The 60,562-nt window shown below is 40.3% G+C and overlaps 2 protein-coding genes across 5 annotated transcripts in view; both read right to left on the reverse strand.

Moving 5' to 3' along the window:
* Positions 1 to 6,896: 6,896 nt before the first annotated feature.
* PPP4R3A (protein phosphatase 4 regulatory subunit 3A) lies at positions 6,897 to 40,123 on the reverse strand. The gene is made up of 15 exons (XM_089522405.1): positions 38,281 to 40,123; positions 34,150 to 34,205; positions 31,833 to 31,931; positions 30,227 to 30,844; positions 25,125 to 25,202; positions 24,926 to 25,042; positions 24,266 to 24,382; positions 21,404 to 21,535; positions 21,198 to 21,300; positions 20,244 to 20,402; positions 18,090 to 18,259; positions 13,356 to 13,498; positions 11,827 to 12,017; positions 9,504 to 9,730; positions 6,897 to 7,731 (listed from the first exon to the last, which is right to left on the reverse strand). The coding sequence occupies exons 1-15, from the start codon at positions 38,420 to 38,422 to the stop codon at positions 7,633 to 7,635; spliced, it is 2,451 nt and encodes an 816-aa protein (XP_089378531.1). The 5' UTR covers positions 38,423 to 40,123; the 3' UTR covers positions 6,897 to 7,632.
* An 11,458-nt stretch (positions 40,124 to 51,581) lies between these two features.
* CATSPERB (catsper channel auxiliary subunit beta) overlaps positions 51,582 to 60,562 on the reverse strand; it is an 83,382-nt gene continuing 74,401 nt past the window's right edge. For 3 of the 4 annotated variants that reach the window (XM_089522403.1, XM_089522401.1, XM_089522404.1), the window contains 2 exons: positions 54,337 to 54,411; positions 51,582 to 52,040 (listed from right to left, as the gene is read on the reverse strand). In XM_089522403.1, the coding sequence (XP_089378529.1) occupies positions 51,822 to 52,040; positions 54,337 to 54,411 (294 nt within the window). In that variant the 3' untranslated portion in view covers positions 51,582 to 51,821. The remainder of the gene's footprint in view (positions 52,041 to 54,336; positions 54,412 to 60,562) is intronic. The other variant, XM_089522402.1, reaches the window with a different exon arrangement.

Raw genomic sequence — 60,562 nt, forward strand, 5'->3', positions numbered from 1 at the left:
AAAAAGGCCAGATGAACATGGATGGCATTGCAATCCAAAATATGAATGTTTGCACCACCTAGTGGCTAAAAATCCCAAAATATGTCAAAGTGTATGAACGTTTCCTTTGGCGAACAGGAAGAATTGGAACTTGCTGCCATGCACATCATATTTGGAAAGGCAGTGCTACTCATAATTTAACGAGTAATATAATAAATCTGAAAAATGACCCCAGCTCAAATGGAAGTAAAAAAACAAAATCATGCAATAGCCAGCAAGAATACAGGAAGCAATGTTGTTTGTTGTTGAGAACCTTCAAGTTGCTTCCAACTTATGGTAACTCTAAGGCAGAGGTTCCCAACCTGAGGTGCCCACATCTCTAGAAGGTGCAAGATGAAGTTTCATTTTTTTCTGAATAAATTATAATCTAATTGCTCAATTTAGATTTGCATTTTATGCACTGAGTTAAGAGTTTTCTTTTTGCAGTTCTATTTGTTCCCCTGCAATATTGTATGTGATTTAATTTGTGACTCAAAAATTAGAAATTAGATTTTTTCATCTTCAAATGTGACATTACCTTTGTAGGGGTTTCAAACATCAATCAAATATTTCCTAGGAATGTGGGTATAGAAAAAGTTGGGAATCAATTTTCTAAGGCAAACCTATCAGGTGCCCACAGCTTAGGAACTCAAAAGGTTTCCCAAAAGGCCAATAAGACTTCCCATCCAGTGAACTCTGCCCGTGATGATTTTTATTTAGCTTAGTTGGTTTTAATATGTAGTTTTTAATCTTACATTGTTTAATCTTGTTTTAAGGGGGGTATTGTGTATATATGGATGTATTTTAACCTGTTGTACGCCGCTTTGATTGCCTGGCAAAAAGCGGGATAGAAATAAAAAATTTATTACTATTATTTATTATTCTGGTGTTAGGGTTGTTGTCCAGTGCTACCTGGGCCATTTCATAACTTTATGAATCCATAGCTATGTTGCAGAAATGCAACAAAATCCTGTTAAGAGAGATGCAAAGATGTGGACTCGCCAGGGTATTCTGGTGCACATGAAGTGATTCTGGTGTATATCAGATGCTTCCAATGCACATTGGTTACTCCTGTTGTACTCTGCTTCCATGTCAGGGTCCAGATCCACCTCAGGGCTGCCGTGATGAGCATTAGTGCCCATTGTATAACAGGGCCATGGCATTGTAATGCTGACTATCATTGTGTAATGGATGCCTGCTCATTGTAACATCATAGCTATCTCTAAGTCAGCACAGACCTTGCAGAATTACTCAGTTCTATTTCCTGCACATGTAGTAAGTCCACTTAGAAAGACGTGCTGAATTCCAGTGAGAGTACTTATATTTAAGTCCTACTTCCTTCGCTGGGATTTATGTCTTGGCAACCAACATGGTGTACTTGTTTGAGTGTTGGACTATGATACTAGTGACCAGAGTTCAATTCCCACCTTGGCCATGAAACCACTGGGTGACCCTGGGCAAGTCACATGCTCTCGGCCTGAGGGAAAGGCAATGGCAAACCTCCTCTGAACAAATCTTGCCAAGAAAATCTTTTGATATGTTCATCTTAGGGTCCCCATAAGTTAGAAGCGACTTGAAGGCACACAAGAATGACAACAAACCCTTTATAAGGGGGCCTAAATACTCCAAAGGCACCAGATCACATATGATCTTGGAAGCTAAGCAGAGTCAGCCCTGGTGAGTACTTAGATGTGAGACCACCAATGAATACCAGATGTTTAAGGCTATATTTCAGCAGAAGGAACTGGCAACAACACCTCTGAGTATTTCTTGCCTATGAAAACCCTATGAAATACATGTGGTCACCATAAGCCGACAGTGACTTCAAGGCATATGCACACAGCCCTATATATCAACTGGAACTCTGCAGATGTTCAACTGCTACCAGCCCTAGACAGCATAGGCAATAGTGAGAATGTATCAGAACTGAAGTCCAACAATACCTGAAGTGCTACCGTCACCCACCCCTAGTACAGACATACTGAAGGTACATTGAACACTACTGAACTCTTAGTGGTGTAGAATTGTTCTGTAAGATTGTCAGTTCTGTCTATAACTATAAATCAACTATAAATTTAATGTTCTGTTGAACAGTAAAATCTTCCTTTTCTGCAGGGGGAGGGCAAAGAACTAAAATCAATCTAGTTGATTTATTTTTCTCTAATTTTATAAAAACTATCTAATGCCAGTAATCTCAAGTCAACATCCAGATCAAGTTCTTTTAGGGAAAAAAGTCCTCTCCTAGGCCTAAAACAGCCAGTAGTGTGTATGTCTAGGATGGGAAGGACAAAATTGTCCCCATGCCCTCAAGGTGGTGATATGAGCATATATTTTCTCCATCCCTGATCTACATTAAACCCATATTAGATAATCGATTCAGCCATTCATATTAAAATGTGTACCAAGCAGCATAATCCTAACTCAACGATGTATCTGCTGTAGCTAGTTGGGCTTAGGTGCCAAGGACTTCTGCTGGCAGAAATTGTTTTATGCAAACTGATCTCAGAGATCTGCTGATAGAGCAAACTGCTGGCATAAGATCTACCAGCTGAAAAGAAAAAAAGTGGTAGAGAAAGGGCAGGGCAAGCAAGAAACCAAATTATGTCGGATCAAAATCACTTCCAGCTCAGAAACATAGCTACAATGCCACACAAAATAAAGTCAGGAGGAAGTTAGTCCTAAGCATTTTCCAGTATCCTTACTCAGAGGGGAGTTCGGATTCAGCATCAGTATCAACTTTTATAGTGTTGGCTCAGATGGTTCTTAACCTTCTTGGCCAGCTATTATTATATTCTAAGTAGAAATAATACCTGGCACGCAAGCTAGAAAAAAGATTTAAAAAATTTAACTACCCTTAGTAGCTATGCCCCATCAAATGAGGCCATGCGCACAGTATCCTTATTTTTAAACACAGTGTCTGTATTCCAATAAAATAATGTTTTATTTAAAAAGAAAAACTTTTAATGTGAGATCCTGTACAGCCATTCTGCCTCAAAAGACTTTAGGCACTATTTTGCCAGGCATCTTGTTGGCGTCTTACACCTCTGAAACAAACTGGAAGGAGGAAGGGATTTTCCAACTGAAGACATTTTCAAATATGTTTAGTACTAAGTGTAAACAGAAGGATTTGCCTTTCTCCCACTGTTTCCCAGCAACAGTTTGAAGCATCAACAAAGACTTGGCTGTTCATCAACAGTCCACAATGATTAGTTCTTTAAAGGTAGAGACAGACTGGCTTTACAATGTGACAGACACAAAAGAGAGAAAGAGAAAGAGAGAAGGAAGGATGGCATCCATTTCTCACTGCTTAGAAGCAAAATAAAGCATTTTGTTCTTTGGTACTTCGCCATCTCAAAGATATCCAGTATATTTTGAAATATATAATGGTGTCACTATAACAGATCTACAAAAATCAGCATTCTCAGTTGTTTAGGCCAAACTGGAATTTTACTGATATTTATTTAAATAAAGCTGGGAGCTTTATGAACATGGTTTGGAAGACTATTACAACGTCTAATGTGGAAACACCTAGAATGTGTCACAACAAATTTTGGAACTGATTTGATAACAGAATGATTTCAGGCCATAATTTTGCCACACATTTGTATTTTGGTATAATCTAATCGTCGTTTTGTAGTTATTTGTTTGGAATTTGCTTTCAGGGACTTAAAACAAGAGTTGAAATAAAAAAAAGTGATCTCATTTCTATTTGACACATGCTATAAAATTCCCTTACCACATGGCAGAATGGCACAGCGATTGAGTTCACATTAAAACGTTTGGTAGAGTGGCACCTTCTCTTCACTACCTGCCAAACAAAATGTTCAGTTATCAAGTGGTTACATAGTCACAGTCATTCTGAGAGGAAAAACATCTGAAAACCTATCCTATAGATCCAACCCATTTAGAGCTCAAGTACAGTTTTTGTGAACTAAGTGTACCACCATTTAGCATACAGCAAATAGTAAATCATTGAGAGACAGCTTGGTGTAGTGGTTTGAGCATTGGACTTGAGAGTAGGATTCAAATCCCAGCTTGGCCGTGTAAACCCACTGAGTGAGGAGTCGAAGGCTTTCATGGCCATCCATAGTTTTTTGTGGGTTTTTCGGGGGTTTTGGTGACAGAACATATAACCATTAGGGAAATAGCCATGCTGTGCACTGTCAAAACATACACTTGATTGGGAATGGTTTTTGTCACGTTTCAAGACAGAAACTGACATCTCTGGGAAATGCTTTTAAGATTGTGATTTCCATCCCCATTCCCCAGTAGTCTTTCGTAAGAACCAGCAGCTTCTCAGGATAGGTGCACACATACTCAATACTCATATTCAATATGGTTGAATACCACTTGATTGCATGTAAATATGGATTTGAAGTATCTATTGTACATTGTAAGAACCACTGAAACATGTGAGTTTAAGACCTCCACAACAAATATACTCATATGGAAATGGATTTTAATGTCAATCAAATTTTTATACCCCTTTTGAGTTTTTGAATAACGAATTCATGGTCAAATTCAGGTCTTAAAAGCATTTCCTGAGATGTCAGTTTCTGTCTTGAAACCTGACAAAAACCATTCCCAATCAAGTGTATGGTTTGACAGTGCACAGCATGGCTATTTCCCTAATGGTTATATGTTCTGTCACCAATTGTTATACATTATATTATATAATATAATATATGGGACTAGAACTTCCACTGATATCTTTTTGAGAAGTCACTGTAGATATTTGCTAAAGCTCAACAGTGGACCTGACACTTGCAGTGCTAGATTGAAAACAATATTTTGATATCAAATCATTAGGTGTCCATTAGACTATGGCAAAATTGAATCACTGCAAAGTCAGAGATGGGGAACATGCAGATGATGGACCACAGTTCCTATAATCTCTCATCAATTGTGATGGCTAAAGCTAATGAGACTTAAGTTGGTTATCTGCAAAGGGCCATACATTCCCTATCTGATATAAACATTGAAAAGTCTCTCAAATTGTAGGAAACATTTATGTATGCCAAGAATGATAAACAAAGAACATTAAAATAGGCAGTTGCCACATAGCAGCATATCCACATTCTTTTTTTTTTTTTGTATCCAGGATACTTAAGCATGGAATACAGCAACGTGCTACATCCTTATGTTCTCATGGTGGCATAGACAGCCAGTCCATTGCCTACTACTGTCCGAGATAGACTGATTACAGTTGGCCCTCATTATCCACAGATTCAAGCATCCATGGCTTCAAAATATTTTTTAAAATATATAAATTTCAAAAAGCAAACCTTGATTTTGCCATTTTATATAAGGAATACCATTTTACTATAGCATCATATTTAATGTGACTTGACCATCCACTGATTTTGGTATCCACGGGAAGGTTTTGGAGCCAAACCCCAGTGGATTTTCCTGCTATACATTTTTCTTCTTGAGATGAGGTTGAGTGTGTTGTTGCTTTTTAATTAGAAAAGTGCAGAATGATTAGGAAACTATATAAACAAAAGTAAACACACTCAGCAAAATGAGCAACTAGTAAATAACTTGAACTCTGGGAGGATTTTATGTAATGTAAGCCACTTTTGAGACTTAAGTGAAATAACAGGATATTTGATAGTATCAAAACATATAAAACCCACAGTAGTCAATGCCCGCTAGAAAATACTGTGAAATAATTTAAACCTACTGCTTGCTATAGCTCACAAAGGGAAATGCACTAGCCTCACCCATTGGGTCTTAACAGGGAGTTTTTCCTAGACACAGACATTCTTCATATGACATAGAACCTAGAATTTCCAAATGTGTGAGGCACACACATGCACCAAGGAAACCGACCTGTTCAGTTTTTGCTCTCCAAGGGATGACACTGACAAAACTGGAGGAGATTGTGGGATCAATGTGCTCCACTCTTCTTTTTTTGAGTAAGTTTTTAAATGAGCAAATAGGACTTTAACTTTTAGAACACCTATCTCCTCCACTGTGGAGGAAAGTAATAAATGAAGTGAGCCCCTAACTTGAATGCTCTTCATTAAGCAGAAAGAAGATTGTGGTTTGATTTGAGGGTCAAAATAAATGCATTCACCTAAATGAAATTCACTTTGATTTACTGGTAAATTTCTCTGTATGGCAAGAGGAACTGACACACACGGTCCCAAAAATAGTGCCAGGTGGGCAGTTCCGAAATGAGGGAGGTATCATCTCTATGTGCTCCTCAAACATCAAATTAAATTTCCAACAAATGGATATTTATAGTTCTTGCATTGAAAGGAACTAAAATTAATCCACTTTGCAATTAGCAGAGAAGATAGCTTTTTGACCTATCAACAGAACAACAGAGGAAATTTTTTTCCTCAGGACTAAATTAATAACCTGAAATCTATTTTTTTAAAAAAAAATCACCCCAGAAGATTTAACAGTAAAACTGGTATTCCAAAGGGAGTCAGAAGTTTAAAAAATGCCACTAATGCAGTAATGTTTATCTTAATTATTCTTTTTTATTTTCAAAATTCAAATGTGTCAGTATATTTGTTCTCTTAAATAACCACTTCAAATTTGAATTAAATGTACCAACATGGTTCCTAGTTATGAAATTTCAAAATCTCTTTGGAATACTAATTTCATATCGATATGTTTGCTTAAAAGTATCTTTTTTAAAAAGCAAAACCTACTCCCCTGAATCGGTTCAAGACAGTTGGTGATGTAAAATTTAATATAAAATATTTAGTCACAAAATAGTATTGCTTTTGTTTGTGTGCACACTGTGGCAAGATTTGCTCTTTTTAATAAAAACTATACCATCTCCCATAAATTCCTAAACATATTAAGAACTGTGATGCAGAGCGGAATTACACAGTGAAGCAGGTACCAGCACAACCGTGAGATTATATTACATCAAAAATTTTAATGGTCCCAAATATATACTCAACAACTAAGCATACACTCGGGGCAAAATAAAAATAAAATTATGACACATAAGTGACATCTAGAATTCCATTCAATTTTTTTTAATCAAGGGATAGACAAATCCCTCACCTCCAAACAAAAATCTGCAGTTTAAAGGGCAAAAGGGAACGGATTAAAAAAGAGGAAACTTATGTTCAGCCCTCCCCCAAGTGTTTTTGTTTTTTTAAAAAAAAACTGTTGTAGCCCGACTAAAATGTTCAGAATGTATGGTTTCAAAGGCAGGTCTCTTTATACAAAGAAACTGCTGGCATTCTTAGCAAGTGAAGAACTACGGCAGTAGAGCCTTTTCTTCAAAGTCTTGTACATGGTCCAAGAAAGCATATTCTGATTGTAACAACTGAACAGCCAATCCAGAATTCCACTACCAAAATTCCTGCCCTGTTGGCTTTATATTTTCCATTTCCTTCCCTGAGAAAAGGGCAATGTGTGGTCCAAGCTGGAGAGGTCAAAGGCATGTCTTTTCCACAAAGCATAGTATTTCCTCTTCTTCTGCTCCTTCAAATTGGCACTTGATCAGCAGAAATCTATTTTTTAAAAGTTGATCTGTGTTATACACAGTAATCCGTTAGAGATTGCAGTTTTTAATTATCAACTCTCCCACTCCCCTGGAAACCTAGTTTATCACGCAGCTGATAATGCTCTTCAGAGCTGTCATTATGAGGATTCTAGTTTTGCTTTCTGTGACAAAGGTAGGCTTTCTTCATCATCTTCATCATCATCATCAGGATAATCTACAAGACCCACTAATCCTCCCTAAAAATGGGAAAAAACAAATAGACAAACATTAGCTGTTTTATCTTCCAAACTAAACATGAGCATCTATAACTCTTCCGCACTTCACCTCTTCTTCAATACAAAAGCTATTGGGCAAGTCCTAAAAAGCCAACACTCTTTTCTCATAACCTCATAATCTGTATAGTTTTAGAAAACATTTCCTTCTTTTAGAAATAGTATCCATCTTAATTAAGCTACAGGAAAAAAGCAGCCAACTTACAAATGAACAATACTTTTATTAGGCCCAATCAAGTTTTCCAGAGGTTATAACTGGAAAAAATTATGGAAAATTTTTCAGCACTGTAAATAATGTTATTTGGTTTAGCAATTTTACAGAACACACAGATATATCTTGGATGCTGCTGATCGTTCTAGTTCTGATAATCATGATAGCCATGTTTATTCAAAGCTTTATGTGGAAATTATTTTATTATGATATTTGTAATAATGTAAAGATAATACCATATACTTCCCTGATATTTAACCAAAAATACAGTCTGCACAAATATGGATAAGTGTATATGTATCTATATCCATATATCTGGAGTGAAAAAAATTTCCATGGAAAAATATAGCATTAGAAAATTTTCCACCCCACATCTCTGGGTCAAAGAGTATATAGGCATTTACGTTTTCCAGAACTCTGCCTCAGTCTGTGTGATACAAAAAGTAGGGAATGGGAGAAGAAGCAGAAGATTTTTTTTAAAAAAATTGTTCTTTATGAACTGAAATGTGAATTGATTTGATCTATACCTAGTATGGCTTGGAGTGTAATTCTTTCAATTTCACAGTTCTCTAAACGTTATGCTGCAGCTCTCTGCTCAGAAAAATAACAAAATGCATATAATATGTGTATTTTAAGATAAAACTTTTCCCTAAAGGAAAGTATGTTGTTTATGATAAAAAATATTTTGGAAAATACCAAGTGCAATCTTGTTGGGGCACTACTATTATAAAAGTAGTTGCGCAAGTCAATGCCCTCTAGTGCAGCCAGTTGTTCTACAAATATATGCATAGTCTTCATGGGGGACTAGATGGGAGTGACTTATCCTACCACTACACAATAGGTAAACTCCAGACCTTGGTGTGCAATCAGTTGCACAGCTGCTGGATACAGAGAAACCATGGCCCGAAACAGATGGGCCAAAAGAAGTGGCTCCTTTAGGGGTGTGGTGTTTACATGATGTGTGCCCTCAAAGTGGCCTGAAGCTGCTCCAACTCCGCCCTCCAGTCCTTTGGACTGGAGCAAAAAGGAGCCAGCAGCGTGGGCTGGGGCCATTGGCAGCAGTCCACTTTGGAGGGGGCCATGCTCTCGCCATGGTCCCAGCCTGCTCCTTCCCACCCATCTGCTCCAGGCCTATATTTACATTATGTTAAGGCTGTAAGAAATCTTGGCCTTATTAAATTGTAAGAGCAAAAATAAATAAATAAAATTTTAAAAATGGCGATTAACAAAGAACAGGATAGAACAGATTAACCAAAAAAGCACATATGAAACTGATACACACACATATCTTAAGTGCATCTGGATACAAAATAACTGTTACCATTATTTAAAGCCACTTGGAGTACCAGTCCTATGGGGAAAGGGAGAATTCAAGGAAAAATGACAACAACAAAGAAGATTTCTTTGTTATTACATATCAGATCAGGTGAAATAAATGAATGAAGACTGCAGAATGGCAAACGTAGAAACTTTGTCTCTAGTATATACTGTAGTTTTGATATAATGATTCAGGTGAAAACAGTACCTTGGTAGTTATAGCTGCCATTTGAGATGTGCTTTTAGAAACTGATCCAGGAGATCCCGGTGACCCAGGAGATCCTGGAGATCCAGGAGACCCAGGCAAATTACTTGCAGATGACTGGCTGGTGAGGTTAGCTTTTGTATTACTGGAGAAGGAAAGTTTAAAACTTGGGCTCTGTCGACCAGAGAGATTGGTTTTAAGAAGGACCTCCTTTTCTTCACTTTCTTTAACTAGAATTTAAAACAAATAATGATGTAACAAAGCTCTTCTGTGAAATGGAAAAGGTTCAACACTAAAAAACAAACAAACAAACACTCTGCCCTAAGCCTCTTTTTGTTTTGGGGGGGGGGGGGGGGAGAAAGGTAACATTAAAATTAATTAATTAAGATTGGAATTGAGAAAAAGGAAGAGATATGTAGTTATTCTGTCTCTATTAGTTGTGCAACACACATGCCTGTCCAAATGTACTTGCTAAAGTGGAAAAAGCTTTTTCAATAACAGCATCTGTTATAAAATGCCTTCCTTAACTGAGGGCTCATCTGATGCCTTCTTTACATACTCTTCTGTATCAAATGAAGGCCTTTACTTCTGAAAGTGATCTGTACATTTTAATCCACTAATTTTTATGTAGCATCCTTTATATTAACCTTACTGCTACATTGACACTGTATTTTGCAAGCTACACAGAATACTATAATTGGTTGTAAGCAAAAATTGTAGCACAAATATGCACAGAGAGAGGGAGAGAGAGAGTTGAGTTGAATAGTAAGGTTTAACAGCAGTTGCAGTCAGCCATGTAAATGCCAAGGTGTAGAATCATAGAGCTGGAAGAGACCACAAGACCATCCAGTCCAACCCTCTATCATGCAGGAAATCACAATCAAAGCAGCCCCAACAGATGGCTATCCAGCCTCTGTTTAAAGACCTCCAGGGAAGGAGACTCCACTACACTCCGAGAAACTGTGTTCCACTGTCACACAGCCCTTACTGTCAGGATGTTCCTCCTAATGTTGAGGTGGAATCTCTTTTCCTGTAGCTTGCATCCACTGCTCCGGGTCCTGTTCTCTGGAGCAGCAGAAAACAAGCTAGCTCCCTCCTCAATATGACATCCCTTCAAATATTTAAACAGGGCTAACATATCACCTCTTAATCTTCTTTTCTCCAGGCTAAACATCCCCAGCTCCCTATTAATCTGTAAGGCAGTGCCTGTTGAGCTATGGTCTTTTACAATGCATGCTACAAATGTTAAATATTTGTTAAGGACTCAGACGGGAAAATCTCTATGAACAAAATTAAGTGTGTTTCTTTTCTTTTCTTGCATTACATGTAAACTGCAGGCTGAATTTTCACCAAATCTAGAGGCAACATTTGGGATGGTCTGAGTTACCATGTAAACTGTGGTGCAGTCAAAATTTAGTTGAGAAGGCCTGGAGAAGGCACCATATTTACTCTGTTTATTCATACAGACTATTACATATAGTAGCCCACCTCAAGGGCTCTCTCAAGAGACATGAACAATACAGTCGGCCCTCCACATTTACAGCTTTGACTTTTGCAGATTTGACTATTTGCGGTTTTGATTAATATGTTCTCTCTATCAATCTCTTAAGTCCTCCAGCACAATTCTGCTGGAAGCTGACCATAGAGTTGTATTGGAGAACCTAGATGTTCCTACAGAAAACACTTCTCTAGGCATTTGTAGATCCTCCAGCATGATTCTATGATCAACTTCTGAAAGATGTTGACGACAGAGTTGCATGTGAGGACCTGGAGATTCTTAGAGAGGTGTTTTGTTAGGTAAAAAGAATAGTATTTTTTTATTTGCACTTTCCCCACTTTCACCCCCTAACCCCAGGGAATATGGAAGGACCTCTGTAAGCAGATTTTAAGCTCACAAATTCTCCTGAGCAATACTGGGTTCTATAGCATGTCTGTCTATCTCTCCCCATGTATGTATCCCTTTCATTGTTGTAGTCTTGCTAAGCTCTCTTAAATGAACTGTTGTAAGGAAATTTACAATTTTCCTTTATATTGAGTAGATCTTTCTTATCATTTGAAAATCCTTATTAACTGAAAACTATAACACCAGGAACAGGTTAATTTTAATTATAAATAAATTGCCTAAGAACATAAGCAACACATATTGCAATGCCATAACACATTTTCTATCCATTGATTTTTCTCCAGGTGTAACTATGAAATCTGTGGTAGATATATGCTACGTGAAGGGGAAGGGTCCCTCCCCCCCCCCCCTTAGCAGATCTTAGGAGTTAGGACTGTTCTATCAATTTACTTAAGCCAGAAACATGTTATTTCAATTACTTACATTTTTTTCTCTCCATAAATTTACTTATAGGATCCATAATATCTTCATCATTTTTACTTTTGTCTGAGGGTGGCACAACTGCTTCTCCATCTTCCATATCATCTTCATCAGTGTTAAACCACATCTCCTCCTCATCCTCCAAAGTCCTTGCATCTCTCCGATATCTATGGTTTCTCAAGATGGAACGCATGCTATGGAAAAGGATTTTCCTCCAAGTTTATAAATACACAGTAGTAACATGCTAAAATTATTACATATTTCATCTCAGTGACATAACCTTCAATGTTATATCTTTTTGAACTGCACATTAAAACAGTCACTATATATGAAGGCAAGGTGTTTTAGCTGAACTCACATGGTACATCAAGGTGCAGTTGTCAAATAAGAGACAGTGTCTATGTGTGCACCTGTCTCTAGCCATGTATTCCTGACCCTGTTACATGCTTTTTTATTTCTTTCATCTCTGATATGACTTTCTAGTGCAGGAGAGTACTGTAAAAACAATTATAAGCTACCAGCTGCATACTCTATGTGTAATTTGTATCTGTACAAAGTTTACAAATCACCCAAAAGGTGCTCATACAGCCCGGATAGTACAAGTAAGACTCACTAAGGTCAATTCAACTGTTTATTGGTTTCTATAACTGGATCTTTAAATTTTTTAAATTAGGAAAATACAAAGTATAGAGTTTTACAATGTACTTTCATTATTATTATTTTTTTAAAAAAAATCAGAACTTGGGCTATCCCAAAGCATTTCAAAAAATACCACTATACAAAATTGCTATCACTGATGCCTTTATTTTCAGATATGTTGCACAGCATTATATACTTCTTGGTCAACTTTAGTGAAGACCAAAAGGGAGGAGTGCAATAATACTTATGCATATATATCTGCACTACTGCCAAGCAATGAAGCACATGCTCATATTAGGAGGAGTCCTTCCCCTCCACAGAACTAGTGTAAATGAATAAATTTTTGACAAGGATAATCTTGGCCACATTTTGCTTTTTACATTTTATGTAGTCTCCACTATAAGAGGAAATGTGAAAATTTAAATGTAGCCCACTTTCCCTAGCAAGTCTTACTTGCACTATCAACAATGCCAATTAAACTTCCAAGCAATCTGAAAACTTCAATATTTGCACGACTTAAACCTATCTGGCACTTTGTAGAAGAGGCAGAACAATTTTGTTGATTTTGAGAATCATGTATTTGTGTTATAGACATCCATTCAGAGCAGTTCTTTGGCTCAAATGTATGGAGGTACATGTTCTCAATACAGTCCTCATAGGTTTCTTTCTTTAAAAAAAAAAACCCTACAGGATTCTTCCACTGTACATTGGCTGTTACAGGCTAACTCATGCTCTTCATTTAAAAATCAAGCGTCAAGTCACCTGATACTAAAACAGAATAAAGCTATACTGAGGAACAGTATAAAATGATACTTTTCAGTTCTGTTTCACTAGTTTCTACTTAATAGGAAATTCCTTTGAAAGAACTAATAACAATTTCTGTGTCCACTAACCTGTCAAGCTTGGGATTATCTTGTCTTTCCCTTTGTTGTTCATAACGTAATTTCAAACCTTTGAATGTCTGCACATAGTCTACATCTTCTAGAGCTTTCCAGTAATTTTCAATTACATGAGCTGTTAAGGATTTTATATCTTCCTAGAAAATAAAGTTATTTTCCCAATTAAGATTGTTAAAGTAATTGCATAGAGAAGCCAAAAGTGTGCTCTCAAAGATGTATGAGAATTACACTATTTTTTTCAGAAGACATCTTGTCATCCATGTAACCATTAAGCGGCATGTGCTTTCACTTGGCTGTCACTACAGAAAATGCAGTAAATGGAAGTATGCAGAAAGTCAAGATATAAAATGCTGGGGAAAGCATGCTTTTCCTTAACCGCTTATGTACTATTGGTGTTGAGAAGTGTTATCAGTAGTTATAGAACAGTCAACAAACTGAAAAGTTATTAACAACAAAATAGGTGTCTGAACATCTTTCTGAAAATCTGACTGTTGGTTCTGATAAAATCCAAGTGAGCAACATTTGCAAAAGAAATAGTATGTACTGAATAAGTTAATTCCAACTGAATTCCCAGACAAGTATGTATAAGTTTGCACAGAAACTCGTGCAATATTACTTTTCATCCATGAATTCAAAATTCCTCTTTACAGTTTATGGAAGAGATGTCATGATTTCATTCTGATGAGGCACATATACATAAACAAACCATTTATTGCAGTAGGGAATTTGTATATACATGCACAAAAGAACCAATGATGTACTTTCAGAATAAACTCACAATTGAGACAAGTCTACTCTTCAGCAAGATGCCCAGACAAAAAGCTGATAGCAAGAATATACTGGTTTTAATTTTTGCTTGGAACTTGCATGCTTCAGAACTGGTGTTGCATTTGGAAAAGTCTAATTAGGAATTATTAAATTACACAAGGTTCCAGGATAACTGTTACTCTTCAGCAAGAACAACAACAAATTATTCTGAGACACACCATATTAGAGTGAATTCAGGACATCCATATTTATTTATGTTCAAAACACCTTAGTGCTATAGCTTAGCATTCCAGCACCTTCTCCCGGGAGAGAAAGCCCCAAGAACACGTGCACTAGACAGTCAATGAAAGGCACATGTTATTGCATCCAGGGACTATTGCTGCTACTGCCAGATTGATTCTACCTATGGGCCTTTCCTGAAAGAACTACATCCTCATGCACTGAGGCCCACAAACAGAGATGTTTATCACACTATACTCTTAAAGTGCTACTATTCCACTTTGACTCCTCTAGCTGCCTCCTGTTGCATTCTGGGATTGGCAGTTTTAAGGAGGGGTATTTAGAATTCTCAGGCAGAGAACTTCTGTGCCTGAGAATTCTAAATACCCCTCCTTAAAACTGCCAATCCCAAAATGCAACAGGAGGCAGCTAGAGGAGTCAAAGTGGAATAGTAGCACTTTAAGAGTATAGTGTGATAAACATCTGTGATTGAACAGTTTCTTCCAGCAAATGTCACCAATCCAAGTGCAGCAGATGAGATGGCAGATAAAAGCAGGAGGGGGGGGTGCATTGCTGCTACTGAGACACCGTGAAAAGGGTTTACACCGGGGGAGGGGGTTGCTGCCCAAAAGAAAGGGAAAGGCTTTGCAGATTCAGATTTTGCTTGAAGGCTGCCTGAATTTACCATCCTTGAGAGTACCATCAGTCTACAACTGAAGTATGAGTTTTTAAAAGACAAGGAGAGATGCTCTGTCTCAGAGAGCAGGTATCACAACTGTATAAGGCAGGAGATACAGACAGGGGAAACAGTTACACTTTAATAGGAGAGGTAATTTAAACAGAGTGTGGGTTGTCCCCCAAACTGTCCTCCAACCCTAATAACCTAGACAGTCTTGGCAACAGCTGCTCAGGTTGAAAATGCTGCTGGTGAATGCCGGGTCATTCAGGATTTGATCTTGAATGAACATGCTAACCTGGCATGTATCACACAGACCTGGCTGGAGCAGGAAGACAGGCAATGGGGTAATCCCTCTAAACTTTGTCCACTGGCATTTTCTGCGCAGCTGCAAATGACAGCAGGCAGCAGGGAGGTGGAGTCCAGTGGCCTACTAAATCTAGTCCCCCTGACCTACAGTTTTCTGGGTTAAAGTGTATCTGAACATGAGTGCCTGAGAGATTATATGGGTGTACCATCACCTCACTGCTCAACAGTCTCTCTTCCTGAGCTAGGCAGTGTAGTCTTGGGAAGCTGGTGTTGGGAGTCCTCTCAGCTTGTTGCACTGGGCAACTTCAACATTCAAGTTGAGACTGCTCTGTTGGGAGTGGCTTAGCACCTCATGTTTGCCTTGACAACATGTCTTTGTTTCAAGTTCCAGCTGACTGGAGGAGGGCAAATGTTGTCCCCATTTTCAAAAAAAAAAAAAAAAAAAAAAAAAAAAAAAAAAAAAAAAAGGGGGGGGGGGGAGAAGAGAACCCAAATAACTATTGTTCAGTCACCCTGACATCAATACCAGAAAAGATTCTAAAGATCATTAAACAGGCAGTCTATAAGCATTTAGAAAGGAGTGCTGTGATTAGTAATAGTTAGCATGAGTTTCTCAGAAACAAATCATGCCAGACTAATCCCCCCCCCTTTTTTTTTGGATAAAATCATAAGCTTGGTAGATGAAGACATATATCATATCTTGATATCAGTAAGGTCTTTGACAAGAACTCCTATGGTATATTTGCAAAACAAGTTTGTAAAATGTGAGCTTCACAATGCAATTGTTAGGTGGATTTATAATTGGTTGACTGAACAAATGCTAAGAGTACTCAACAGTGGCTTCACCTGAACTTGGAGAGAAACGGCTAGCAAGGTACCACAGGGTTCTGTCCTGGGCCCAACGCTATTCTTCAGTGACTTGGATGATGGGATAGAACATGCTTACCAAATTTACAGATGACACTAAAATAGGAGGGACAGTTAATACCCCCGAGGACAGGATCAAAATTCAAAATGATCTTAACTGATTAGAAAGCTGAGCCAAAACAAACAAAATGAATTTCAACAGGAAAAAATGTTGGATACTACACTTGGGCAGTAAAAATGAAGTGCACAGATATAGGATAGGTAACACTTGGCTTGACAACAGTACATGCAAAAGGGATTTAGGTCTTACTGGAGCACAGGGTGAACATAAGCTATGGTGCTAAAACAGTGCTTGTCATTAGAAATGGATGAGGGTGAACAAATTAAAATTTAATCCAGACAAACACAGAGGTGTTCCGGATCAATACAAAAGCAGATCAGGGCACAGAGATTCAGCCACCATTGGGTGGGGTTACATTCCCTCTGAAATCCTGGGGTTGTAGCTTGGGTGTATTCCTGGATTCACCTGAGCCTGGAAGTTCATGTTTTGGCAGTACACCGTTTATTTGTCATTTATTCTTGTGCAAGAGATGCTGGATCTGGTCAGTGACACATGCCTTAGTTACATCCTATCTGGATTACTGTAATGTGTCTTACATGAATTAGGCATGGATTTTAGATTTTAAGCTTAAAGGCAGAGATTTTGCCAAATTAACAACTGTAAAATGCTTATGTAAAGTGGCATGTACAGTGGTGGCATTGTGATGATGACACCTTTGAAGAGACCTCAGAAAACTCAGCTGGTCCAAAGAGTTAACAGTAAGACTGTTAACTGGGGTTGGCTACAGAAAGCAAACTCCCTTCTTGCAAAAATTCCATTGGCTGCAGTCTCTTTCAGGATATCATTCAAACAGTTACCTACAAAGTACTATACTGCTTGCATCCAGCTTATCTAAGAACCATAGGCCTGTTACAGACTGCCAAAATAAAGCTGCTTCAAGTCTCTTTGGAGGTATGCTGTTTAAATGATGCATGCATCCTAAGAATCTGGAAGCTGCAACAAAGCTGCACTCTAGCCCTTAGGACTGGAGCGTGGCTTTGGTGTGACCTCCAGACTCTTAGGACCCATGCATCATTTAAACAGCATACCTCCAAAGAGACCCAAAGCAGCTTTATTTTGGCAGTCTGTAACAGGCCATATTCCCCAATGTAAGCCTGCCTGTGTTTTGAGATATTTTGGGGAGGACTTTTTCTCTGTCCTGTCATCCTCAGAGGTACATCTGCTGGGTGCTCCCAAGTTCTGGCACTTTCTTCCTAGAGAAGAGTGGAACCCTCCCTAATAGCCACAGGAAGATGTTTTTGTTTGGGACGGAACACCCATGGTTAGGAAGAGGCCACTGTACTGTGGTACTCCTACTCAAGTTCTAATTCTAAACACTGATTATAAACCTCTTCTCCTAAAAAGCCATGTAATTTCTCAAACCCTCATCATGATCAGTAAGATGGAAATACCTATCCACCCACATTCCCAGGGTTCATCCTCTCCCCTTGCCTGGATTAGCCACTGTCTGCTATTCCAACATGTCCAAAAAGACTACTTTCTTCCTTGTTTTGCTCTCCGTTTCTTTCTTTCTTTTCAAAAGAGTGCTCAGATTCATTTAAAAAACTTCCTATCCAACAGGATACATATGTGTTTCTCTAGATGTAGCTGGACTCCAGTTCCCATCAGTCCCATTTAGCATTGCCAGTGCTGAGATGGGAATTGTAGTCGCAACATCTTGAGACTCCCAATCCCCGGCTTTACGTTCTCAGATGTAATATGATTTGTTGGCATTTTGGGATGCAAAGCAATCTCAACACTCATCCTCTCTGTAGAAATGAGTACTCACCACTCTAATGAACTCAAACATCTCTATAATAGCAGAGTTCATCAGATTATAGCGGGAACCATTGCTGAGAAATGCTTTGACCACTGGTTCAAACAAGAAACTTTTCATTATATAGCGATTGTAGAATTCATCCTTCAATCCAATTATCTTTCTTTTAAAACGCAGGGCACCTAATGAAGAAACATGATTAAGCTTTACAAACACTCTCAACATTTTACTTTAACAGAGCAGCTCATAGCATAAGCAGCTGGTCACAAACTCATTAATAAAGACATCCAACTCTACACAAGTGGAAATCCATTTGCACAACTATCTTTGCTATTCTTTTCATGTGTGGACTCCCAGGTCACCTTGACCCTTTAAAAACTGGCCTGCACATGGCAAAGCACACTCCTAGAAGCTTTCGGGGCACAATTTGTCATCTAACTGTACTTCCATCTCTATTGGGTCTTTTGGGGGCCAAAGCAGGCTCCTTTTTTCAGAAAGCAGAAGTGATAATCCACTTTTTTTTTCTTTAAAAGGTATTTTAAAGTCCCCAAAAGGCCCAAGGGAGGCAATATTATACTGAGAGGCAAACTGTACTCCCCAAAGAATGGGAAGGAGGCACTATTAACTATTTTGTTCTATTTACTATTTAGGCCCTATATCTTCTCTGGGGCCAAATGCAAGAGCACAGCCGATGAAAGTCCAAGGGTAGGTAAAAATGTCCCCTGAACCATCAAAATTGCCTACCCCTAAACACAGAAAGTAAACATTCAATAGTTTATTATGAAAAAAATTATAAATTAAAACATTAGAAAAGAAGTAATGTGTATTAGCTTGACATAGCACAATTTCACACAAGCACACTGGAGATGTGCAAGAGCGTAGCTTGGATTATTACTAGGCCTAGCTCATGTGCACATAATCATGTAATCCTCTATGTTGAGTCGAAGGCTTTCATGGCCGGCATCCATAGTTTTTTGTGGAGGTTTCGGGCTACGTGGCCATGTTCTAGAGGAGTTTCTTCCTGACGTTTCACCATCATCTGTGGCTGGCATCTTCAGAGAATGCTTGCCTGGAAAAGAGTTGGGTATATATATATCCCAGGGTCACACAGTACATATATACCCAACTCTTTTCCAGGCAAGCATTCTCTGAAGATGCCAGCCACAGATGCTGGCGAAACGTCAGGAAGAAACTCCTCTAGAACATGGCAACATAGCCCGAAAACCCCACAAAAAAACCTGTATGTTGTCCGACAAAATGTAAATGTAAAAATGAATTTCTATGCACTTCTGTAGACTTAATTGCATCTAACCATTCATATTTCTACACTACAATTTGAAGTGCTGCTTAACCACAGCAACGTAATTGTAGTATTCATATTGTAAAGACAGAATGTATAAACATACATTCTATAATACTGTATATACTCATGTATAGGTCTAGAAACATAAATACTGTAACTCTTATTAAAGAGAGAACCATTCCTTGGTGAATGGCAAGAGTGCAATCTGTGCTGGAAGTATTGACCTCCCTCTACTCTCTCTTTCATCCAGCCTTTAGTGTGAGCCAAAACAATTATGCCTCCCATAATTTTGTAGGTTCTTTGGTACTGTTTTCCTTGACTTCCTCATTTAGATCCTTTGTTGCAAGTCTCTTAAGTTTTACCCTAGACTTATCCAAGGGTCATATCAAAAACCATAATTTTGCCCCCAAAATCTGCCCTCAACTTATACATGAGGTTGACTTATAGTCAAGTATATACGGTAATTTTACTTCTGCAAAAAATAATTCTTCAGATAGAACTGTATGAACTTTCTAAATACACAGTGCAACTAATGTTCTCTACTAATTAATATTTTAATCTAGATGTATAAAGAGAAATATTGAAAAGCTAAGTAATGCAAAATATATTTTTAGTTCCAGCATGTCATATGCCATTAATATGAGATTAGCCCTGTCAAAATAAAGCTACTGGTTGGTCATAGAATCACAGAATAATAGAATTGGAAGAGATCGCAAGGGCCATTGAGTCCAACCCACTGCCATGCAGGAAATCCAAATCAAAGCATCCTGAATAACTGAAGCTTTTCAAAAAATCAAATCATAAATCAAAAACTAGGTTTGTGATCACTCTCATGAAATGCCCCGATATTGTGTCATACGTACATAATGCCAGGAAAGCATGCTTCGAAGCCATCAAGACTAGCACTCTTCGAAGAATATCCTTGTTAATAATGTAGTTCTTTATATGGTATGTATGATGTTCTACACAGAACGTTAGTAACTCTAATATCAAGGCCAACAGCTGGGCTGTTTGAAAATCATCTGAAAATAAAACAAATATATTTGCTGATGAACATTTTGGTTTTTGATACATAAAATATGTCTATTTTGTATTTGTCTTGTCGTTTAATTCCTGCAAGAACTAAGCATATATAACAAGAATCCCAAATTGCACTACTTAATTTTCTTTGTTGATCATCAGATTCTTTCCTTCGGTTATCAAGTGCCTTCCATTCCTGCTATTGTGGCATTTAAACATTCCCCTCCTCACTGCTTGCTCTGACCATATTTGCTGAGAGTGCATGAGGGAACTATAAGGATAGGGCTATGCACATAAGTGCAGGGATGATTCTTGGTAGACAGATAGTCTTTTAAGGAGGGAGCAGTCTGAGACCATATCCCAAGTATATCCCCAAGTGTATCCTTTTGCTTTTTTTCATATAAATAAATTATTGCCATTCACTATTATGAGTAAAGTACTGCAGCTTGGAACACTTATGTGGTGAAGATAAAACTTTCTCTCCATCTCTATGGTGCGCTACAGACCGTCCTTAAAGGACGGTCTGGCGGCGGCGCCATTTGTGCCGCTGGCAAGCCACAATGGCAAGAAAAAGAAGCCGCAAAAAGCGGTTTCTTTTTGCGACGCGCCAGTGACTCCGCAGTGCACCATTGGTGCACTCGCGATGTCACCTGGGTGCCGCAATGTGCAGACACTAGGTGTCCGTTACATCAAAATGGCGGCGCCCGTGTGAACAGGGCGCCACCATTTTGTACATACTCCATACGTACTAGGGTTGCGGGCATCTAAAACAGAATAAAAGACTCCTCATGTCTTACCTTTACTAGGCTTTTCCTCTGTAGTATTGGCCAATAATGGTGCAGTAAGGACATGCATACAATGTTTGTAGAAGAACCCCAAGAATTCTGTCTTTTCTGTTTTCTTTAGAAAATAAATAAATGAATGAATGAATACAAAAAGCATACTCGCCTAAAAAATTTAACAACAAGAAAACATATGTAATTATGGTCAAATATCAACTTACATTGGCAGTAGCTAGCATATTTTCTGGATCCACCAAGGTACGCAAGAGACCCATCAGCTGGACTGCTCCTCCAAGTTCAGGATCTGTATCACAAATCATGTGTTCTATGATGAGGTTAATGAGTAAGATATCCTGGTTTAAAAAATAAAATTAAAACATCAAAAAGGTTAGTAATAACAAAGATGCAAGATGCGACATATTAACAGATATAGTAACTGCAGAAAAAGGCCAAGATTTCTGTCACACCATTCCCTCATGCTGAAAGGCAAATGACTTAGGAAATTCCAAAAGACATGGGGACACTTTGTTCTTCAAGATGGATGCTTATCTAAAATACTGCAGGATTATGTCTTCTGATATACATGATATACTGTGAAGGCTAGCCAAAGACCTGAAAATAGGATCAAATGTATGTTTCAGGTTCCAGTGAACTGATCACTACACTGTTAGGAGTACAGTGGTACCCCGGAATACGAATGCGCCGCCTTACGAAATTCCCGGGTTACGAAAAAAAATTATTTAAAAAAACTGTTCCGCGTTACGAAAGTTTTTTCGGGTTACGAAAAAACTTTTGGTGCTTTTCGGCGCGATTTCACACCAAATCGCGGCTTTTCCCCATTAGCGCCTATGGCAATTCGGCTTGCGAAAGTCTTCCGGGTTACGAAAAGGGCAGCGGAACGAATTAATTTCGTAACCCGGGGGACCACTGTACTGAACTGACAGAATACTGCCTACATGTTTTAAAAAACACATCCGTTTTCTCTACAGCTTCTTCAAAATTCCGACCCAGTAAAAGCTTTAACATATTAATGAAAAACAAAATACCACATCATCTACAGAAAAAAAATAAGCATGTCATATTCTGCATATACAAATTAAACGTCAATTCCTGAAGTTACTTTATCAGTTTTCAAGCAGTTTGGGGCTATTTTTCTCTAAATTCAACATGCAAAAGGAGTTAACTGGCATGAAATAACTATGTGGCTCACTCCCAAGATACAGACCTAGACAGAATTACTCCCATCTTATCCTGATAGCTTTAACCATATATCTATAGAGCCCTATATTTAACAACATGCAGTGACTACCATGTAAGCTATATTTCAGAGGAAGGAACTGGCAAAACCAGTTGTGAGTACTTCTTTCCTAAGAAACCTTTATGGGGTCACCATAAGTTGACAGCTGACTTTTAGGCACACACATAGACATGGTTACTATACAGGTAAGAAAGAATTATTTCCATGTCAGTGCACTCTGGGCAGTCAATTCTTACCTACCAACTTAATCATTAAATGGGCTAGCATGAAGGAGAAAGAAGTAATCGGTCCCTTCTCAGTAAAAAATGCAGGACTGTTTAAAATGTCTCAAACAGACAGCCCAAAAGGGCTGCCAATGGGATGATCTGGGGGGGGGGGGGATCCACATGATGCACACCCCCAGATTGCGAAGAGGCTGCGAAGAGGCCATGCCAGGGCCGCCAAACAAACTGGCCGCAAAAGGAGCGGCCTCTTACCACTTCTTTTCATGGCCCGTTCAGGACCATAGAAGTGGGTGCCCTTGGGACCACAGAGTCTGGTTGCTGCAGTCTTACTGGCCCATCTGCTTCACCCCATCGTTTCTCTCATCCTATCTATGGAGAATGCTAGTAAGCTTCCAAATTAACTAAGAACTGAAAGACAGTATTAGCCGAGTGCTGATGAAAAAACAAAACCCTATTAGAATCAAAATGATTAGTGCCAAGGGAATGTAATACTGAACCATGGTAAAGGTTGACAAGTGAAATAGGGAGAAAGTGTGTGTTGAAGAGGTAAACGGACTATTCCTAAGGCTAGTTCCTGATCATGGAATTGAAAGAGCTGCAAAGGACTCCATGTTCCCTCTAATCCAGTGGCCTCCAAACTGTGCTCTTTAAGGGATTTTATAGCTCCCAGAATCCCAGACTATTTGACCAACATGGTTGAGGCTTCTGGAAGCTGAAGTCTGAAATTTCTTAAAGAGCGCAGTTTGGGGATCACTAGGTTGGTTTGGGAGCAAAATTATGGATTTTCATATGATCTGTGGATAAGTCAAGGATAAAACTTAGGGACATGAAACAAAAGATGCAAAGGATGAAGCAAAGGAAAATGATGCCAAAGAATTTACAAAATTCTGGCAGGCATAACTGTTTGTGCTCACCATAAAGGTTGGATGGATGAGGAGAGAACTACAGTAAATGGTGGCTGTGAGATATGTGTGTGTGTGGGGGAGGGGAGCAACCAGAAACACAACATGGCAAATAAGATGTAAAGGCAAGAGGTAAGGTACAGCATTAATTCTTATTGAAAAAGGGACCATTCCCTTCTCTGAGTAGAGTGGTAAAAGGTGAGACATTAATCTATCCTGGGAGTACCTAAAAGAGGAACTGATCCTCTCTACTCTCTTGGCACTCCTTTCAGGGGAAACACCAAAGAACTGTCACCCTCACCAGTGTTTCTGGCATTCCAAAAGGCCAGAAGCAGCACTATGGCATAAAGGGGGTCAAGTGCTTCTTCTAGATTCCCTCTCATCTTTCGCAGCCTGATTCAGAGAAGGAGGCAGTTCATTTTGATAAGAGTTAAGGTACAGTACTTACACTGATCTGTGGATAAACCAACCCAAGGTTTTTTGGGTCATTTTTTAAAACTAAATTTCTAGATTTTATACATGAGTATATACATTGGTACCTTTACATCTGGTGATCTAGATAAAATCATGGGTTATGGAAAGAGCTGGTAGCCCCTAATAGTATAAGAAAGCAAGTCTCTTAGCTTTTAATTAAGAACACAATTTTGTCAAAAAAAATTGTATTACTTTTTTTAAAAAAATTAAGGGCCACCTACTTACATCATCATTCTGTTGAGCTTCTTGCATGACAAATTCTCGTACCATAGATGGATTATATTCAACCAAATAGGAGAATATATCAGTAGCTGCACTTCGCACTTGTGCGTCATCCATACCCTGCAGTTAAACAAAAAACAACAATGTAACTACAGTGGGAAAGCATAATTTAAAGCTGTGGTCCCAAACTGTGCTCTTTAAGGGATTTTGGACTTCAGCTCCCAAAATCTCAGACTATTGGCTGAGGCTTCTGGGAGATGAAGTCCATAATCTCTTAAAGGACACAGTTTGGGGGCCATTTATCTAAAGCACACATGTTATTGTTAGCTCATCTTGAAGCTTCAGTGAAGTACAACATTTCTTTTTTGTTTGAAACCAAAAGGCGTTTTGAATATTTGAATTCCCCACCTACCTCAACACCATTTATTTATTTATTTGTCCATCTATCCAGCCATGTTTTGACACTATCCTCTTATCATTCCTTGCCTGGACTATGCTAAGGATCAATATTAAAAAACACACACATATGTTTTGTAGCCAAAGTACTATTCCAAAATTATATATAAAGAGTTTTAAATATCTAAATATCAAACTATGGTGGAGCTGTACAGAACTGAAAAGAAAGACAAAAAATCTTATAGACTATAAACTTGGGAAACTTACTAGGATGACTTCTAGTGCTGGAAGAATGCCCATATTAGATAATGTTTTGAAAAAAGCATCTCTGTTTTGAGGCTGTAATGTTTGAGAAAATGCACAGAACTCTTTAAGGAAGTTTACCTGAAATACAAAAAATAAGACTGTATTATCAATGTACAGAATCTCAGAGCTGCTTTCTAAACACATTTTAAAATATCCTTACCAATTCTTGCCTCTTCTCCTCATCCGTAGCTTCATCTGTAAGTTGTGCAAATAGGTCTGTCAAAAATTTTTCATCTTCCTATAGAAAAAGTTAATATCATAAAAATTAAAGTAAGGCATATATTATATTTTCCAAGCATACAAACATCAGTTACATATTCAGCAATTATAAAATCCTATAGAAACAAAAATGAACAACAATGGCATGCACTATATTTAACAAAGATATGAAGTATATCTTTTCTTACTTTCAGACATAAACTCAAGCTTTGGTGGCACAGATCTCAGGCATACTAAGCAGCATTGCACTTACCTATTTGCTTGGTCAATGGCCAAAACCAAAATCCCACATAATTTAGCAGAAATTTAAGTTTTTAAACTTTTCCAGATGTTTCTCATATAAAACCACATTTTCTCTAGCTGATTCTTCAAATCATCACTGTATGAGCTCAAGCCTATCTATACTGAATTAAAATCAAGTCAAAGACAGGGAAAAATGGTTTCATGTGTTTCATTATGTCTTGTCATACACAATAGTTTTGCTACCAGTCACGCTGTGCAATAAATCTTATGGCCTATACAGATAACCACAGACCTATGTAGAAAGAGGAGAAATTGACCTTTGTGTTCACATAATGGATGTAACATTGGAACTATGTATTTTGAGTTACATACATTGACTTTCAATGTTCCTAAGCACAATTCTAATTTTAGAATTTGAACTTTGAACAGAGACAAAGTAGACCCAAGGAGTAAAATTAAATTTCCTGACACACATATATTGAGGCAGCTTCAGATACTTCTGAAAAAGGCAGCAGCACTGTTTAACTTACTCTACCATATAAAGTGTGGGGCATACTATCTGAAGAACAGCATAAACATTCACTTGTTCTTTCCACACAAGAACACAAATTAGGCAGTCAATGAATGTTTTAGTTGCCCAATCCTGAACCTGTGATACAGAAGTATATATGCAATAGTCAGTGGTATAAATGGAGTATGATGTCTAGTGCTGGAAGAATGCCCATATTAAACAATTTGGGGAGAGGATTACGACGACAGGGAAGCATCCTTGTAGTGAGGTTACAATCGTTGACAAAATGTTCTTTAAGGAAGTCTATATGAAGACCGTATTTACCAAGAGACAAAATGCAGCAACTGTTTAATGAAGCAATTTTTTATGAATGAAAATGCCTTTTCTCCTCCTCTGCAGCTTTATGTGTAGCTTCCTCTATGTAGGAAAACTAAGCAATACACATTACATGGTTTGTTCTCTTCAAATAAAAAAAACTCAGGTTTAATGAGAATAATTCATTTTTCTTCAAATTCCCCGTTTCCTCTTATAATGTCCACATTTCTCGAGATGCCATATTTCTATCCACCTTATTATATCAAATCATCCACGCTACTTTGATAGTAGTGTCAGAACATTAAAACAATACAGTACTGGACACAAAACATAGTAGAAATATTTGAGATAAAAATTATTTCAAGTCTTAAAAAGCCACTTTTTACAGCACTGAGGCCTGTTACAGACTGCCAAAATAAAGCTGCTTCGGGTCTCTTTGGAGGTATGCTGTTTAAATGATGCATGCATCCTAAGAATCCAGACGCTGCACCAAAGCTGCACTCCAATTCTTAGGAATGGAGTGTGGCTTTGGCGCGACCTCCGGACTCTTAGGACCCATGCATCATTTAAATAGCATACCTCCAAAGAGACCTGAAGCAGCTTTATTTTGGCAGTCTGTAACAGGCCTGTCCTTCCCTAAACAACACCCATAAATGGTGAGAAACATAATGTACTGGATATTAGCCTTCACATTGTGACAGTCTAATGTTTGCTTCTTTAGGAAGGGTCACACTACTAATTCTTTTATGGAAAGCAAGGACACTGTCTACTACCAAGGAGGGATTTAGCAAAGCCAGTTTTTCAAATGTACCCTAGCCCGAAGTCCAGAGCATTTGTGGGTCAAACATCCTCCCTAAGGTTACCAAGGAATTAAAATTATTATTTTTACTTGCTATCGAGTCAAACAATGGCAATAGGACTTCTAAGGCAGATTTAGGAGCTAGTTTAAGACAGCTGTCTATATCATAACAACACCTACCATGTATTGTTAGTTCTTCAAATACTCAATATTGAATACTCTCCCTCTTTTCTTCACTACAAATTACATTTATAGGATAGGATATAAAAATCTCTCAGTGTAAAATAGCTAGCTGTATCTACTGGCACCTGCTCCCAAGGCCTACCTACATAAAATGTGTCCTTTACTACCACCTTCCCATACCAGCTGCATCCCTGCATACTAGGCCATGGAAACTGCAATCAGGGAAGTGTCATAACATTCCCTTACAATCTTTTATTCCTTTTTGAGCTGGCAGACAGGAGCTAGAAATCCACTGAAACAGTATATCATAGCAAATATGGAGGAGAAAGAGTGCCATTCTGACTCATTCCTTCTCCCTAGCCCCTTCCCCCTACCTGGTCAATATAAGAGGGCTGGTAGGAACTGTGTCTATTAGAGCATGGGTGCCCTCCAGATGTAACTGCCAACTTTCATCACCACTGGGTATGCTGGCTAGAGCTGCTGGAACTTGCAGACCAACAACACAGAAGAGCTGCCAAATTCCCCACCTCTGTGTTAGGCTGTCACTATATTATGGACCAGTGAGCACAAATACTTCAGCATAACCTCCTCTGAGAATACAAGAGGGTGGGTGACAAATGGGTTGTGTCCATAAAACATATTTGAATTAAAGGAAATCTTTTCTTGGAAATATGCTTAAACAGATGTTTCCAAGCAAGTACTTACAGAATCACACTAGATAAAGAAAAGCATTGTATGTTTCATTGCTTTGTTCAGTACTTTCACAGTATCAGAAACTGTACAGGATCAGGTCAGCTAGAACAGTGGTTCTCAAACTTTGGTCCTCCAGATATTTTGAACTTCAGCTCCCAGAAGCCCCAGCCAGCTTGAGCAACAGTCAGGAATTCTGGGAGCTGCAGTCCAAAACGTATGAACGACCAAATTTTGGGCATTGCTGATCTACAATGTCATGGCAATATTAAACTATAGTTTAAGCAATGCTAAAACCATGACTGAACAGGGAGTATTTGCCAGGTGATATATTCCCAATTTTCCACACCAAGTTTCACAATGACCTTCTCTAACTGTATGTCAAGGGGTGACTGATCATACAGAGAATTTTGCATGGTACTTGACAAAAAGTTGTTGGAAAATTATATAAATCTCAGCTTTCAAAACAAAAGGAAACAATTTCATATGTTGTGTGGTTACAGAGTTTGGGAAACACGCAAGACTATTGAAAGCCTTGAATAATTCATGAATTAAAATTCTACTTTTTGTCTAATATCTAGCCCCCATCCATGATATCCTTTCCCCACATCATATTGCTTTTTGCCAAGCCACAAACCTTTAAAAAACAGCCTAAATGTAGATTAGAAACTGTCTGTCTTAAGCTCTGTTGAGCATAATGCAGCGACAATATAATTATCAGCACACTGTTTGATTTTTCTTGGTACAGTAAGAATTCTTGTCCTTATGTCCATACTTTCTACATATTTTATTAAGAAAAGCTAAAAGGTCATTGATAATTATACCACTCTAAAACAAAAACTGCATCTTTTAATCTCCCTGGACTTTCCAGTCCTCAGCATCTAGCAAAAAAAAAAAAAAAAAGTGCAATTGTGCCCCATTCACAATGTTTGCAACTTTCATTGTTAATTTTCAGATTTTTTTTTGCATAAATGTTTACCATATCGTGTAAACCAGGGGTAGGCAACCGTTTTGAGCTGGGGGCCGGGTTGCTGTCCCTCAGACAACTGGGGGGGCCGAAGCCAAAAAATAAATAATTAAATAATTTTTAAAAAACATTTAAATAAATAAATAAACCGGGACAAATGTAAGACAACATTTTCAAATGGTGGACACTTTTTTTAAAAAAAGTGGGGGACAAGCAAAAAAATTTGCTGATTTTTTAAAAAATGTTAATATAAATGCATGTTTCTGAGGCGTCTATAGACAATTGCCCCCCCTTGCCCCTGAGCGCGAGAGGCCAAAGTCCCCGGCGGCAATCGGTGGCAGGACCAGGCTGGGGGCGGTCCCAAGGCCTCGCCGGGCCGCATCCGGCCCGCGGGCCGCAGGTTGCCTACCCCTGGTGTAAACCATATAATTTAGCCATTTACTGCTTTGATGCTGTTTTGAAAAGTAGGGTATAGTTTAATTAACTGACAAGAACAGATTTTTAGAAGACATATACCCAGAATTAAAATGACATGACCCAATTCAGAACAATTACTTTGACAAAAATATGGGAAGGTATGTGAAAAAAATATAGCATGCATATAACAGCGTTCATGTTTGGAGCAAGACCAATGCTGGAAATGAATGAAGTAACTTGAGGTTTGGAAGATATCTTTTGTGGGAATACTTTGTACATCTTAAAAGGGATCCAAAAAAGCTACAACCCTTTGACTTGTGTCATTTAAAACAAGCTAGGATTATGGGAATTTAATGAAATGAGGCAGGATGGAATCATAGTAACAGTGACATTGAACTAGGCTGCCTTGGGATCCTCATTAACGCACAGCACACACACCCAATTTTCAGCCAAAGCAAATCTTTTCAGGTAAAAACTCTCAACTCAATTTGCAGTACTTAACTAAATAACATTGATTTAGGGGCACCCTAAAACAGAAAAAATACCCCCAAACCAACCAGAATCTCACTTCTGGTCACCCAAAATGGTGGCTGCAACAGAGCAGTGCAGCTCTCTGGCAAAGGACAATATGGTAAAGGGCAGGCCTCTGAGCTGCAGTGCTCCCATTGCTGCTGTAAAAGGAAGGCCATAAGTAAAAAATGTACAGTATGGAAGCACTTATGATAAATAAGAAATATTTAGAACTTCTGTTTGAAGTGACAGTAATTTGTGAGTCAGCATCCCAAATTCTACACTTTCCAGGTCTGTGAAATGTTCTATTATGTTTAACAGTAAAGCTAAAAACAAGGCCTGCTTAACCAGAAACAACATTTAATCTGTATAACATTCCACATCAAAGAAGAAAAAAAAAAACCTTACCTGTAACATACCAACTATTTCTACTTTATTAAAAAAGATGAATGAATGAAGCGTTGATAACATGTTTTCCTCAAATACCGAAGGAGTAGGTAGAACCATATCTTGAATATACTGTACTCTATATGTCTGGTGTATTTTTTGTTTCAACTCTGGGTCAGATATTGGAATAACCTCTTTAAATGTTGCAGTTTTTGTCAGAAATTCCCTGTGTTTCCGTGACTGCGATAAAGATGGATCATATTCTAGGCATCCAATTACATCCATTATACATTCTTCTGAAAACATGACTTCAAAAAGTGCAGTTCTATTCAAAAGGAAGATTCCCTTAATAATTTCATACAAATGGTGCAGTCCTTCAGTGTTCTCCAAATCCTCACATACATGAAAAATTTCTAAGAGCTTTTTAATATAGCCCTCATTTTCCAGTGCTAAAGCAAGTTTTTCACGCCGCAACGGTGAAGGTAATGAAGATGCCACAAGTTCTGCAATTTCTTCTAATCGACTTAATTCACAAGATGGCAACTCCAGACCTGGGGATGACATATCATCAAAGCGTTCCTCCTCAGATTCATCCACCAGATCCTGAGTAATGTCCACCGAAGGGTCTTTTCCTTGGACCTATTAAGTGAGAAAAAACTGAAAGGTTCATCTTCAGGTGTAACTGTCAAATATCTAGCATTATACATAGATTTTCAGCAATTAAAGGGGAAAATAATCTAAGATCATTTTTCATTTTAAATCACAACAAAAAAGCAGTTTTACCAATTAGGGAAAATAGGCAAGACCAGAAACCGAGCCTCTCTCTTAAACAATCAAGTATTGAAAAATCTGAAAAAATGATCAGCAGGGGATTTCATTAATAGACATAGTATAACAGTTAAGTGTCACAGCTATCTTCAGACATGTTTTGCCTAAACTAACATTCAAAACCAGCCTTTGGATCTCAAATACCTGATTTAGCCATCAACATTATGAACAGAAAACACTGTCATTAAAAGAAAACTTCTGTACATGCAGTACATCTTTCTATATTCAAAGTACTGAAGATATACATGATATACCTAGCACATTTATTAATGAGGTTTCATCTGTTAAATAACCTGTATGTATTAATGTTTTATAACTCTCAGTATTTTAACTTTTGTAAGCCACTCTGCAACCCCATCTAAAATGTGATACATAAATATTTTAAACAGCAAAAGATTCATCATGGACATCTGCCTAGCAGTCTATGGACTGATCAGGCTTCCCATTACAAACTGAGCTAAGCTATTTTGCTAAGACACAGCCTATAATTCATAGGTGCAGGAAGTGAAAAACACAAAAATGGTGTATATTTTTGCTATTATGATATTGCCATGCCCTTCATCACTCCAAATTATCTTACTGCCCAGTGATGTAAAACAATGGATTAATATTTGTCTATACACTTTAGAGGTTGTTCTGTTTAGTTGGTATAATTACATTTTTATAATTTCTTTAAATTCTCAAGATGCACTATAAAACATTATTTTCTACCAAAAAATACCTTGAAATTTGAGGGAAGTGAAGATATCCATTTGACATTGCAACTACCATGAACTGTGCTTATATATTAAAAACTTACCTGACATATTTTTTCCCATATTTCATCACATCCAGCTTTTTCTTGAAAGCTAAGTGCCAGGTCATAGTTCTCTGCTTCAGACCACACAATCAGTGTGTCCTTGAAAGGTTAAAAGTCAAGTTTAATTTAGCTATATTTAACATTTTAGAATACATTCTCAATATTAATTATCTGACTGGAAAAGCAGTGTTTATTACCTATGACATAACAAAAGCAGCATAACCTAAGAAGTCTTATACTGAGTGTTTATTTGCATGAACATCACAGCTACAACATCCATACAACAACCGCCTTTAGTGTAAGTATACAAATGCCATTGACCAGACTACGGCTGGAATATTGCTGGTCACACCTAGCAAAGACCCACTGAATCAACTGTTGAATGGTGAGTTTACACACAAGCAAACCCCACTGATTCAATGGGATGCTCTACCTGGAATTAACAGGACTCAGAACTACAACTCCTATATTTAAAAAGCCAATTATTTTTTTTAAAAAATCACAAGTATTGAGTTTTTGCATTTGATAGAATTACTTTGTTTTACGATATGCTTCATATGAAATAATGCATTATTTAGGTAAAATAGTTACGAATCTGTTGCATATACATTTTGACAACAGACAAGATTTTCATAAATGAAGTATTGTTTCCTATTCCTATTCCTCCCTCCATAACTGTCATCTTTCGGCCTGTGAGGGAGTGAATAGGCTGGCCCAGCTCCATCAGGGCTAGCCTGAAGATAGAGCGCCCTGACATCTTCTGGCCTATGAGAGAGAGAATAGGCTGGCCCAGCTCCATCAGGGCTAGCCTGAAGAAGAAGAGCCCTCCCTCCGGTCCATCTGCCTTGGTCCAGGCCTCAGAGGGAGAGAAGAATGCTGGACCTGATCCCCTCCCCCCCACCATTCCGTTCTCCTTTTGTGCTGTGTCTTTTAGATTATAAGCCTGAGGGCAGGGGACTGTCTATTATCCCCTCTGTTGTAAGCCGCCCGGATTCCCAGTGATTGGGCAGCATATAAATAAATCCTATTATTATTATTATTATTATTAATTATTATTATTATTATTATTATTATTATTATTAATGTTTGCACATCAACAAACATCCTATTGTCATCCTATTTCAGTCTTTCTTCAAAAGACCCACCTTGTGCTTCTAGATCTTTATAGGGCTTTATATTTGTGCATCTACCACATGCAATATTCCAAATGTTAGAATTGCCTGGAGCTCCCGAAAGATGGGTATGAAAGGGAAATTAAAAGTTCTTGAAATGGTTGATGTTATGTCTTAAAAATAATTTCCAACCTATGTGAGTCTACTATCATGGGGTATTCTGACAAGATTTGTATAGTGTGGGTTTGCCATTGCCTTCGTCCAAGGCTGAGAGTGCGTGATGTGCCCAAGGTCTCCCAGTGGGCTTCCAAGGCGAAGTGAGGATTTGAACCCAGGTCTCCTTAAGTCTTAGACCAACACTCAGATCACTACACCACAATGGCTCCTTGAAAATGTACTTTGACATAAAGAATAAAAGGTAAAGGAAAGCACAGAAGACAAAGACCAGACATTTTGTCCTTGTGACAAGAAACTATAGTCTCCAACTTCAGGAGAAAGGCGAGGGGGACAGTGTGTGATTGAGGGAATGGGGGAATGGCTGAAAATCATGCCTCACCCCCATTCCAATAACATCTTCGACCATGAGAATGAAACTTAATGGAATCTACTTATAAACTTGACTGGACGAGTTTCTTGAGAATATTGTTAAAATGTCACTGTTACTATTTACAATGCAATATATCTAGTTCACCAGGCTAGTGTACAGATGACTGAGCTTCAGCTTTAAAACTTCATAAATCAAAAACTTCTATGGTAACAGTTAGATTAGGTTACCCATGCGAACAATCCCCATGTTATTGTTACTGGGTTACTAGTGAAGCATAAAGAGAAAATATTTCCTGGGTAATAGTAGCAATTCACAACCCAGACTGCAACCACCCAAGTAGCATCAGCCAGAATGCACCTTGAAATTTTCAGGCCTGCCAAGACCAGATGTCTTCTATTTTCCATGAAAATCTTACATACATGAATATATATTAAGAGCTGTGCGACAGTGAAACACACTCCCTCAGTGTGGTGGAGTCTCCTCCTTTGGAGGGTTTTAAACAGAGGCTGGATGGCCATCTGTTGGGGGAGCTTTGATTGTGAGTTCCTGCATGGCAGGAGGTTGGACTGGATGTCCCTTGTGGTCTCTTCCAACTCTATGATTCTATGATGATGAAACTATGATGTTATAGTGAAAACATGGTTGACTAGACTTTTACCTGTTGCTTCTGGTATGCAGTATTTGGATTGATTTTAGACTCCAGAAGAAGAGAACCTGAAAAGAAGAAAAGTGTTTGTATTTTCTCACCAGAAATAAAAAATGATAATTTATGTACATTATACAAAAAAATAGCTATAGACACAACCATAATATTAAGATTAAGCATTTAAAGAACAATTCAGAAATTAGTTTTTTGTGAGTTTTTCAGGCTATATGTGGCCATGTTCTGGAAGAGTTTATTCCTGACATTTCGCCAGCATCTGTGGCTGGCATCTTCAGAGAATGCTGGCATGGAAATGAGTGGAGTATATATATGTGTGACCCTTGGTTGAGAGGAAGTGATTTACATGTTAATATATGTTGGTCTACTGTTGAATGGCAAGGCTTCAGGGTAGGAAGGATATGTGAAGAGGATTTGTGTCTATTAAATTAATGATCCGTTATCTGCTGGGAAACTTTTGGGCTAACTTTTCCTTGTTAGACAAAGGCAATATGCTTATGTGGCTCAAATCTGTTTTTCAGACTGGTGCTACATATATTGCTTTCATCTAACAAGGAAAAGAGAGACCTGAGCAACTAGCAAAAAGAGATGATTAGGTCAAGCCAATTCCACAGACAAGTTGGAGGGGATTTTTTAAAAAAGATTTACATTCTGTAATAATAATGAGGCATTCAGACGTATAGAGAAGGTTGAAGTCACCGAATAAATGAACAGGTAAATTTAGAACTTTTCAAAGTAATCTGTTCAACAAACCTCAACTATCACAAGTGGAGTTAATACAGAAAATGTCATTAAGTTAGCAGGTTAAATAATTAACAGTATTCACAGAGACAGTGTGTTTAGTTATAGCTGTTGCCTTAGTACACAAAGATAAAGGAGGTTCACTGAAATTGATTTAAGGATGTGGAAAGATTTTCACCACAGATAAAAACAGATTTAGATTAGAGGTGCCATTATTTCCATTTAATGCAAAAACAGTGAACCAAATTGTTCCTGAAGTAGCCTAGAAATATACCACTTTCTGCAATCAGAAACACTCCATAGGTAATCTGTGAAAGTAAACTTAAAAGTATGAGATTGCGGAAGTATTGGCAACAATCTTTGCGGGGGGATCCTATACCCACGTATCTGGGAACAAGCTCCACTGAATTCAGCAGAAATTCTTTCTAAGGAGATATGTGTAAGATTGCACTATAAATAATTATAAAAGGACAGAACAAAGAAAAGCAATAGAAAGATATGCTTTTGCTTGATACCAGTTTTATCATTCAGCCCAACCATCTATTCCTGCTTCTGGCAGAATGAGATAGTTCTGCTTTTCACCCAAGAACTGAACTGCTCACATAAATAGGCCATTTCTTTCTCTGGGTTAAACAGCTGGATTTTTTTGTTTTGTTTACATTATCTACTGCAGGAGAAGGAATCACACAGTTCTCCAAATATTTGACTGAAATTTCTAGCAGCCCTGGTCAGGAAAGCTGAGAGGGCCATATATCCACTCTGCAGTGAGCAAGGAAGAATGAGTTCCTTCACATGAAAGCATCCTTGCCCCCAAAATCAGTCCATCTCCTGCCCTGAAGAGCATCAACATACTGAGCCTACACCTTGACATACCTAAAAGAGAATCAACAATTTGTTCCTTGACACTACTGCTAACTATCAGACATAATAGCCTGAACAGTAAGGATAAACTTCTATGGATTTGGAAGTGTCAGAAAGGCTACAAAATATACTGTATATACTCATGTATAAGTCTAGAAATTTTGGTCAAAAAATTGACCCCCAAAACCTGGGTTGACTTATCCATGGGTCAATGTAAATACTGTACTTTAACACTTATTTAAAAAGGAAACCATCCCCTGGTGTCATGGAAGCACTGAGCCCTCTCTATTCTCTCAACCATCTAGCGATTCTAGCCTTTAGGGTAAGCCCAAACAATATGCCTACCAGACTTTTGTAAGTTCTTTGGCATTATATTCCTTTGCTTCATTATTTGGATCCTTTGTTGCATGCCCCTAAGTTTTACTCCCAACTTATCCATGGGTCATTTCAAAATATATAATTTTGGCCCCAAAATTGCCCTTGACTTATACATGAGGTCGACTTATAGTCGAATATATACGGTAAAGTACTTCCTAGAAAATGTGTATTTATTTACTGAAGGTCAGCCTCCTTCAGGAACTATTTGAAGAGTCTATCACTGTGTGATACACCAAACTTTGTCCATGAAGAAGCAGATATTAGGAGCAAAGGCTAATTATGTATAAAGTGTGCTTACCACTTTCCTGTACAGTCCGTCCTTGCCTTATGCGGGGGATCTGTTCCGGATCCCGCCGCGTAAGGCGAATTCCGCCTATGCTTGAGCCCCATTGGAAACAATGGGGCTCGTGCGTGGCGGTGCGGGAGCGCACGGGGCACAACGGGCGTGCGCACCCATTCAATTGAATGGGACGCGCCGCCCCTTCCGCCCTGCGCACGCCCCGCAGCTTGAGCGCGTATGCTCAAGGCCGCGTATGGCGCACCCGCATATGGCGCGGGCGCACTGTATAATACAATTCGGATTGTCCTTAAACACCATCATAATATTGACAATACGTGTCTATATTTGCATAACTGCATAAAAAAGGTTTAATTCGAAGCAAATGTTTATAATCTGGGCTCAAGACTGAAATGTTATGTATGCATTTAGAAGCAAGTATCACTGAATCCTGTAAGACTTACTTTCAAGTGAGTAGATACAGAATCAACTCAATTGACTTGCTGTTTGCCCTTTTGTTTTCTAGACCGCTAACATTCATTTCTATTTATTTTTAGAAGGGGGTAGCAACAGTGGGAATAGGAAGGAGAAAACATCATAACAACATGTTGCCATTTGGTCAAAGGCAAAAGAATGATCCTGAGAAATAACAGGAACTACTAATAGAACACAGAAAAGTTATAAGTGTAATTTTAATATCCCATCCCAAATGCTGCAGAATAAACTTTAAAGTAAGGCATCTAACTATCTGGGAAATTTAAAAATAAGCAAACAATGCTATATCCTTTCTAGCCTAGCTCTCTACTGGACTGTGGTGAAAACAGACCATCTATGGACTAAGTTACATGGACAGAAGTTACAGTGTAGTATTGATACAAATGTTACATAACATCAGCACATGGCCAGACTCTTCTGTCTTATTATTCAGAATAATCCTTGTTTTCATATTCCTGACTGATCATGGAACTTATATGCATGTGTGTTGTGTAACTTCAAGTCGTTTCTGACTTATGGGTCGCAAACACCCTGCAGAAAGAATCCAGTTTGAGACCGCTTTAAATGCCTTGGCTCAGTGCTAGGGAATTCTGGGAACTGTAGTTTTGAGACATTTAGCCTTCTGTCAGAAGGCATCATGCCAGAATAAACTACAATTCCCAGGGCAGTTAAAGTGGCCTCAAACTGGATTATTCCTGCAGTGTGTTTTGGGCCATGGAGACCCAAAAGCCATGAACTTATCATGGAGGTTTCTTGGCCAGATTTGTTCAGAGTGTGGCATTGGCTTCCCCTGAGGCCGAGAGAGTGTGACTTGCCTAAGGTGGGCTTCATGGCAAAGTAACATCCAAATCCACATAACAGCGATACCTTTATTGGAACAACCAAAATGCACATTATACACTCATCCCTCCACATTTGCGGCTTTGATTATTCATGGATTTGATTAATATGTTCTCTCCAGGAATATCTAGGTCCTCCAGCGCAACTCTGTGGTCAATTTTAACTAAAAGTTGCACTGAAAGACCTAGAGATTCCTAGAGAGAACACTCCACTAAGCATTTGTAGCTCCTCCAGTGCAGTTCTATGGTCAGGGTCTGTTGGACGTTGGCCAGAGTTGCGCTGGAGGACCTAGAGATTCCTAGAGAGGTGTCCTCTCAGATAAAAACATGCTGGTTTATGTTATTTGTTGTCTTTCCATATTCCCAGGGGTCTTATGCCCCTAACCCTAGCAAATATGGAGGGACAAGCGTACATATTTGAAGCTCCAATGTCTCCTTCATCAGGCAAATGTGTCCAACGTAGCCCATCACCCCATGTACCCCACTGTGCAAGCAGGGTCAATTACCTTTCCCACACGCACCTCCCAACATACTTACCATCGCTCTCTGCCCTGACTAGCAGGGACATGCCCTTCAGCCTTTCCACATAGCCAGAGGACACGTGTCCGGTGCCCCGATCATCCCACTGTCTGTCTTCGTTCAGCGTATACACCTTCACCCTCCTCCGGGTATCAGTCATCCTGCTGCCTCTTGCCACACCACCAAGGCCTGTGTGTGTAAGTCAACTGAAGTGTGGTGGTGATGATGGTGGTGGTAGTAATACTAATAGTAGTAGGCGGAGGGGGGGGGCTTTGCCCCCCTCAATAAAGGAGAGCAGGGAAGTGAGGAAGCGTCCCACAGAATAATACCTGAAGCAGTTTCTTTAGTGACACTGCTAAGGAAGAAGAAGCCCCATCATCCCCAAAAAGGGGGACAACACAAAATGCAGCTCTTATCTCCTCCAGGAGCTCAGAAATTTTGGGTTTTTCTTTTTCTTTCAGTGAAGCAAAAACAAAAAACAGCAGAAAGGGGAAGAGAAGAGGAAGCACCGATACTAGGGTTTGAGAGGAAGGAAGAAGAACCACAACAAGAGGCTGGAAAGAATGGGAGTAAAGAGAGAGAAAGAAAGAAAGAAAGAAAGAAAGTGCAAAGGGCAGCAGCTAGAGAGGGTCCCACATTAAATGGGGAGGGGGCTGTTTTGCAAAATCAAGGGGGAGGGCAGAATATTTGCTAAAGGGGGAGATGGACACGAATGAGAGGGTAAAGTAACCAAGGATAATAAAGGGATCCTGGGTAAAGTGATCAGGGAAAAAGAAATAATCTGGGATATAAAGCGATCAGGGTAAAAAGCAATTGAGGGTATAAAGTAATTGAGAGTAAAGCGGTTGGGATAAACAGTGGTCTCAGGTAAAGCGATTGGGAAAAAGATTGGGGTAAAAAAAGTAATATGGGGTATGACCAGGGGTAAAAAAAGCAATTGAGGGTGAACTGATCAGGGGTAAAAAGTGATCTAGGGTATAGGTAACTGAGGTCAAAGTAGTTTGGGGTATCAAGTAATTGAGGGTAAAGTGGTCAAGGGTAAAAGCGATCTGGGTTATAAAATGATTGAGGGTTAAGCAATCAAGGGCAAAAAGTGATCTGGGGTATAAAGTAATTGAGCATAAAGTGATCTGGTGTAAAAAGTAATCAGGGTATGAAGTAATTGAGGGCAAAGTGATCAGGGGTAAAAGTGATCTGGGTTATAAAGCGATTGGGGGTAAAAAGTAATCTGGGATATAATTGGGGGCTAAAAGTGATTGAGGGTAAACCGATCAGGGGTCAAAAAGTGACCCAGGGTTAAAGGTTAATCCGGGGTAAGAGAACAGGGGGATAAGAAACAAAGCGTGGTAAAGCAATCAAGGGTAAAGTGAGCGTTAGTAAAGAGGGAATAAAGCAGAGGAGGGCCAGGGGAGGCAGGAGGGAAGGAGCCCAAAGAGGGGGCTCTTCCTGGGGAAGAAGGAGGGAAATACTGAAGGGTCCTAATGGAGGGAGAGGGGGAAACAGAGGGGCCTCGGCCCTTCCTATTGTGCCTCGGGGCCCCTTCTTCCCCTGAGGCTCCTAGGCCGCAAAAGCCGCGGCCTATATTTCTGCCTCTGCCGCTCAGCAGCGCTCCCAGCCCGGCTCGGCTGCCTCCTTCTTCCCCTTCTCCGCCGCCATGTTCTCCTCCTTCCTCCTCCTCCGGAGGCTCACTTGGGCCTCCCTCGTCGCCTCCTCGGGGCCCGGGGCCTCAAAGCAGCCGGAGAGGCCTCTCCTGAGGCGGGCGAGGCGGAGCGTCGGCGGCGCTGTGTCTCCGCGTCCTTCCTTCCTCTCTCTCTGTGTCTCTCCCTTTGGCTCCTCTGTCAAGGCGCCATTTTGTTTTCGCCTCCTCCTCCTCCTCCTCCTCCTCCTCCGCGGAGGCGCGGGGTCTCCCGGCCAAGGCGGCAGGGGTTTAAAGGCGCAGCGACCGTTGGAAAGCGAATAACAAACACACACCAAAAGCCTCCACACCACAATAAACATAAACCCATACTCGTTCTTGTTGTTGTTATGTCTCCACTTATTATAACCCTAAACCCTAGTATGGTTTTATTTTGGTGTTTCCCCCCCCCCTCAGGTTTTCCCTGAGTACCCCTGAGGCTGAGAGAGTGTGACTTCTTGCCTAGTGTGGTTGTTGTTGTTGCTGTTGTTGTTGTGTGCCTCCAATGGAGACCCTATGGCAAACCTATCAAGGAATCTTCTTGGCAAAGTTTCTTCAGAGAGATGATTTTGCCACACTCACTCTCTCTGAGGCTGAGAGAGTGTGACTTCTTGTCAAAAGTCAATCCAAGTGGGTTTGCATGGCTGAGACGAGATTTGAACCCTGGCCCTTCTCCAGAGCCATAGTCCAACATACGCACCTAAAAGCATTCCTGCTTTTTTTATATATATATATATATATATATATATATAGTGAGTGAGAGAGAGAGAGATTATATAGGAATAATTATATATACTGATTATATATTGATTGTTGTTTGTTGTTTTGTGCCTTCAAATCATTTCTGACATATGGCAACCCTAAGGCCAAACCTATCATGGGGCTTTCTGGGCAGGTTTCTTCAGAGGGGATTTGCCCTTGCCTTCTTCTGAGGCTGAGAGAGTGCAGACATGTCCTCCTTTTCCAGGACACATCCTTCATTTTAGCGAGGAACTCTCAAAACATCCTCCATTTCGAGCATGGCTAAGAAGGATGAGAGACAGTGTGGCCTCGTGGTTTGAGGGTTGGACTAGGACCGTAGAGACCAGGCTTCGAATCCTGGGTCAGCCATGAAATGAAACCCATTGGGTGACTTTGGGCAAGTCACACTTTCTCAAGGTGACCAGAGGTAACCTAACCGCCAAGGAGGACAAAGCGCTGCAAGATATAGGACATTCAAGAAAAATGTAGGGCATGACAAAACTAAAAACTCATCTAACTATACATGTAATTACATATAATATGACCATACATATAATTCGGAGAGCCAGAGAGGGGTAGTGGTTTGTATTGGACAATCACTCGGGTAAGTCACACACTCTCAGCCTCAGCCGAAGGCAATGGCGAACCTTCTTTGAACAAACTTGCCAAGAAAACCCCATGATAGGTTCTCCATCTGAGGGTCTTCATAAGTCGGAAACAACTAGAAGGCTCACCATCAACAACAACAAAGCTAGACATTCATGCTGCTTAGTCATGGTCAAAACACATTTTGGAATTCCTCCTGGATGGAAGGTTGAAATGTAGGACATGCCCTGGAAAAGGAGGATATGTCTGGTTGCCCTGACTATTCTAAGCAACTCAGAAACCTGCCTTACTGTATGTAGAGCAGGGGTAGGCAACCTTTTTGAGCCGGGGGGCCGGGTTGCTGTCCCTCAGACAACTGGGGGGCCAAAGCCAGGGGGTGGAGCTTCCACCCTCCAGGGGCGGAGCTGCGTGCCGGGGGAGGAGCTTCCACCCTCCGGGGGGCCAGGCCTCCTCCTCTTTGCCGGCCCCTGATGGGGCCCCAGGCCCTGTCAGAGGTTGGGAAAGAGCTGGCGGGGGCCGCCAGTGCTGGAGGCAGCCCCGTCAGAGGCCGGCAAAAAAGCTAGCAGGGGCCGCCAGTGCTGGAGGCCTCCCCCTCTTTGCTGGCCCCTGACGGGGCCCCAGGCCCTGTCAGAGGCCGGGAAAGAGCTGGCGGGGGCCGCCAGTGCTGGAGGCCTCCCCCTCTTTGCTGGCCCATGATGGGGCCCCAGGCCCCATCAGAGGCCAGCAAAAGAGCCAGCGGGGGCCGCCAGCACTGGAGACCTCCTCCTGTTTGCCAGCCCTTTTGCCGTTGCTGGGGCCCTCCAAGAGGACTCCAGTGGCGGCAACGGGTCTCTTGGAGGGCCCCAGCGATGGCATCGGGCCTCCCAAAGGCCCGCTGCCGCCGCCGGAGCCCTCCTGCAGGGCCCCAGCGACGGTATCGGGCCTCCCAGAGGCCCGCTGCCGACGTCGGAGCCCTCCTGGAGGGCCCCAGCGACGGCAACTGGCCTCCCAGAGGCCCTCTGCCGCCACCGGAGCCCTCCTGCAGGGCCCCAGAGACGGTATCGGGCCTCCCAGAGACCCGCTGCCGCCGTCGGAGCCCTGTTCGAGGGCTTCGGCGGCCGCAGCAGGCCTCCTGGAGGCCGAAGTCTTGCACGACCTTTTCTGTGGTTGTGCGAGCCTTCGCCTCTGGGCGCTGCCATTTTTTTGCCCAAAATGGTGGGGAAGGTCGCGTGAGACTTTGCCGCCATTTTGGGCAAAAAAATGGCGGCGCCCAGAGCGGCGAAAAGCCACAATTGGCGGTGGTGGCGGCGGTGGCGGCAGCAGCCAGGGAGCGGACCAAAGGCTCCGCAGGCCGCATACGGCCCGTGGGCCAGAGGTTGCCGACCCCTGATGTAGAGAGATCTTGTAGCACTTTTGAGACTAACTGAAAAAGGTGGCAGCATCAGAAAACACACTGAAAGAGAGAGGTTGGGAGCATGAGCTTTTATAGACTTAAGTCTACTTCCTCAGATGCATGGGGTCTCTGAGGAAGTCAATTCAAGTCAACAATAATTCATGCTACCAGCTTCTTTCTTTCACTTAGGCTGCATCCACACTGCTGAAATAATCCATTTTGACGCTGCTTTAACTGCCATGGCTCAATGCTATGGAATTCTGGGAACTGTATTTTGTTGTGGCACCAGATGCAGCGTCAAAATGGATTATTTTGGCAGTGCGGGTGCAGCCTAAGTCTCAAAGGTGCTTAAAGAACCCTTTGCATATTGAATTATGAGGGCACTAGAATCCCAGCTCGGCCATGAGAAGCCACTGGGTGGCCTTGGGCAAGTCACACTCTCTCAGTCTCAGAGGATGGCAATGGCAAACCCCCTCTGAAGAAACTTGCCAAGAAAACCTCCAGGATGTCATAGCATAGAGCTACTGCACTTAAGTTGGTGTCAAACTGCCTTATTTCTACCATGTAGAGGCACCCTTAGTCTTCTCTCATCCCAGCACCACTTATCCATCCATCCATCCATCTATCCATCCATCCATCCTTTGTTCCACTCAGGTTTTCAGGGCCATCTTCAGATTCCATAGGACAGAATCATGACAGTTAAAGTGGAATGCTGTTGTTGTTGTGTGACTTCAAGTTGTTTCCAGCATATGCCAACCCTAAGGCGATCTAACCTTGGGGTTTTCTAGGCAGGTTTTTTCAAAGGGGTTTGCGATTGCCATCCTCTGAGGCTGAGAGAATGTGACTTGCCCAAGGTCACCCAGTGGGTTTACATCCCAACTTCTTTTTAGGACAATATAAAGCGTATAAGAGATTCCTCCAAACATAACTCCTGGAAGAGTCAGACAAAGCGTTATTGCAGTATTCAGGAGTAAGCACTTTGCATATTGTGTGGGATATCTATACTATGTGACCCTTTGCATATTGTTGTTACATATTATTTATTTGTATTATTTATATTATTTGCACCTTGCATATTATTTATTATGAAACCTCCCCTCCGTTTTGCTTTATTTCTCTACTTAAACTGTTTTTATATTTGAGGAATGGTTAAGATGCTGTTGATCACTCTACTTTTCAGGGGAATTTGCCAGAAGTTTAATAGTGACTTTAAAAAATATTTCAAATATGTCATTGCGCTGTGGCAACTTTTGCCATGGAATATTTCTTGAATTTTTTTGTTGTTGACAGTATTATAAATGGCAAAAATTGTGGCTGTTCACTAAGATATTTACCAGGATGCTAATAAATAATAAAAACAAATAACCTGTGTGCTGAAGATGCACTGAACATTGTAAAGCTGCAGAAATAGTTCATAACTTATAAATCAAAGATCCTCATAGACTCCTTTTAGGATCATCGAGTCACAAAGACCATCCCATCCAACCCCCTGCCATGCAGGAACTCACAATCAAACCACTCCCAACAGATGGCCATCCAGCCTTTGTTTAAAAACCTTCAAAGAAGGAGAACCAACGCATTCCTTGGGACTGTGTCCCACTGTTGAATATTTCACTATTACTTATGAAGGCATATCGAAATGACTTCAAAAGCTCTCAGGTAGTCAGTCATCTCTACTGCCATTCTACTATCATCAATTTCCACTATTAACATTACTTCATGACTATCTGTTATCAATCTACCACCAGATTGAACAGAGTTTGTGAAGAATGCTTCATGTTACTACACTAGAGGGAGCACTTTGGACATACAGTATTTGTTGCAGGATTTTGATCTCACCGTATAGTCTACTACAGGGACATTTACTCATCTGCAGGAGATACTGTTCACAGTAGTGATTAAGGTCTTGCCAGGTCTTCAACGTTACAGACTTATATGTCTCTAGTTTGCTTTATTCCACCCATATAACTTTTTGGAATATACAGTTTCCCATGCCATTTTGCATTATGTATTTATGTGTTTGCTAGCATCACTACAATGATTCACGTTATATTATGGTTAATTTTGTCTATTACAGATTACTTGATGCCTAGTCAATCTTGTCAATCAGTTTTGGTCAGCAATTCTTCAGACAATAAGGACAAAGATACTTTCGGCAATCATAAAACTAGTTTTGCTGACGTAATGAAGCATTTTAGAGACTGTAGGCCTATAATGGGACAGAGAAAGGGAGTCCCAACCATTTATTGTACAAATTATGTAATTAAAATCCATCAGTGATACCGTTATTGACCAACCGAAATGCACAATATACTTGTTGCAAGCTTTTGAAGCTCCATGGGCTTCTTCATCAGGCAAGAAGTTACAAACCAAACAGAAGAGAAAAAAACAACTGGAGATGCAACTGTTAGTTTTGAGGTAAGCACAGCAAAAGCGTTTTGTGGTGCCCTTGTATTTACAATTAAGTGGTTGCATCTTCTAATCTGGTGATACACCGTCTTCAGACATGTATAATTTGCCCCCCCCCCCAAAAAAAACCTCTGCGATTGACTATCCAGGACATGGCGCAATAAATTTACATGTAGAATTTAAGCATTGTCAGCCCAGGAGTTTGTTCCAAGTACCAGAACTGAACAGAGCTCATAGTCATTCCCTACAAAAATCTATTTTGGATTAACTAAAACCTCTTTGTGTGTGTGTGTGTGTGTGTGTGTGTGTGTGTAATGGAAGTGGTGCTCCATCTTAACTGAATAATATGTGCCTACTGTTTACAGATCTAACAGTACTCTGAGAACTAGTTCTCTGCTCAAAGCCGCCTTTAGTGCACAACAGGTAATCTTTAATTCCTCTTTGTTTCTTAGCGAATGTTTACTTTCTGCCAAAACTATAATTGGATCCACATTGTTAAATTCAATATTCAAGTAGAATGATGGCTCATAGTCTACTTTTTCCACTATCTGAAGGTTTTTCCTTGGAAAAGCGGGCTATAAATAAACAGTATTATTATTATTATTATTATTATTATTATTATTAACGCAGGTCCATGCAACTTCCTTCCAAAAACTTATTTCTTTAAAATTGCATATTAAAATATTAATCTACACAATAATGCAAAAGTACTTATTTAATTAGCAAAATCCACAGTTATGGCTTAATTCAATGCATCAGCCTCTAGTGCACAAAAGCACATTTAAGGGGGAAAACCAGTCCCACCCATCAAAAACTCCTCCCACCCTCAGCCCCACACCAACATCTCTATGGAACACAGTCCACACACACACACATCCAGTTTTTTTGCTCAAATCAGGAGTAAATCCCAACTCTTTTTGATCTGGATTAAAGTCCTACAGTGCTGAAAAGGCCTGGATTTGGCCTGAATCATCCCATACATTGTCTGGACCACTCACTGTGAAAATAAAGTGAGAGTGGGTTTTTTGTCCTGTGTAGACATGCACCAAAACATTGTTAGATATGGGCCCATCCATGTAAACTACTACTACTAGTAGTACTAGATTTACTGGGTGAAAGAAGGAGGAGAAAAGAGAGAGTGAGAGGGAGGGGGAGAGAGTTCTCGTTCCCTTAGCAGAAGGATGGGCCAGGAAAGAACCAGCAGAAATGAGTCTATGTCTGGGAATATCCTGAATTAATTAAATAATAAATAAATGAAAGTGTTGGGAAGCTCTGGAAATAATTAAAATGAAGAAGGGGACAAATCACTGATGGTGACAGATTTGAGTGGCACCTGTCCCTCTGGAGTGGTGAGGTGAAGCATCCTCATGACTTGAACCATGGACTGCCACTATGGAGTGCCTTCTCTGTAATAGCCATTGTTGAAATTTATGCTGGATCTAAGAGTGATTTATGGGACGCGGTGGCTTAGCAGTTAAGATGCTGACTCTGATGATTGCAAAGTCAGCAGTTCAAGACCCAAGCGCCACATGATGGAGTGAGCTTCCATCACAAGTTCCAGATTCTTACCTAAGATCACTCAGGGCCTGAACAGACAGGCCAAGTGAAGTGGCTTCAGGCCACTTTGGAGGTGTGTTGTTTAAATGATGTATGTGTTCTAAGAGGCCAGAAGCTGCGCTCTAGTCCTAAGGATTGGATTGTGGCTTTGGCAAGGCTTCTGGTCCCTCAGGATGCATTTGTCATCTAAACAACACACCTCCAAAGTGGCCCGAAGCCACTTCATTTGGCCTGTCTGTTTGGGCCCTGACTCACCTTAGGCAAGTCACACTTTCTCATCTTCAGCAGGAGGCAATGGCAAATCCCCCCCATGAAAAACTTACCTTGCCAAGAAAACTCCATGATAGATTTTCTTTAGGATCACAATAAGTTGGAATGACTTGGAGGCACACAATAATAACAACAATGGTAGTACAGTGGAACCTCGCCATAGGTGGGCGCGCCATACGCGGCCTTGAGCATTTGTGCTCAAGCCGCGGCACGCGCACGGGGCGGAAGGGGCAGCGCGTCCCATTCAATTGAATGGGCGCGTGCGCCCGTTGTGCCCCGTGCACCTCCGCGCCACCGTGCACGAGCCCCATTGTTTACAATGGGGCTCGAGCATAGGCGGAAATCGCCATACGCGGCGGGATCCGGAACGGATCCCCCGCGTATGGCGAGGTTCCACTGTAATAATAATAACAACAACAACAATAATAAATGATTTATTTGTATCCCACCCAATCACAAGGAATCCGGGCGGGTAACAATAAAAAAATCCCATTAAAAATACAGTAAAATTCAAAATAATCCCTTCCCAACCCCCATCCCAGTGCTAAATCAACAATATCAATAAACATTATAAAAAAAATTAAAATAGGGTTAGCTAAAAATTGAGGAAAAAATGGGTGGACAGAGAGGACAGTTAGCAGTAACATTCAGATATTCTTGTTCAGGAAGGGGAAGCTAAGTTGGGAAGGCCTGCTGGAAGGGATCTGTCTTAAGGCTGTAAGAGTGGAAATGTGGCGGATCTCCTCCGTCAGGTCATTCCATAGCTTTGGAGCAGCAATGGAGAAGGCCCTTTGGGTAATTGAAGTTAGCGGGATGAACAGTAGGGAAGAAGGCGTTCCCTTAAGTATTCTGGACCCAGGCCATCTAGGGCTTTAAAGGTAATCACTAACATCTTGTACCTTGCCCGGAAACTAATTGGTAACCAGTGGAGGGACTTCAAAACTGGTTATTCTATTGAATGGTTCCAACACATGTTAAGTCTTTGGTTAAGAGATCTTCTACCAGTTCTAAGATGGTGAAAAACTATTTTCCAGAATTATTATTATTTTATTTGCATTCAAAAGGAATCTTGGCTACAGACAATAATGTTTCAGGATAACAAAAGCAAAGGAAGAAAAATATCCACATCAGTTGTAAGTCTCTATAAAAGCTGACTAAAAGTCTAAATGTAAGTCCATTTGTAAATCTCATCTATAGATCTTGCTTTCAAATGCTGCAAAGATTTGTTAGATTTTCTATCCACTGGAGCACAAGTGGGGAAATAATATATTTCCAGTAACCAAGTATCATTCTTTTACCGATCAAAAAGATGAAAATTCTGTTTCCATGGGTCATTTGTGAATTTTCTAGAAATTATAGATAACAGAAATTTATATGTACAAATTGTTGGTCTAGGTACTTGGTGGGCCTCAATTAATGTCTCTAATATTAAGAGAACATCAGATGCACTTCCAGCTGCACGGCTTTAATTGCAGATTAGGGGATAGAGGCAGTTTAAATTGCTAAACTGAGAAAGGCAAAAACCCATAATCAGGAAGAGGGGGATCAGGAAAAAGAGGAGGAGGATGAGGAGGATGAAGCAGGAGTCAGGAGGAGGAAGATGATGATGGGGGGGGGGCTTGGGGCCAGGGGCGAGGAGGAGGAGGATGGGGGAGACTGTTTTTATTTTTAAAACCCAAAACTAATAGCAAAAATGGTAGAGTGGCTTAGCAGCTAGTTGTCACTGCACGTAGCTGCTTTGCCAGTCTATCAATTTTGCGATTAGTTTTATTTATTTATTTTTAAAAAGGACCCCAAAAGGCGGCACTGAGGGTGTGTATGACATCTCTAGGATGGATGACACACACCCCTGTGCCATTTGCCCCTCCCCTCTGAAAGAATCGATCCCGATCTGGCGTTCCCACTTATTGGACGCGGGTCAGGATCGCAGAAGAACCTCTGAAAAACGGCTACTAAAATACCCCGGGCTTTTGGCATTTGTCATGGGTTTTCCCCACTGGAATCAATCAAATGAGGATCAGATTCAAGTTCCAGAGGAAACTAGTGTCATATAACTCGCGTCAGGATTCTGAGCTTTTCGTAGTGGGAACGACCCACTCACAGAGTTGGAGGAGACCACAAGGGCCATCAAATCAACACTCTGCCATGCAGCAATACACAGTCAAAGCACTCCCAACAGATGGCCATTCAACCTCTGCTTAAAAATCTTCAAAGAATGAGAATCCATCACATTCCAAGGCAGGTGTCAAACAGCTTTTACCATAAGAAAGTTCTTCCTAATGTTTAGGTGGAATCTCTTTTCCTGTAGTTTGAATCCATTGTAACATGTCCTGATCTCTGGAGAAGCAGAAAATAAGCTTGCTCTATCCTGAATATGACATTCTTTCAAATATTTAAGCATGATTATCATGTCATCTCGTAACCTTCTCTTTTCCAGGCTAAACAAACTCAGCTCCCTAAGCTGTTCCTCATAGGACATAGTTTCTAGACCTTTCAGTACTTTGGCCACCATTCTCTTATTTAGCTGTGCAATAAGCCCCCTGGCCATCCTCTCCTCTTCCCTTCCCAAGTGTCACATTTGTTTTTATCATTTTTATTCTACTCCCCTCCAGTACTCTCCCCCCACCAGTGAATGGAGTGTTTGCATTCTCTCTTCCCCTCCTTCGATCCATCTGTCCCCCATCATTCACTCGCTTGTGGACATATCTTATGCACTCCTTCCCCCGGATCCCTCCATACATACACTGCAGATCTCAACATGAGTGAGAGTAAATCATGGGTAGGGGGAGAGAGTGCATGAGATCTCCTGACTTCTCACAATGACAGACATTTCTTTGCTTGAACACTAATATACAGCAGCTGTTGATTATTATCTGTCATTGTTTGCAGGCGTCTGAGCAAAAACAGGGATGGGAAAGCATGTGGCCCTCCAGATCTTTCTGTATATCAGTTTGCATCAGCTCTAGCCAGCATAGCCCACAAACAGGGATGATGGAAGTTGCTACCCAAACTGGAGAGCCACATGTTACCAATCCCTTATCTAATAAAGTAAACCATTTATATAGGCTGCAGTTTTGATAACTACCGCTAGATGGTAATGTCTGCTTCTGTTTCTGTTGAGTTTTGACTCATGAAGGAAGGCCTCCTATCAAGAAGTCACTGTATGACTTGCCAGCTAGGATTTGAATAGGCTTCAAAAATAAGCAAAATAATAGTAATTGTAACCAAAAACAAAAACAAACCACACACAACCCCACAAAAAAGTTAAACAGGAAGTAAGAAATCAAGTATACTATACAAACTAAATACTACGAAATAATTATTTAGTTAATAAATTATGAATTAAAATGGTTCTAAGAACATATCCTATTACCAGGAGGAATAAGAGCTTTTTTCCCTTTTCATATTTAACAGGGTAGAATTCAGAGACATAGCCATGTTAGTCTGGAATATCAGTATGCAAAGAGGTCTTGCAGCATCTTTGAGGCAAACAGTGCAAAATAAATTGCAGCATAATGTTGCCGTAGACTTGGGTTCAAAACGTACTGCAGAAATAATCCAGTTTGAGACCGCTTTAACTGCCCTAGCTCAGTGCTAAGGAACCCTGGGAACTGTAATTTATTGTGGCACCAGAGCTCTCTGACATAGAAGGCTAAATGTCTCACGAAACTGCAGTTCCCAGAATCTCCTAGCATTGAGCCAAAGCAGTTAAAATGGTCTCAAACTGGATTATTTCTGTAGTGTGTTTTAGACCTTAAAGTGACCCTAAAGATCACAGGACCTTCAAAATCAGTCTATAACAATAGCCATAGAAATGCAAAACTAGTGAGTATGATTTAAGTATGGTCATTGAGAGAGCAGGTGGAAAGATAGTGCTTAAGGCCAGGGCGGGGGGATGACCATATGAACGGTGGAGGGAATTTTGGCTGGGAACCAAAAAGGAGATATGATAAACTGGCTAAGAAGGGCTTTGTGAAGCTGGGCTGTTAACCAATGTTATAATATGTGTAGTGTGCCAGGAAGCCACTGCCGCTGTTCAACCCACTGTTGAGAGACTGGAATTTGCAGATCTGTTGTAATTCATTTGCATCTCTTTCCAATCTTCATTTGTAGTTTTTTTTGTTCAAGGCCCACTGTCCTGAAGTCAGAAAAGGAATATTGAGGCAGATTAAAGTGTTCTGCAAGTTTTTGTGTATGTGTACAAAATGGACATAAATCGACATGAATCCGATATTAAAAATGGGAATACATATGTGTATGCACAGATAATCATGCACATGGGTGCACATGCAGATATGTATGCTCATTTGGTTGCGCATTTAGTACCTCAATGTCACAATTCACTACAAGATGGCATTGCACAACTGCAGTGTAACTCAAGAAACATAAAGTTAAACATGACAGTGTATGATCTTGGACTAAGTCTTTAAACTCACAATGTTTTTACCTTATTGCCACAATGACTCTCTCTCTCTCTCTCTTTTTACATGCGTATTCATTTAAAATAAAATTATGTGATTCTTTTACTTCATTTGCAGTAGAGCCTTTAATCATAACATAACTAGTACATAAAGAATATAGAGGTATCTATATGTGTATATTTAGTAATGCCTAAATACTACAATAATCAGTATTTTAAGTTGCACTCATCTTGTATCACTTATTTAAAATTATGTCATTTATTTAAAATAAATATACATACACATACACATAAGCCCCTCTCATCATTAAAATTAAAGAAAAGTAACAATCAACAGTGACTCCAAATATCTTGCCCTAAGAAATAGACAAAGAAAATTCTTTACGTCTTCTAAAAAGAATCCCAACAAAAAACTGGATAAGGCCAACTAGAAAATGGAAGAATTGCCTATACACTGACATACAACATGACTGATGGTTACAGTGGTAACATGGTTGTTGATGTTGTCTTCAGTTCTCACTAACTTCAGTAGAAGTTGCTGAAACTGTGGCGAATGAGGTTTTTGACGCCACTTTGTTTCTTTTTAGTCTCTGCATAATACTTCCTAGCTGAATTTCATACACATGTAGGATAAATGCCATAAAGATAACGCCTCCTATTAATACAGCTGTAATTGTACTGATAAGATATTGTCCGGGAAAAGCCAGTGGTGCATCATCAACGTAAATCTGCAACAGAAAATATAATGATCATTGCTAAAGCTAGTTTCATTCAAAACACAATTATTAGGTTATCATATGATTGGGCATGTAGGAATGGAAGAAAACTGGTATCAGTGAGAATGTGAACTGGGACTAGGGTTGCCATAATTCTCTACTAAAAACCGGGACAAAATGTAGGACATGCTTCCCCTCTCGCAGGCAGCTTTCTCTCTTTTTTTTTGGTATTTTTATTTTTGACAGATTATGCGAATGCTTGTTCTACAGGTTGATACATATTGATAGAATATGTCTGCTTGTGCTACATTTCCCTTTCGTTTGCTTGCTGCCGGCACGGCACCTCACTTTGCAAGTGGCATTTAAAAAAAAATATTGTGTGTGTGTGTGTGTGTGTGTGTGTGTGTGTGTGAGTGACAGAATATGCAAATGCTTGTGTTTCTTTTTAAATTTGGCAAATTGATACAATGTGTGAAAGCTTTTGCTACACATGTTTATGCGTATGTAAGGCATTCTGGGGTGGCAATCGGAGGGAAAGCAAAGAAAGAGGATGCAGAGATGGCATTCTGAGGTGAGGTATTATTCCAAAGAGGAGGAAATGCTGGGCTGGAAGCGAAGGGGAAGCTAGAGGGTGGCATTCAGAGGGAAGGCTGTGGAAACCCATGACTAAGGGGGAGTCACACTCTCTCAGCCTCAGGGGAAAGGCAATGGCAAATCTCCTTGGAACCAATCTTGCCAAGAAAACCCCAGTTTGGGGTCGTTTTAGGGTTGCCATAATCTGTAATGACCCAAATACACACAACACACACACACACCTGGAGGTTTTTAAATTTGACAAGTTGACAGAATATGCGCACACTGCCACCAGTTTTTTTTAAAAAAAGGAGGGGGAAAGGCACCCATTCGGTTGGCCAATGGCTGTAGGATATGCCACCTTTGACAAAAGCGGAAGTGAATTTGATTGACAACAAAGGAGGCTCCATTTTAAAGTGGTACTGCAAATGTGAACTTCAGAGGGGCAAATTGCATCAATCAAGGTAAAGGGTAGTACGAACTTCTTTCTGGGCAGATTCGGTATGGGGGCAACCAGATCTGCCCAGTTCTATCCAGAGCAAATGGGCTAGTGAGAATGGGGCCTTATAGGTTTATTTCAATCCAATGTTGGTTAAAACAAAATTCTGTCATGCTTTCTATAGTTGTTTGGCTGGGGCTGTGATTGAAGCAATGGGAGGGATATGTACACTCACATCTCCCCCCTCCCTCAGTGTATATAAGAGTGGAAAAGGCTATCATCCAATAAAGATAGCTTGACCAATACAACAGGGTAACACAAGATTTACATCTGCAACTTCAGAGATGGTGCTTCTAAATCAGGGGTGGGCATACATAGGGGGCTGCATGGCCATTTTGAGTCCTTGCAACACAGTGTGGGTCACAGCACTACCCCAAAATGGAAGTTGTGTTTCTTTAAAGATTTTTTTTTTGGAGGGGGGATGCTATTTTGAAGTTTAGTTCATTGCTTGGATGAAAGTGAAATTTTTCAGACAACTTTTAAAATTTCTCTATAGGAGATCAGTGGTCCAAGGGCCATATTGTCCTCTCTCCTTTTGCATATATGCTGTTTACACTATGGAAATTATAAGAAGGGTGGAAATCAGGGAAGAAAAAGGCTTACTCCCAGCAAGGTCGCATGACTGTGCTGAAGATTTTCAGATGACACTGAGCTTATTCAGGATTTAACTCATAAAGATCCAGGAATGCTTCAGCAACAAACCATTCCCAGGACTTCCCCATGAATGGTTTGTTGCTGGAACATTCCTGGATCTTCATGGGGTAAGTCCTGAATAAGTGTGATGTGTCTGAAAATCTTCAGCGAGATCGCGCGACTTTGCCAAGCTTTCCCCCCATCTGAAAATCTCCAATGTCAACCCCTATTTTAAGTAAAGGTTCAGTGATGTGAGTGTGATATTCCTTCCAGCACAATACAAAAACTGAATGTGAGAATACAGAACCATTCTGAACCAAGGTGACTTTTTTGGTCTGTCTTCCACGCAGGATAATTGTAATGAATTACTTGTGAGAGGAGCTAACAGACAATGTTGGATTTACTGCCAGTCACCTTGCCATACCAGGCCAACTAGTTAGCAGCTGTCACTGCACATAGGTCTTTATAACCAATTCCAGTGTCAGGCATTCACAAATATGGACACCATTGTGAGGCAGAGGAGAATAACCTTGTATTCTGTTTTATGGTAGTTACATGGTACTATTTTTTTATTACTATATAAAAAAGTAGCCATGATTATACCTGAAATTCATCAAATAAATTACAAAATGAGACTCCAGGAATGGTGGACACCCTGAAATGGAAAAGCTCAGATCCCTGTTAAAAAGAGAAAAAAATAAATTGCACTGTATAATAATCTATAACTTGTGTATAAATGTAAGTATATAACTGTGTATAACAAAATATATCTAGACAATTACAAGCGTTTAAAATTGCATTTATGTGAATTAAATAGCTCTGGTTGGTGACAAAGGGGGAAAACTGAATGGAAACATAAATATCTGATTTAAACACAAAGCTGTTCTAGATTGCTATAAAGAAGTGTGTGCTTTTGTGATATAACTTCTTGGGATTATATTGCTCTGTTCTCTTTGGAGCTGTTTGTAGCAATTTCTTGCATTTGCACTAGGATTTTTCTAAAAGTCTGTTTAAAACAGGTTTGCTGAGATGGTCCTATGATCTCTTGGGTAAAATTTCACTTTCTGAATTTTTTAAAAGAGTTGTAACACAAAAGCCTTGTTTCACCAACGCACTATAGCATCATAACTATAAAAAAAGAATTAAAATTAAGAAAAGAGGAGAAGGGAACATTTTACTCCACTGTGTCTCTGATTTATAAAGAAACCAACTTGAAGGTGGGAATAACATGTTGCCACGGGGGCTGAGAACTGTCAGAAAACAGGCCAGGATAAAAGAAATGTTTGGATATTAAAAAAAAAACAACACTGAAAAATGAAGGAACAAATATTGCAGTATCCAGACACATCTCACCTATTTGGAAGAGCCTTTAAACTACTTGTGCAATAGGAATGCTACCATAATACTGTACCAGGTAAGGGAAGATGGTGTTAAAAAATTTAAATAACGAAAATCTACACAAGGGCTGTAAGGCAGGGGACATAGAAAATTGGGGCCCATATAGAACTGACATTTAAGGTACTGTTGCATTTAACATACATTTTTAAAAATATAGATAAATGCTGGATCCCAATATGCCAGGACCAGTGTGGTTGGGGAAAAGGAATTTAATTCTTCCTTTGCTGCAATCCCAGGAATAGCAGCCTCACTCCCAGCATGTATTTGCACTGGAACATCCTGCATCCAGGTTTGGATACACTTCCTACAGAATGACAGTCCACAAAAGCACCTTCACTTTGACTAGGAAACCTATCCAGAAAACAGACTACATTGAGTGCATTTACCTGACTCTGAAGGCCAGGGACAGTCTAGGGATTCTGTTGGTCTACTGTCCACCCCATTGCTTAACAGACTCCCTGGCTGAGCTGACACAGCTGGTCTGGGAGCTGGTGCTGGAGTCTCCTAGGCTTCTTGTCCTGGGTGACCTCAACATCGCCTTTGAGTCCAGCTCGTTAGATCTAATAGGTGCAGCTCAGGAGTTCATGATTTCCATGACAACCATGGGCCTGTCCCAATTAGTCTCAGGGCCAACACATTGTGCAGGTAATACACTCAATGTAGTCTTTAGTATAGATCAGGAATATCCATGGGCAGAGGTAATTCACACCTCTCCTGTGTCATGGACGGATCATTTTCTGGTCAAGGTGGGACTGAAGGCCACTACCCAGATCCCCCTCAGGGGTGGAGGACCTATTAGAATGGTCCACCCTTGAAAGCTGATGGAACTGGATTAGTTCCAGGAAGCCCTAGAGGGTTTTATGGTTGAGAATGTCAGCGATTCTGTTGAAGCCTTGGTTGATACCTGGAATAATGATTTTACCAGGGCTATAGATATTATCGCTCCTGAACTTCCTTACCAGCCCACTTCAAATTGTAAACCATGGTACACAGAAAATCTTCATAAAATGTAGCAGACTGTGCAATGACTAGAGCACTGCTGGCGGAAACATCAACGTTTGTCTGACAAGACACACCATACAGACTTTTTTGGATTCCTATGGAGTGGCAATAGATGCAGCAAAGAATTCGATCTATGCTGCATATATTGTGTCTGAAAGGTCTCATCCAGCAGAGCTGTTCAGGGTGGTTAAAGAGTTAACTCAGTTGCCTCCCACCCTGAACCCCCTTTTAGAACCAACTGTAGCCTGCTGTGATAATGATAATAATAATAATAATAATAATAATAATGTTAATGTTTATTTATATACCACTTTTCCAGATTAGATGTTTTTAATGACTTTTTTGCAGATAAAATCTCTCAGATAAGAGCTGTAAAAGAGATGCCCAGTGACTCTGTGGACTATGTTAAACTGGATCATTTTGAGTTTGTAAATACTGACGAAATGGACAAGCTTCTTGGTAGTGTAAAGAAGACAACCAGCCGTCTCGATCCTTGCCCGTTATGGTTGACTGCCCAGGGAGGGGATGCAATAAAATCTTTATTAAGATCCATAATCAATGCATCCTTCAGGGAGGGTAAATTTCCATCAACATTAAAACAAGTGGTGCTCAAACCGCTCTTGAAAAAAACATCCCTTGACCCCCTGGTGAGAAATAACTATAGACCGGTCTCCCTTTTACCATTTTTGGGCAAGGTGATCGAGAGGGCAGTTGCCTTCCAGCTCCAGGTTGTGTTGGACGAAGCCGATTATCTGGAACCATTTCAAACCGGCTTTAGGACAGGATACAGAGCTGAGACGGCTATGGTTGCCTTAGTCGATGATCTCCATCTGAGGATCGACAGGGAAAGTAAGTGTGACCCTGTTGGTGCTCTTGGACATCTCCGCGGCCTTCGATATCATCGACCATGGTATCCTTCTGGAATGCCTGAAGGAGTTAGGTATTGGGGGCACTGCGCTCCAATGGTTCCATTCCTACCTCTCAGGCAGATTCCAGATGGTGATGCTGGGGGACAGTTGCTCTTCTAAAAGAGAGCTGACATCTGGCATTCCTCAGGGCGCCATTCTGTCTCCCATGCTGTTCAACATTTACATGAAGCCACTGGGCGAGATCATCCGGAGACATGGGGTTCAGTGTTATCAGTACGCTGATGACACCAAAATCCGACTGCTGCAGTGACTAATGATGGCATCTTTCCTTTTGATGCCTGCCTTGAGTCGGTAATGGGCTGAATGACGGAAAACAAACTCAAGCTGAATCCAGAGAAAGCAGAGGTACTTGTGATAGGTATCCCAAGTCCAGGGAAGGAGATTTGTCAACCTGTCCTGGATGGGGTCACACTTCCCCTAAAGGATGAAGTTTGCAGTTTTGGAGTGCTCCTGGACTCATCCCTACAGTTGTCATCTCAAATAGATGTGACAGTCAGGAGTGCTTGGTATCAACTCAGTTGATACACCAACTGTGTCCCTACCTGAACCAAAAGGACCTTGAAGCAGTAGTACATGCACTGGTAATCTCTTGTTTAGACTTCTGTAATGCGCTTTACGTGAGGCTACCTTTATACCAAGTCTGGAAGCTTCAGTTGGTACAAAATGCAGCAGCCAGATTGGTCACTGGTACATCTAGGTCTGACCACATAACACCTGTGTTAAAATCCCTTCACTGGCTGCCAATTAGCTTCCGGATGCAGTATAAGGTGTTGGTTATCACCTTTAAAGCCCTATATGGCTTGAGCCCGAGTTACTTGTGGGAAGCCTTTCCCTACATAATCCGCCTCGCACTTTCAGAACATCTGGAAAGAATCTATTAGAATACCAAATAACTAGATTAACGACGACTTCCCATAGAGCTTTTATGTTCTTAAACTGTGGAACGGCCTACTGGAAGAGGTCTGTCTTATTACCACCTCCCACAGTAGTTAACATTCATACAAAACATTCCATTGATGCCAATCAGAGACCCTCCCCCCCCCCCCAATACTAACTGCTGCATGATGTGGTAGTGACACTTTCCTGAGAGTGAGGTTGGGGGAGAAGATTTAAATCTCACCACCTCCAGTGTCTAGTGTGATCCAATTTGCTAGGCCCTGAGAGAGCACCCACATATTAATATGTTTAAAGGGGAATTTTAATAATAGCTCAAATGAGAGTTGTAATATGGCTGGGAAAACAGGCAGTCCGGGGTAGCAACCCAAATGTATACAGGTCCAAATTACACAGAACTCCAGAAGCCAAATTAGTTGTAGTTTATTAAGGGAATGAACAATGTACACAGAAAAGGACATGCACTCGCGCGCACGTACACACACACACAAGCCAAGAATTCAAAGGTGTGAGGGGTGAATAGATTTTGAGGTTTTGCTAATGGCAATACTCACAAAAGATGAGGCTTGCTTCCACTTGTAGGAACAGAAATTGGAGATTATCACATTACATTTGCTTCTGGCACAGACGTGGGATGTCTCTTTAAGAAGACAGATCTTACCACAATCACCCATCATCGGGGAGCAGGCAGCCCATATGCAACCTGGGCTTCTCCCACAGCTTTTCAAGAATGGGATTTTCCTGTTCTTGAAAAGATGCGGGAGAAGCTTGGAGAAGCTCAGTTTGCATATGGGCTGCCTGCTACCTGGTGACAGGTGAACGCAGTAAGATCCATCTTCTTAAGGAGACATCTCACATCTATGCTGGGAACAAATGTAATGTAATAATTTCAATTGACTCAATAACCACATTGGAAAGTGGGGTGCTGCCGACTATTGAAGCACTCTAGATACAAACAGCATGGCTGCCTGCTTACAACTAAACTCAAAAAGCAGGAGGCTGGTGCCCAGTATTTATATGGTGAAACGTGTCTTGAAGGCAGACATGAAAAACTTGAAAGGATTCTCTATATGCCAGATTGTTTTCCCAGAAGGAACATCAGATGGGAACTGTAGTAGATGTGTCCATGATTGTTTAGATAAAAGATAGATGGCTACTGTCATGGCCAGCCATGAGGAAGACTCAGAGGATGGTGGGCAGGACTCAGCTCCTCAGGTGCAGGAGGAACCTGAGACTGTGCCAGGCCTCAGTTCTGCCCTGCCAGGTCTCAGCTCTGCTCTCCCAGCCCCAGTGGATTTGGCTCAGCCAGCTCAGCCAGACTCTGTGGGATCTCCTCCAGTGGAGCCTGAGGCTCAGCAGCCCAGCCTTGCCCCAGTAGAAGTGCCAGACCTGGGAGAAATAGAGCAGCAGAGCATTGAGGTTCCTACCTTTACCCAGAGGAAATTAAAAAGGGTATGCCTTCGGCGTTCCAAGGGACTTGCTGAGAAACGCTCATTAGGCAATCAGCAACTGTGATAAAGGAGCTAGATATAAGACACCTGGCAGACGCTGAGCTCCCTTGTCAGAGACTATTTGTTCTCATTAGTGAATGCTGCTAGATCTGACTCCTTGCCTCCTAGACCTTTGACTGCCTTGGAATCCTTGACCTCGGAGCGGACTCACTGACCAACCCTCTGGTATTCTTGACCTCGGACTGGACTGGTAGTATTGGTCTGTATAATCCTGAACTTTGGACTGGCTTGTGGCTTATTCTCTTCGGACTTCATTTGGCACTATTGCTGGAAGAACTGCTTTTTGGCAGCTTGGTGTATTTACCTTTTGCCGAGCAGGCTCTTATCAGCCATGTGAGTGTATGTTGGCAGCATTCCTGGACAACTACAGTAAATGTTCTCAGACTAAAAGCTGAAAGCTGTAGACTTTTGGAGATGGGAGTTACTTCCTAAAACAAAGGGCAAATGCACACCTTGGCAAGAAAGATCTTTGTTTTTACAAGTACCACCATCTTCCTCTGCTGGACTCCCATCAACTCCTTTATTGATCAAAGGGATTATGCTGATGTCTTTGTGATCTATTGCGATGTGTGTCCAGATCATTCCTTGGCTGGCTCCAACTTGTCTCAGGGCCAGCTACTTGCTCTGGAGCAATCCTAGGTTATTTAGAGGTCACCTTTCATCAGAGCCCCTTTTTAATATGAAGTTGTTATTAAATATAGAAGGTTTAGTTTGGGGGTAGAAATGTGGGTTAACACTAGTATTTGATTTTTAAAAATATATAGTACAGCTGTTACTTTAAGGACAAAAAAGGAGGAATGCCACTGTGATGCTGGCTTTCAGTACAGTAACACCTTTGTTCCTTTTCACAACTGATGTCTTAGCAAATCGAAACCATTTTTAATAGAAAGGGCAAATGTGCATAATGAAATCTTACTTCACATATAAAATCTCTGCATATAGAAAACTAAATATTGAGCAGGCTGATTCTATTCAATATGGTGGGTACCTTAGATTTCTAAATTCAAAGGTATAGCCATGTTAGTCTGGAAAATCAGTATGCAAAAGGATCTTGTAGCACCTTTGAGACTAACTGAAAGAAAGAAGTTGCGCTTT

Source organism: Sceloporus occidentalis, unplaced genomic scaffold (assembly GCF_023333645.1).
Source record: "Sceloporus occidentalis isolate IW3139 unplaced genomic scaffold, rSceOcc1.0.p SCAF_4, whole genome shotgun sequence".
In the NCBI taxonomy this organism is placed as follows: domain Eukaryota; kingdom Metazoa; phylum Chordata; class Lepidosauria; order Squamata; family Phrynosomatidae; genus Sceloporus; species Sceloporus occidentalis.

Excerpts from the sequence above, each read along its gene's own strand:
- PPP4R3A (XM_089522405.1), bottom strand. The coding sequence starts at position 38,422 with ATGACTGATACCCGGAGGAGGGTGAAGGTGTATACGCTGAACGAAGAC. Across the intron at positions 25,203-30,226 it reads AAATAGTTGGTATGTTACAG|GAAGATGAAAAATTTTTGAC; the intron begins GTAAGGTTTTTT and ends CTTTTTCTATAG. Across the intron at positions 20,403-21,197 it reads AGAGGAAAAGCCTAGTAAAG|ATGATTTTCAAACAGCCCAG; the intron begins GTAAGACATGAG and ends TTTTATTTTCAG.